This window comes from Oncorhynchus mykiss, chromosome 13, assembly GCF_013265735.2.
Source record: "Oncorhynchus mykiss isolate Arlee chromosome 13, USDA_OmykA_1.1, whole genome shotgun sequence".
Lineage (NCBI taxonomy): Eukaryota > Metazoa > Chordata > Actinopteri > Salmoniformes > Salmonidae > Oncorhynchus > Oncorhynchus mykiss.
In genome coordinates this window covers 28767469-28836785 of record NC_048577.1, presented here as the reverse complement: position 1 = coordinate 28836785, position 69317 = coordinate 28767469, and the positions used below count along the sequence as shown (strand labels likewise).

Genomic DNA, 69317 nt, shown 5'->3' with positions numbered 1-69317 from the left:
TACACCAGCTCTGTCAGGAGGACTGGGCCAAAATTCACCCAACTTATTGTGGGAAGCTTTTGGAAGGCTACCTGAAATGTTTGACCCAAGTCAAACAATTTAAAGGCAATGCTACCAAATATTAATGGAGTGTATGTAAACTTCTGACCCACTGGGATTGTGATGAAGGAAATACAAGCTGAAATAAATCAATTTCTCTACTATTATTCTGATATTTCACATTCTTAAAATAAAGTGGTGATCCTAACTGACCTAAGACAGGGGATTTTTTTATTAGGATTCAATTTCAGGAATTGTGAAAAACTGAGTTTAAATGTATTTGGCTAAGGTGTATGTAAATTTCCGACTTCAACTGTATACAGTGTATATATATATAAACTCAGCAAAGAAAGAAACGTGCTCATTGTCAACTGTGTTTATTTTCAGCAAACTTAACGTGTAAATATTTGTATGAACAAGATTCAACAACTGAGACATAAACTGAACCAGTTCCAAAGAAATGTGACTAACAGAAATGGAATAATGTGTCCCTGAACAAGGGAGGGGGGGGGGGGGGGGGGGGGGGGGTCAAAAGTAACAGTCAGTATCTGGTGTGGCCACCAACTGCATTAAGTACTGCAGTGCATCTCCTCATGGACTGCACCAGATTTGCCAGTTCTTGCTGTAACATTTTACCCCACACTTCCACCAAGGCACCTGCAAGTTCCCGGACATTTCTGGGGGGAATGACCCTAGCTCTCACCCTCCGATCCAACAGGTCCCAGATTTGCTCAATGGGATTGAGATCCGGGCTCTTCGGTGACCATGGCAGAACACTGGAAATCATGCACAGAATGAGCAGTATGGCTGGTGGCATTGTCATGCTGGAGGGTCATGTCAGGATGAGCCTGCAGGAAGTGTACCATGTGAGGGAGGAGGATGTCTTCCCTGTAATACACAGCGTTGAGACTGCCTGCAATGACAACAAGCTCAGTCTGATGATGCTGTGACACACCGCCCCAGACTGTGACGGACCCTCCACCTCCAAATTGATCCTGCTCCAGAGTACAGGCCTCAGTGTAACGCTCATTCCTTCCACGATAAACCTAAATCCGACCATCAACCCTGATGAGACAAAACCGCGACTCGTCAGTGAAGAGCACTGTTTGGCAGTCCTGTCTGGTCCAGCGATGGTGGGTTTGTGCCCATAGGCGACGCTGTTGCCGGTGATGTCTGGTGAGGACCTGCCTTACAACAGGCCTACAAACCCTCAGTCCAGCCTCTCTCAGCCAATTGCGGACAGTCTGAGCACTGATGGAGGGATTGTGCGTGGGAAACATAGGAAACAGTGTTTAAACCCTTTACAATGAAGATCTGTGAAGTTACTTGGATTTTTATGAATTATCTTTGAAAGATAGGGTCCCAAAAAAGGGACACTTCTTTTTTGGCTGAGTTTATATATATATATATATATATATATATATATATATTATATATTATATATATATATATATATATATGTATATATATATAATATATATATATAGTATTTACAAATTCACCACATATATGATTTTATATGGGAATCAAAAAGCATTCATGAATGTTCACCATGTGCTGATGTGCTCAGCACTATCAACAGACCCCATTATGACATCACAATGTAATGGAAGCCTTGTCATGATATCATTGCTGGTTCCATCTGACAAGCAACATTTCATTTCCACTCATTTCATGATAGATCTATTACAGAGATAGGTTAAGTTCTTATTTTGAGAGTGTTAATATTTATCATTAATGGCTCATCGAGGAAGAAAATCAAGTGAGTTTGACAAACTCCAGAAGGAGAACTCTCAGATGAGGAGCGTCATTGAAAACTTGAGGAAGCAAAACATGGCTTTAAACCAACAGGATGACCAGGACAAGTTTTCAACTTTTGTAAGGCTCATCAGTTTTTCAAACATTTTTCAAAAATATCACTGTGTTTATTTTGTGGTTTCATAGACATACAGTAGACCTACATCCATAAAATCTTTAGCTTAAAAGCTTATGACACACTATAGAAACTATTATGCCTACTTCACTTCTGCTATTCATTTCATACTGTCCCATTGTGATCCAGGGCTATCAGGAGAGATACCCAATCCCAGAGGGCCATCGTGGCTTCATCAGTGATGCCAGACTTCTGCAGATGCAGAGAGCTGAGAGAGAGGCCATGGAAGCAAAGCAAAGAAAGATAAGTGCTATCCATGAGAATTATGTCCGGACTGCTCTCATCGGGGTTGGCAGCACCTTCGCACACCACTTTGCCCCCTCTATTCAGTGTATTCCGCAGCCGAAAGCTCCACCGAGGCCTTTGCCACGAAGGCTTGAACACATAGCTCTGGCCCCACTGAGGAACGTGGTAGGGGTGGACGGAGCCCAAGTTCGACCCGGATCTCACTCTCTGGAGTCCATCCAGGTAAATACGTCATTCAGCAGCAGTAGCGTGTGGCCTGTTCCTGTCCCTCCCACTGCAGCTCCCTCCAAGAGAGGCAAGAAGAAGAAGGGCAGGCAGGGAGTCAAAGCCCTGAAAGTCCAGTCGGACCAGGGCTATGCTGACAACAACGGACCCATTGACCTGATGGAGGAGGTGAGGGACATCGAGGCTCATCTGAAGGAGGAGGGCTGTAAGGTAAGATGGACTTTGAATTTATTGTAAATGTGAAAATTTGCAGTTCAGAATTATACTTGGACTGATAAATTGCCAAAACAGATAGTGGTTCCATGTCTTAAAATCAAATCAAACTTTCTTTGTCACATGCGCCGAACACAACAAGTGTAGACCTTACCGTGAAACCAACAGTGCAGTTCAAATATTTACCAAATAAACTAAAGTAAAAAATCATAATTAAAGTAACACAATGACATAACAATAACGAGGCTATAAATAGGGGGTATCGGTACCGAGTCAGTGTGCGGGGATACAGGTTAGAAAGGATACTCTTTGACAGCATGATAGAATCTATCCTAGAATACAGGATCTCTCTGTGTATTAGTTTATGTACATACTAGTTCTATATGTATTTCTATGATGGGAGCATTCTTTTCTGGTCTACGCCAAAGGTGGTACATGAGATGAAGGCCATGGGCAGGAGAAGTTTGGGCTCGGCCATGTCCATGGGGGAAATTGCCACCAGCTCTCCGGGAAGCCTGAGCTCAGTGGATATGAACACCCCTGCGGAGCTCCGTGAGTACTTGGATGTAGGGACCCCGGTCAAGTCGCGTGACAGCCCACCCAGGCCTGCTCCCACTCCTACCAAGCCCAGGAGCAAACTGCCTCGGCCTATAAGGTTCCTTAGCCTGCCAAAGGCTGCCACCGACTCAGGTCAGTCCCTTTAATGTACTCACACTAATATAAATTAGACAGGGAGATGAAGCTAGGTAGAGTGACAGAAAGACAGTAGGAAGGGAAGGGATACAAATGGCTTTAGCCCAGGGCTAAGACATTTTTCCACACTTGCTTTGCCTGTTTCACAGTGAGAACTTTTACTCAAGGCTAATTGGACCCTGCTTCTGTGCAGGGTGAGCACCAAAAAAAATTGTGCTAAATTCAAAATTATATGATATCATAATGAACTAAGATGTTCTAGTGTTTAAAGCTACAAACAGATATGGAAATTGGTAAATACATAAATGAATACATACAGTTCATAGAGATAAATGTCTGCTGTCAACCCATAGACAAGAAGGCAGCCAGTGAGCCAAAGGGCCAAATAAAGAACCAGGCCAGATTGCAGCCACTGTCCAACCCAGAGCAGGCCCTGACTAAGACCTTCAAGCTGCTCCACTCTGCCTCTGATGACTGGTGAGCATTCACTGTAGACGAGACCAATGGAGCTAGGCTAAAGGAAGCACAGTGTAGTGTCCTTGGAAATATAGATTTGAGCTACAGAGCGTAGAAACTTCTGAAATTAAGAGACCAGAGTCCTAAATGATTAACATCATTATGTTTTCGGAAAATGTTGTGGAAATTGCTTACGTTTCTTTCACTGAATTGCAGGGAGAAGAAGATTGAGGGCCTGACCTCTCTCCGTGTGATGGCTCAAAACCACATGGACATACTAATGCCTAAACTCCATGATATCTGCCTTGCCATTATAAATGAGGTAGCTGTATTCATTCACTGCCCTATTCATTCATCTGCACAAATCTGCTACATTTGGAGAACAAGTCAAATTATTGTGTCATGTTTCTGATGTTTGTGTGTTGTACTGCTCAACATTAATAGCTGGTCCTGTGTGTGTTATAATGATGATTCAGGTGAAGAACCTGCGCTCTGCAGTGTCCTGTGCTGCCATGGCCACACTGGGTGACATGTACGTTCACCTCCAGAGGGCCATGGACAGTGAGGTGGAGGGGACAGCACGCGTGCTTCTGCACAAAGCCAGCGAGGCCAACACCTTCATCCGGCAGGGCGCCAACTTTGCCCTGGGTCATATGGTGCAGAGCTGCACCCCTACCCGTGTCATGAATTCCCTGCTGGTCGGTGGGCTGAGGTAAAGAGGGAGAGGGGTCAATTAACACTCACTAAGGGTAGATCCGGACTTCCACAAATGTTCACTTTGTCTCACATTGAAAGTTTGACTCGAGTGGAAGTTAGGATTCACTCCAAATATCCATGATGTGACAATACAATAAAATAATTGATATGTAGTGAACTTTCTGGTGTAAAAGGGTCACTGCTCACTTAGGCATACCTGTAACGTTCTTCGTCGGGCGAAAGAGAGGAGGACCAAAATGCAGCGTGATGATTATCCGTTTTAATAGAATACTTGAACAACGAACAAAAAACAATAAACTGACAAAATGAACGAAGACAAAACAGTCGCGTAACGTGAACAGGAACACTGGCAACAGGAACAATCACCCACACCCCACAATACAAAACAGGTGACCTAAATATGGTTCCCAATCAGAGACAACGACTAACACCTGCCTCTGATTGAGAACCATATCAGGCCAAACACATCGAAACAAATAAACTAGACATACAACTTAGAATGCCCACTCATATCACACCCTGACCAACCAAAACATAGAAACAAACAACGCAAACTATGGTCAGAGTGTGACAATACCACACATTAGATTAGATTCAACTTTATTGTCATTGAACAAGCACAAGTACAGTACAACGAAATGCAGTTAGCATCTGACAAGAAGTGCAAATAAAAGAGTGCAAAAAATGTACAAGTAAAACAATTAAGTACAAAGTATGTTATTAAGTGGGATGTATAAATGTGCAATGAAGGCAAATGGCAAGTGCAAGGAGGCATGCAACTGAAATGCAGGGAAAGCAGCAATGAGGTTACCGAGGTTGACATGTACAACTACATTATGTCCTTAATCAGATTTTGCAAAGCAATGTCAGAGTCCAGTAGTACTGCGAAGAGTGCAAAGAGAGTAGTGCAACAAGGTCCCTGAGAGGCAGTACTAAGATGTGGGCGGGTGGATATGGCTAGTGCCGTGCCACAGAGTTCAGCAGGTTTACAGTAGCTGGAAAGAAACTGTTCTTGAGCCTGCTAGTGTGGGAATGTAGAGACCTGTACTGCCTGCCTGATGGTAGGAGGGCAAATCGTTTGTGGCATGGATGTGAAGGGTCCCTGATGATGCCGCTTGTGCTGGAGGTCTACGGTGGCAGGGAGCTGGGCACCAGTGATGTGCTGGGTGGTTTTCACCACCCGTTGCAGGGCCTTCCAGTCGGCCACGGAGCACCCACTAAACCACACTGTGGCGCAGTTAGTCAGATTGCTCTCAACCGTGCAGTGGGAAAAGTTCAACAGGATCTTGGGAGACAAGCAGGCCTTCTTCAGCCTCCTCAAAAAGTACAGGCGCTGCTGTGCCTTTTTGACCAGGGTTGACATGTTGAGGGTCCAGGAGAGGTCATCGGAGATGTAGACACCCAGGAATTTGAAGCTGGGCACACACTCCACTTCAGTGCATCAATGAGAACTGTGGCGTGGCTGCAGCTTTTAGACTTCCTGTAATCCACAATGAGCTCCTTGGTTTTCTTTGTATTGAGGGCCAGGTTGTTGTCAGCGCACCATGCAGCCAGGTGCTTGACCTCCTCCCTGTAGGCTGACTCGTCATTGTCACCAATCAGACCTACCACTGTGGTGTCATCTGTGAACCAACGATGGTGTTGATACTGTGTACAGGAACTCACATCGTAGGTGAAGGAGTAGTACAGGAAGGGGCTCAGCACGCAACCCTGTGGCACACCAGTGTTCAGGTTCAGGGTTGAGGTGGTGAAGTTGCCTAACCTGACAGAATGGGGTCTGTTGGTCAGGAAGTCCAAAGTCCAGTTACAGAGTGAGGGGCTGATCCCTAGGTCATGGAGTTTGGTGACCAGCCTAGGGAATGGCCGTATTGAATGCTGAGCTAAAGTCTATGAACAGCATTCTCACATAGGTGTTGCTTTTGTCAGGGAAGAGTGTAAAGCTGTGGAGATGGCGTCCTCTGCAGACCTGTTCGGTCGGTAGGCAAACTGGTGGGGATCCAGTGTTGGAGGGAGGCAGGACTTAAGGTAGACCAAAACCAGTCTTTCGAAGCACTTCATGATCGTGGGGGTGAGTGCAACAGGTCGTAGGTCATTCAGGCTTGATGCGGTCAACTGCTGCGGCAGTGACAGATTGAAAATTAGTATTAGGGCCGGGACAATACCAGTATCGCAATATATTTTCAATGCCAAAAATGAAAACGCAAAGCAGATCTCACTCTTTGGTCCTTTAAAAACCTGCTGTATGTAAAATATTGTGTGATATAGCGTGGAAATTAAATGAATATCACTCAGGATGACTGTCGTTCTGCCCCTGAACAAGGCTGTTCCTAGGCCGTCATTGTAAATAAGCATTAAAATTAACATGTATAATGAACATGTGGCCTATGTGAAGGCGAATATGCAAGCAATCTATATTTTTGAATTATGGAAATCGACTCGTATTAATGATTTGATCAAAAAAGGCAAGAATGTTCTCACATTTGATTCGAATAGGGATTAAATTCTTTAGTACTGGCAATATACACTGAGTATACCAAACAGGGGGCGGGGGGGTCTGGTGAACAAGTCAGGGTTCTATGGCCGCAGGCAGAACAGCAGAAACAGGGTCAGCAGCACGACCAGGTGGACTAGGGACGGGGACAGCCAGGAGTCGTCAGGCCAGATAGTCCTGAGGCATGGTCCTAGTGCTCAGGTCCTCCAAGAGGGGAGAGAGAGATGGGAGAATTAGAGGGAGCATATATAAGATCACACAGGACACCAGATAAGACAGGAGAATTACACCGGATATAACAGAATGACTCTAGCTCCTCGTTCAAAGGCACTTAAATATTGTCCATCTTGTCTCAATACTTAAAAATCCTTATTTAACCTGTCACCACCCCTTCATTTATACTGATTGAAGTGGATTTAACAAGTGACATCGATAATGCACAACAGCATGTGAAATGTATTGTCAATCAGTGTTGCTTCCTAAGTGAACAGTTTGATTTCACAGAAGTGTGATTGACTTGGAGTTACATTGTGTTGTTTAAGTGTTCCCTTTATTTTTTTGAGCAGTGTATAAAGTCTTAACAAACATTTTCATTCATCGATGAGACTTCATCAATACAATCCATTATCATTTGTCTCCTAACTCATGTATCTCTATGACATGTAACTGATGTGCTCTGTTTTTCCTTCCTCAGCCACCGTAATGCTGCGGTGAGGAGCTGCACTGCTCAGCACCTGGAGAGACTGGCTGAGGTCATGGGGACGGCTCGTCTCCTGTCGGGGAAGAAAGACCTCACCGACCGTTTCTTGATTGCTGTCAGTAAACTGGCTGTGGACCCTGCACAGGAAGTCAGGTGGGAAGTACCTCCTGTAAAGTAGCTTGCTTCAACATAACAGTTAAGTCCGGGGTTCAATCCATGGCTCGCTATAGCACTAGATCGCTAACAATGCAGCTGTTACAGGTAATTTACACTTGAGTCAACATCTGCAGCGTTTACCACGAATACAAATTGAAATTGCCTTTAAAAGCCACATTGTCGGATGTCTACAGCATCTATACTAAAGGGTGTCATGGATTGAATTGCGGATATTAGGTATTCCAAAACAACCACAGGTTCTCTTGGAGGGGAATAGTAATTGATAACAAAAAGGAAAAATTATAAACCCAAATAAGTGCTACGTGGCATAGGAAAATCCAAGTCCAGGCACTCATGTTGGTTTGAAAGTTAAAAAGCCAAAAGCTTAGCCGAAGCCAAATGCCGTCAGGGATGTTCCTATACCATCGGCAACTAGCGACCTCCTGTGGTGGGCGGGGTGCAATGCACGCTGACATGGTCGCCAGGTGTATGGTGTTTCCTCCGACACATTGGTGCAGCTGGCTTCCAGGTTAAGCGGGCATTGGGTCAAGAAGCAGTGCGTCTTGGCTGGGTTGTGTTTCGGAGGACGCACGGCTCTCGACCTTCGCCTCTCCAGTCCTTACAGGAGTTGCAGCGATGGGACAAGATTGTAACTACCAATTGGATACTACGAAATTGGGGTAAAAATTAAAAATGTAAATGAGTCCAAATAGTCAGTACCTGATTCAGTTTCCTTCCTTCTGTTTGGTGCCTAATGAAGACAACCCAACTTGATCACAATGGTCGGCCTGGGCCAAGCGCTGTGCAGATTCGCTAAGATTTTCATAATAATGAACGGTTAATACCCAGTTGTTAGATAGTTGAAATGATTTGTAGATCAGGTAATGCGGTGCATTACTCAAACCGGCCCTCTTGCAAATTCTTCCTCGTATAATTTCTCTCAGGTTGCCATCAATTGAGTACTGTTTTTAATCACAGACATCAGAAATGATTTGATATGTTGCACGTTTAAGATGAAATTAATATCTTTGTCCACAGGCATCATGGTCGCAATATCTTGAGAAACGTGGCCACCAATGGCGACTTTGCTCAAATGTGGGACAAATTCGCTCCGAGGAAAGAGCGAGAATCCTTGAGGGAGGTCATCTCAAAGGTTAACCTCAAAGAAAGGTACATTCTCTCTGGATGATTAGAAGAAGTGTGACAAATTAGTTGATATGATTACAGAAATCCAATCCCACTGGGCACAGACCTCAGTTCCATGTCTAGTTTTGAACTCAACCAAAATGTGAAATCAACCAAAAAATGTTGGTTAAAAGTTGGGTGAACAAAATCTAATTGTGTTTTCCATGTTGATTCACAGTCATCACATAGATTTTTTTGTTGTTGAAATTAGGTGGAAACAATGTTTATTCGACCAGTTTTTTCCCAATGGGATGAATTGAATATACTGTAAGATGATATCTTTCTTTCTATTCTCTTTTTCAACAGGAATATCTGAATAATCCCCAATTTGACTATATATTTGTATCTAAATATTTGCACATTTCCAAACTCAACTATTACCCCCCCCCCCAGTCCCCCCCAGTCCCCAAACTCCAATATTTTCACTCATTCTAAGAAATTTGACACTATCATCCAAACCCCCATGTAAATGCATCTTTAAACTGCATTGACTCCTTGTCCAAGTCCTAAATCCACTATAAGACAATATGAACCACATTCAAAGCACTAAATGACCTTTCCTCGAAGCTCCTATCTGATTTACCAGCTCAATAGTGGTCTACTGAAACCATACTCACCATCTCAGGGGGTGCTCAGATCATCAACCACTGACCTCCACACCATCCTCAAAACCAGCAGTCCTCTTTTGGAGGCAGATTGGTCAGTGCTCCTGTATGGCACCAACATTGTGGATTTTCATCCAATACTTCTGGACTATGAGAATATTCTTTGGACAATAAAATTAGGTGAAATGGAAGCTGGCTACAGTCTCAGTTTTATCCTCCAAGACAGTGTGAGGATGTGTAACAACAATACCTGAGGTTTAACTTGATGATCAGGGCCAGATTACCGAATGGGCACGCAGGACACCTGCCCTGTGGGCCCCGACCTCCAGGGAATATCATCATAACATCCAAACCTAAAAGTATTGTGGATGTATATTACAGTACGTGGACGTTTTACAATTCGTGAGCTCGTTTCATAATTTGTAGCCATGTTTTACATACATTTGTGCATATTTTGTAGAAATTCGTGAGCATTTAAAAAAATGTTGTGGGGATGTTTTATATCAATTTGCTTACTGGTGCTCTTCCATGCCGTCTCTAGGAGGGGTGCGTCACTTGAGTGGGTTGAGTCACTGACGTGATCTTCCTGTCTGGGTTGGCGCCACCCCTTGGGTTGTGCCTTGGCGGAGATCTTTGTGGGCTATACTCGGCCTTGTCTCAGGATGGTAAGTTGGTGGTTGAAGATATCCCTCTAGTGGTGTGGGGGCTGTGCTTTGGAAAAGTGGGTAGGGTTATATCCTGCCTGTTTGGCCCTGTCCGGGGGTATCATCAGACGGGGCCACAGTGTCTCCTGACCCCTCCTGTCTCAGCCTCCAGTATATATGCTGCAGTAGTTTATGTGTCGGGGGGCTAGGGTTAGTCTGTTATATCTGGAGTATTTCTCCTATCTTATCCGGTGTCCTGTGTGAAATTATGTATGCTCTCTCTAATTCTCTCTTTCTCTCATTCTTTCTTTCTTTCCCTCTCTCGGAGGACCTGAGCCCTAGGACTATGCCTCAGAACTACCTGGCATGATGACTCCTTGCTGTCCCCAGTCCACCTGGCTGTGCTGCTGCTCCAGTTTCAACTGTTCTGCCTGCGGCTATGGAACCCTGACCTGTTCACCGGACGTGCTCCCTGTCCCAGACCTGCTGTTTTCAACTCCCTAGAGACAGCAGGAGCGGTAGAGACACTCTGAATGATCGGCTATGAAAAGCAAACTGACATTTACTCCTGAGGTGCTGACCTGTTGCATCCTCGATAACCACTGTGATTATTATTATTTGACCCTGCTGGTCATCTTTGAACATCTTGGCCATGTTCTGATATAATCTCCACCCGGCACAGCCAGAAGAGGACTGGCCACCTCTCATAGCCTTGTCCCTCTCTAGGTTTCTTCCTAGGTTCTGGCCTTTCTTGGGAGTTTTTCCTAGCCACCATGCTTCTACACCTGCATTGCTTGCTGTTTGGGGATTTAGGCAGGGTTTCTGTACAGCACTTTGAGATATCAGCTGATGTAAGAAGGGCTTTATAAATAAATTTGATTTGAAATCTGATTTGATATATGCTCCTTAAAACCAATGAGGAGATGGCACGTGGGTATATGCTCCTAAAAACCAATGAGGAGATGGAAGATGCAGGACGTGCAGCATGTCCAGTGTCACAAATAGAACCAAGTTCTATATTAGCACCTGTCTAAGCAGATGCTCAGTGTGGGTGCAGTGATTGAAAAACATATGTGTACATTTATTTTGCAATGCACGCGACCCGTCTGGTCTGGTCAGCATGTTACAGAGATAGACAGGACTCCAGTCATGTCATACTGCAAAACACCACTAGATGCCGGGCATATCATTTGCATAGATGGGACTAACCGAGAATTCATGTGAAATCCATTCATGAGAAAATTTAAAGAAAGGGAAAGGGGGATAGCTGAGTTAGAGCACAAGTGGAAAAGCGTAGTCACTGGTGGGGACAAAAATAATGTTTGCTTCTTTCCGCCACACATTACAACAGTGGTTGTATTTTCTGTTCTGTTTGATCATCACTGGATTTGGGCTTTGTTGCCCTTGTTTACAGTGGCCTAAATAATGCTCAAGTAAAAGATAGTGCCTCACAAACACGACCACCCAGAGTTTATACCATTGGTTTCTACATCCAGCTTCTCATGGTGCATTTACATACAGGATTTACCCATGGATCTGGTAGACTTGCTCTCACTTGGGGCCAAGGCAATGCTCTGTATTCTTTTCAGCTGTCTTTTACATAACAATGGCTAACTGAACTTTAACACCTTCTCACAAAGCAACAGACTTGAATGATTCAGAGATTGTTAATGCCCTCGCCATAAGTCTTTAGAGCTGACATTAACATAAAACAATGGCGAAACCCTGGAGTATGGGTAAGTCTATATGGAAAAACACCACTAGAGGGAGCCACAACCCAACATATGATCATGGATCCACAAATCTATCAGCCAGAGTCAAAATTCCTGCAAGGTCTAACAGTCTCACATCAGAATTAGACGTTCATCCATGTTTCTCAAACTTCAAATTTCAAAGTTGTTCCAAATGTAAAATCTCAAAGTGATTAAGGTTAAATGTAGGGATTAACTCTGGATTTTAAGGTTAGGGTTAAGTTTAGGCATTAACTCCAAATGGTTAAGGTAAGGGGTAAGGTTTGGGATAGGCCTAAAACAAAACTATAAAAAATGACTTTCTATCGCTGGATTTAACCATGAAACCTTTGGAATCAGAGGCAGATGCTTTTCCACATCAACAATGTCCTAGAAAAAACAAAACTTACTTTAAGGTGACAACGCTCACTGTTGCCCCTAGTGACCGGTTTCCACGTCATACCCTGAAATCCTCAGCCATGGATGGATGTTGAATACAGACTTGTATCACGGGTGATCAGCCTGCAAAACTCTGATTCCATTCCAGTCTGGCTCAACCTCAGCAAATTTAGTAATTGGACATTTGAAAACGTAGAAAATCCAATTCAATGATATTGTTGTTTCCTGAACAGAGTGAACTCATGAACTGCATTTTACTTCATTTTCAGAGTTAATTGAGTTGAAATGGAATGAAGGTCAACCCTGCTAACCATGGTCCTTCCCTTTCCCATCAAAACCCCAAGCCCCCATCCTTGTCTACAGTGCCATTCAGAAAGTATTCATACACCTTGACTTATTCCACATTTTGTTGTGTTACAGCCTGAATTCAAAATGGATTAAATATGTTTTTCTCTCACCCACCTACACACAGTACACCATAATGAAAAAGTGAAAACATATATTAAGAAATGTTTGCAAATGTATTGAACATTTAATACAGAAATATCTCATTTACATAAGTATTCACACCCTTGAGCCAATACTTTGTACAAGCACCTTTGGCAGCGATTACAGCTGTGAGTCTTTCTGAGTAAGTCTCTAAGAGCTTTCCACACCTGGATTGTGCAACATTTGCCCATTATTATTTTCAATATTCTTCAAGCTCTATACCAGGCAGTGTCAGAGGAAGGCCCTAAAAGTTGTCGAAGGCTCCAGCCACCCAAGTCATAGACTGTTCTCTCTGCTACTGCACAGCAAGCGGTCCCGGAGAGCCAAAAGGCTCCTTAACAGCTTCCACCCCTAAGCCATAGCACTGCTGAACAGTTATTCAAATGGTTACCCAGACTATTTGCATTGATCGCCTTATTTTATTAATATTTGTTATTATTTTCTGCACTGACTCTCTTGCACAGGCTCGATATACACTCACTGGACTCTAACCATACACTTACACATACTACACTCCAAAACACACACACACAAAATGTCCTAAGGACAATAAAGTCAAGATGTTGGAGTGGCCATCACAAAGCCCTGACCTCAATCCTATAGAACATTTGTGGGCAGAACTGAAAAAGCGTGTGCGAGGCCTACAAACCTGACTCAGTTACGCCAGCTCTGTCAGGAGGACTGGGCCAAAATTCACCCAAATTATTGTGGGAAGCTTGTGGAAGGCTACCTGAAACGTTTGACCCAAGTTAAACAATTTAAAGGCAATGCTACCAAATACTAATTGAGTGTATGTAAACTTCTGACCCACTGGGAATGTGATGAAAGAAATATAAGCTGAAATAAATCAATCTCTCTACTATTATTCTGACATTTCACATTCTTAAAATAAAGTGGTGATCCTAACTGACCTAAGACAGGGGATTTTTACTAGGATTACATTTCAGGAATTGTGAAAAACTGAGTTTAAATGTATTTGGCTAAGGTGTATGTAAACTTCCGACTTCAACTGTATATTTCCCCTATAGGAAACAATGGGACAACCTCAGAGTTCCATGAGCAATTTTTTGTTGTTGTTTACGTTACAACGTGGGCAGGGGCCTGTTGCACAAAACTAGGATAAGGGATTAAGCCAGGATATCTTGGTGATCCTGGCTCAATTGATCCGTAATCCGGTTGCACTAAAGATGGATAGGGGGCAGGAGGATATGTTATGGTATAAATTACCATGGAGATTTATTCTGTGGAGCTAGCCTGCTCCAGACCAGGCTAAATTCCAGGATCTATTTAATCTCATCCCTAATGTCAGTCAGCAGTCACCACAAATGGAAACCAATAGTTATTTCACTGCTCACTATACATTGTTATCACATATAACTAGACCCACTGTTATTTAAACGTTTGTGATCATTAATTTCAATGATTTTGGATAAAAAATGATTTTTAGATGATGTTGCTATCATTAGATAATTTACAGTTTCCCATAGACTATAAGGCTATATATAAAATGCTAGAATATTAGGGCCACAGAGGGGAAAAAAACACAAGTCATAATATTGTAACCAGTTGTTTTAAAGGAGGACAGTTGTTAAAATGACAGATGTGGGGCATTTCGTGAAATTGTACTTCAGTATGGTTTCATAAACAAAGACATGCTGATGTGCCAGAATATTAAGTATCACATTGTCATAAGTATCAAAACTGTAAAAACAATATGTAGCTTTTCTGCAGAAAGAACCAGCCTCATAAATTTATGACTTTATCCTTTTTCTTCAGTGTGGCCCTAGTACTCTGTCATATAAACAAATACACATTCCATATGAATATAAAAACACAATGTGTAACATTATGTTCCTTTATTGAATAAGGACAAAACAAAGCAGGTAAACCATCAGCTCCTTTCAAAACTGAAGTCACAGTGACTCTACAAGATGGAAAGCACAGAATCTAAGCATATTATACAAAATGATACATATACAGACCTTTGAATGTGTATAACACACCCTGCATGTCTGCACACTAAAATAAATGCAGGACAAATCCATACACATCAACTGAACAGACAAATGAATGGATGCAGTAGCCTCCCTGCAGCCTTGTATTACACACAGTATACCGCACAAACATCATAAGAGGCCAAATTCGTCAAAAAACGAACCCAAAAAAACCCAAATTCCTCTGCCACCGCAGGACATATTTAACCAAAATTGAAAGCACACATACTAACTAAAATAATTCAACACATATTGGTCCCTCAGCAGCCGACCACTGTCGTCATCAGGGAAGATTGCCGGATTGTCCCAGTCCATGGCTGGTGGCACTCTGGGGGCCCTCTCCTTCCTCAGGCAGGCCACATTGTGGAGGACAGCACAAGCCACAGTAATATCACATGCCCTAACAGGGCTGACCCTTAATTTGTGAAGGCAGTGAAAGCGTGCCTTCAGGAGGCCAAAGGTCATTTCAACTCTGGCCCTGGTCCTGGCATGGGCATGGTTGTAGGCCTGCTGTGCTTCCTGGGGGTCTGTGAAAGGTGTCAGGAGAAAAGGCTGGCAGCCATACCCCCTGTCTCCCAGCAACACACCAGAGAATTCACCTGTCAACACAAAATCTCATCATTACTACCTCAAACACAGTGATATTCTTGACACAGCCATGATGGTTATAAATAGGGGTTGTGTGGCTTACCTTGTGATAGGCACTGATAGATTTCAGAGGCCCGAAAGATTCTGGAGTCATGGACTGAGCCAGGCCATTTTGCCACAACATTGCTGATCACACAGTCAGCATTGCAGACCATCTGAAATCATAAGATGAGGAATATTACACCAATCAATGCACATCACTGGCAATGCAGAGTGTTCGTCAATGGACAATATCAAAAAGTTATGTTCACCTGAACATTAATGCTGTGAAAGGATTTCCTATTCACAAAATCGGCCTCATGGGCACCTGAGGGGGCTTTTATCCTTATGTGTGTGCAGTCCACTGCACCAATGACATTGGGGAAACCTGTCACACAAAGTAATGAGTATCCTACTATGTGTTAACAGTTGTCCTGTAATTTGTAGATCCTCTTACCTGCAATCCTATAGAACTCCTCTTTGATGTCACAGAGTCTTCTGTGGCCAGGGAAGGAGATGAAGACATCTGCTAATGCTTTGATAGCCAGACACACACTCCTTATTGTGCGGCAAATTGTGGCCTTGTTCAGCTGTTCTGCATCCCCCACTGAGTACAGGAAGGCTCCACTAGCAAAAAAGCGCAAGGCCACACAAACCATTTGCTCCACACTCAGTGCATGGCTCCGTGCAGTGCGGTGCTTAATCCTGGGACCCAGTAGTCTGCATAGATACCTGATGCCATCTGCAGAAAACCTGTATCTTTCATATAGATGGTCATCAGGGAAGGCCAGTGGGTCCAACCGGTCCCTGAAGACCCTTTCTCACCTGAAGGCTCTCCTCAGCACAAGTGCTTCTTCATCCACCACATCTCGCACGAATGGGCATGCCATTGTCAGAGCAGAAAGGAACACACAATTTTGGGCCTTCATATAGGCTAGTGGCCACACCTGGTGCTGGGGGGGGTGGGCAAAAGAGGGCGATGCCTTATAACGATGACTTGGTTGTACTGATTGCTGGGAAAATAAAAAAAACCTTAGAAAGATGCCACCGTCCTGTGTGCTCACAATAAGAGCTCATATGTCATGGCTCACTTGACTTTACGAGAATATACCTAATTTTTATTTTGAGCTGTGTCATCTTCTTGGAGCTGGGGGAGGAAAGAAAAATAATGATTAATACATTTGTGTTACAGTTAGCATACAGTGTACATTGAAGGCATATCTCACCTCCCTCTCAAGTTTTTTTATTTCAAGGTCCAGTTTCCTAATTGTCCTCTTTTTTATTTCGAACTCCAGTGCAAGATTTTCCATCTTTTTCTTCTTGTACTGAATGTCTATGTCTGCCAGTTCTATTTGGCACCGGAGGTGGTTGCCATACAACTTTCTGATAGCTTGTGAGCTCTGTGAACACAATACAATTAGCGCAGCTGGAATTTGGCAGGATGTGGTGTCCTTTTATTAATACGCACTATGTTGCCAGGCTGGTTTTCCCACTGTATAGCATCTGGGTCCTGTAAAAGAAATTAGATTTTTTGATTTTGATGAGGACTCCTCACCATTGTAGAGTAAATAGTACTTTCACAGTCTTAACATGATACCTCATGCCTTCTGGAATCCAGAGAGATGGTCTCCTCCTCATCATCGTCTCCATCATGTGCTGTTGCTGCTGCACTGGGGCCTTCACCCTATCACATTTAATCGGATTCATATTGAAGCTAGTAGACAAGACATGCCAGGCCTACAGTATGCCTTTGATGGAGTACTCACTGGATCAGCATCGTCTGGTGCTTGTGCTGGTGGCTCTAACAGGAACACAGTGCTGCCAGACACTGCAAGGCAATAGGTAAACCAAAGTCAGACAGTCCAAATTGATTCAATATGAATGTGGTTGTATCCCATGTAGAGATGGAAGGACATACCTTGAATGAAGCGGGTGGCATCTTGGGAGGAACCTATGCTCGTCTCTTTCCCCCCAGGGATCCCCTCTAAGACGGGCCTGCCTTTATTTAGCTCCAAGGCCATGTCCTCTGCTGGGGTAAGGTCAGCCTTTGGTGACCCACCACCCGTGCCTTGTCTGTGGGTATTCTTTTTCACTGCTAAAACAGTACAGACAATGTGTGAGCAGGCACCTTCTGGGTACAATATATGCTTGTGCTTTGTTAAATATTAGTCAGGGACCATACCATTCTGCAGAATGTTCTTGTATTTGATTTTGACCTGCTGCCATGTCCGTTTTGGCCCGTTCATGTTTAATCTACACACACACACACACACACACACACACACACACACTTAATGGAGTCACACTGCAAAAAATTACTTGGTATTTTTGTCTTGTTTTCAGTAAAAATATCAAAAATTTTATCATAGCTTTATACAGTGTGATGGAGTTACTTTACACAATTTCACTCATATCTGCAGTGCATTTCAATAAAAAAAATTAACCGTTTCATAATTACAGTACAACTGCATTTTTGGAGATGTGAATTAAATATTTGAATTGTAATTGTGATGTTTCAGCGGAGCGGTGAGTGTGTAATTGTGCACTACTTACGCATTCAGGCGGTCTGCAATACTTTGCCACGCTTTTTCTCTTTGCTTTATCACTGTGGCGGTGTTGCCTTTCTTCTTAATTATATCTTTTACCTCCTCGTATGCCTCCATGAGGATTTGTGCTTCCGACGGGGAAAAGTACGCGGCTCTAGTTGCCATGGTAAATCAGTTAATCTGTGATCTGTGGCGGGGTCTATTTGAGTGAGCCGTGAGCGCGCACCTATCCAGGATTGGTTTCACCTGGCTTAATGAATCCGTGTCTGCTCATCCTGGCTTGGTCTTTGTGCAACCAATTAAGCCTGGACGCACATGTTTTGGCTTCATTGAGCTCAGCTGAGTCATTTATCCCGGATGTCTTAATTCTACTTTTGTGCAACAGGCCCCAGGTCTCATTGCCAACAATAGCGAAGCAGGCATTGTGACGTAGAACAATGGGCTGGGAATGGAACTTTCGGAAAGCGAGTTGGTGCCACGGTGCTCAATAGAACTAATAGGAGCTGGCAGGGTGAAAAATACCCTAAAATAAGGCCTGTTTTTTAAATATATAAAAAAAAACTTTGACAAGCAGCTGGGATATGGTAATATTATGAAACTGGGCTCCACGGCGAATGCAATGAACTAGTTTTTTTATCAGAAAAAAAGCATTGTGAAAAATGTCATGAGTCCAGCCTTACTGGAGCATCAGTCTGCCTCTTGTCCACGAAGTGATAGGAACACACATAGGGTGGTTTCTTCAAGTTCAATGCTTTGACCCAAAGCTGAAGCGACTCCTCATCCACAGGAGGTGGGTGCAAATCAAAAGGTGCACAACTGCACTCCAATCTCAAAAAAGTTTGGTGGAAAAAACCGTCCTGCTCCATGAACAGCTTCTGTTTCTGCCAGTTATTGTGGCATCCCCTTACCGAACATTAAATGCCCGTTTTACATGAATCCATGTTTGGGAAGTTATATGAGTTAGTTAGCTAGCTAGCTGCAAACTACTGGCCGGAAGTGCTTAACCGGAAGTCCCCCACAAAACAAATATAAACAAACCCCGCCCATATTTCCGTTGAAAACAGGCAGAACCAAACCAATCAGTTATAAGTATTGTAATGACCAGACTAGATCATAAAGGAACAATTGTCCAGACAGAGGATTGAGTTAATGAATTGACGGTTTATTAACCCAACTTTACACAGGCTGCTGTTTGGCCGTAGCACACGCCAAATAAATGAAAGATACCCTACAAACCAACCGTGACCTTCTCTTGTGAAGTCCAGACGTAAGAGGAAGAACAATGGCTAAACCTGGTCTTTTAACTTCCAATGCTCCATTCCCCTGCCCAACCCCCCTCCACGCCACTACACCAACCACCAGGATGCCCGGCATCAGAACATTCCAGGCATTCCCGTGATTGGCAGATAGCAGGTTGATTGGCATGTCGGACCCCGCGAACACTGGGTACTAGTAAGTACAACACAACCAACTAAAACAAAGTCTCTGAAGCGACCCGGAGGTCTCCTTTGTCTGCGTGGCCGTGATGGTCGCAGAATGTACAGATGTGAAACAGGGGGCTCCATCCATGGCAGGGGGCTGCCCCTCTGGGACCCAGGAGATGAAGGCAGGGATATGGGGTACAAGGAAGCAGGAACGGGGAATACAGTCCATGGCTCCGGGGAACCACGCGGTGACACAGGGAGGGAGACAGGGGGAGTGGGCTATCTGGAGCCTTGTCTGCGGCACCTGGGGGTGGGTGTCTGGAGAATGTCATTGCCAGATAGGGGAATTGTGGGGGTCCCTGGGGTTTGGGGAGAAGAGGCCCCTCTGTATGGGGCTAACCTGTCCCGGTGCAATGCCACCTTTCTGCCCCTGGGAGGAAGCTGCACCCGGGAAAAACAACCTCCCCTAGCCTCTCCAGGACACTGCAGGGTCCCACCCAGTGACTGTCCAACCTGGGGCATCTGCCTTTTTTCCTTAGGGGGCTGTAGACCCAGACCAGCTCCCCAGCCACAGTGCCTTCCCAGGGTGTGCACGTCATAGTTCCTCTTCTGCCTCCCACCTGCATTCACCAGCTGCGCTCTGGCGAAGGTGTGGGCTGTCTCCAGGCGGTCCTGGAGACTCCGGGCATACTCCGGCCTAGGGGGAACATGAGGGCTATCCAGGGGCCGACCAAACGCCATCTCCGCAGGGGTGCGGATCTCTCTCTCAAGCATGAGGAGGGCAGGCGTGCAGGAGGTGGATCTCATGGATCTCATGCTGCACCAGATAAGTCTGACCCACATCCTCTTCCTCACTCAGCGCAAAGCTGTCTCTGAATTCAAACAGCAACTGCCACAACACAGTTCCTCCCCCATATCTCCCTCACTGCAGACAGTGTCCTCTCCTCTCCCATCTGGGGTAGCTGGGCTGGGGGGGGGTGCGCCCCGGGCTCACAGAGGGCTGTGTCGTGGAGGTAGCTGGGGGAATGTAACACACAGTCGTAGGTGACTGGGGGGGTGGGGAGAAGTCACACACAGATGTGGGGGAGGGGGGGCAGCCATGAGTCACTGCTGCTTTAACTGTTGGAGTAAAGGGCTTGGGTTGTGTGAATGTGACATTAGGGGGGGGGGGGGGGGGGCATGGTGACTGCAGGCCCTCCCTGGAAGCTCAGTGTGCTCCCATTTAGGTCTGGCAGCCTGTGCTCCTAAGAAAGTCCTGTCCCGGTGCACCTTTCTACCCCAGGATACAAGGGACCTGCAAAGCCGCCACCCACACAGGATGACGCACAGTCCTGCTCCCCTACTGTCAGAGTCATTATTCCCTTCCCTTTCATGGGTGCCAGCTCACCTGTGACTGTGCAGAGCTGTACAGTTGCGGGTTCACACTGAGTCCAACCTGGCACAATATACAATATACACCAGGGTTACTGTGGACCCAGTGTCCACCAGGGCAGAGCAGGGCACCCCCTCCACAGTGACAGGAACATGACAAAAGTCCCCAACACAGATCCGGCCCACCACAACAACAGGCTCCATCAGCTTGCCCTCGTCTGCTTCTGGGGGAAGGGGAGCCTTGATTCACCGTCTATGCCGGTGGGCTCCTCCTGAAGATGGTGGTGGTTGGGAAAGAGAGCCAGGGGTCTGCACTACCCGGTCTATGCAGACCCCGAGCCGTTTCCCTGACCTCTGGGGGACATGGGGCAAACCAAGGGCAGATGGCCTGGCTGGCCACACCCCCAGCAGACCCTGGGACCAGGGCATGTGTTTCGTGCCGCCTGTAGTGACACAGCACGAATGAGTTATGTCATTTCAGCCACCCATGCAGGCTTTTCCAGTAGAAGTGACCACAAAATGACCACAAAGAGGTTGTATTATATTGTGTAGAAATGCAGGAAATTAGCTTTAGATGCCCCCAAAAATGCGTAGGGAGGACCCCCAGACCTCCCACCACTTCTTAAATCAAAGGCCTGCCCCTGGCTCTGAGTACATGTCCTGGTAATCCATCTGGCCCTGCAGCCTTGTGGAGTTGTTAAGATACACTTTATAGCTGCCTGGTGCTTTTCATCAGAACCTGAAAGTGCCTAATACTGGACGCGCCTGATATCTCGTGAAAGCTTCAGATGTACAGTAGGTGTTGAGCAAGAAGAGAGAGGTCCAAATAAGGGAGAGGTCCATAGAGTAAGGTTGGTGAAGGAAGGTCTGTGCCTGAGAGAGCGACGGTGACAGTAAATGAGAGAGAGACGCGTTCCGTAAATGTGATCTGTAATGTATGTTGCGTGAGACAAGCAACTTGATCACATTTGTAGAGACACATGTTAGTGTTTAAATAGAGCTATGAGCTATGTGTATTAATATTTATATAACAAATCCCCCTCTTCACATCTATTAGACGTGAAAACTATAGTGCAATGGTGGTGGTTGCATCCGTGGGTATACATAAGGTGGTGCTTCTAACCTTGTCTGGTGTGCATGGTGGGTCTGTAGGTGTAGTGCTACGTTTGGGACGGGAGTGATTGGAGGAAGTGATATCAGGAACGGAGTTAGGGACATGTGTAGGGGTTGGTGTACGTGTTGTGGCAGGGTGAAATAGTTGTTCAATTAACCATGTGAAAGTGCCCAGGGACACCCCAGATATCCGTAAGAATATCACAAATAAAGGGCCAGATATCCCTAGCCTCACCCAGGGAGGGAGAAATGACCCTCTAACTGGGCAAGGTTCCTTTATCAGGGGAGGCGGAGTTTGATGCCGCATCACCTGAGGAAGGAGTGTCTTCATTTGGAATCGAATTTAGGCCGCTCAAATCAGCTCTGACTTCAGTCAGTGTTCTGGAAGGAGTTGGGGCTAGGGTGCAATGTGTCAGGTGGTGCCAAGGTGCGCCTGATTTACCTTTGACCTGGACTGAGTGTGAAGTAACCTCCTTCACTTCGTACGGTCCAGTCCACCTGGGTTCCAGCCACTTTCTCTTGTGGACTTTAACCCTCACCCAGTCACCAACCTTTACCTTCAGTAGTGGCGTGTCCCCCGGCAGCTCCCCCTCCTGGACCTTGTGAACCTGGGTAGAGAGTGCTGCAGAGAGAACCGTCAGTTTTTTCACATAATTAGACATTACAATTTGTTGTACATCAAGGGCGGGCATATGACCTCCCTCCCTTGGTGGACCAGGCATGACTCTACCAGTCATTATCCCATGAGGAGAGAGATGGGTGCCTGCTCCTGGTGAGGCTCTCATTGCCATCAACACCAGAGGCAGGACTTCAACCCATGTCCCTTCGAACCTGCACACACTTTAGCTATCTTAGCTTTCAGCTTTTGGTTTGACGTTCCACCAGATTTTGGGATTGGGGCCTGTACACAGATCCAAATCTGTGTGTTATGCCAAATCTTTCTTCCACCTGTCTCAGGTGTTTGTTACTGAAATGTGAGCCATATGTCAAATTTGATTTGGGTTGGGATGCCATACCTGGGTATTAGTTTGGTTTGTAGCCACTTAAAGACTGACCCAGCATCCCACTTCGCTGTTGGTATTGCTTCTACCCATTTGGAGAACCTATTTACCATAACTAGGAGATAGCGTTTGTTTTTAGATACATTATCGGGGCCCATGTCGGTGTAGTCTATACTAATATCCTGAAAACATGCATTAGGTACTAAGTATGAGCCCATTGGTGTTCGATATGGTTTATTTGGGTTGTGTCTGTCACAAACATTGCATTCGTCACAAAATAAATCATCGTCATAAAAAATAAAAAAATTAAAAAATCTGTCATATTTTCATGTGAGGGTGCCACTAAATGTGCGAGACCTTTTGAAGGGTCTTTAGTTTTCCTTCGTGTGTGGGGCCATGTGCTTCTCGTAAAAGTTCTGGGTTCATCAGTGTGGACTGCTCCATGGGCATAGGCTGAGTCTGTATAGTCTTTCCTTTTGCTCTGATGAGGGCCTGCGTCAATCCGATGATTTCAGCTAATTGGGCAGGTGCTGGTTGAGGGATGATGGCTGATTCAAGGGTGACATGTGAACCGTCTGGGAATTGCTGTTTCCTTCTTCTCCTTTGTAGCAGCAGCCATCAGTGTACAGCCATTGGTCGGGATTGGTCAGTGGTTCATTCTTCAGGTCTGGTCTCAGTTTGACCTTGTAGCTCTTGGTGGCCAGGAAGTCTGGCAGTGTTTTTGTTATTTGTAGGCAGAGGTCAGATGTAGGAGCGCCTAGTAGTAGATCGTCAACGTATATGGAATCAGATGACAGCATTTGGGGGAACTTGATAGCAGAATAGGTGCATCCTGTGTCTACCAGGAACTGATGGGGGACACCCTCAACTTCACACATCATTGTTGGTTCAGTGTGCTGTTGAAAGTGTTGTCTCTCTTCTCCTTTGTGGGTGGTGGGCATTTTTTATGGCCAGGGCACGGTGTTCCCTGCCATGCCTTGGAACTGTGGTTGGTTGTAATCTGCTGTTGCTGCTGCATGTGATTAGGAGAGGGTCCTCCTCTTCCTGGTGCCCCTCCACGTCCTCTTTCTCTCCATTGCTGTTGCTGCGGGGAGAGTGGTTTCCTGCCATCTCTGGCCAAGTGACCGGGAATTCCGCAGTTATAACACTGGTAGTTTCCCCCTCTGTATGGTCCAGTGTAGGGGCCTCGTTGAGCCCGTTGCTGTTGCAGGATATACCGCTGTGGGGGAGGGTAATGGGGTGGTGGGGCTGCCTGCTGTTGGATCATCTGAGAGACAGTCTGTGCTACGATCTGAGTGTTATCTGGCTGCTCCCCTTGGTCTTGAGTTTCTACTGCAATCATTTGTTTGGGCGTGGTGGCTGCAGACATTTTATCTAAGTCGTCTGATAATGTGTATAATGCGTTTATCTAAGTTTTAGTCAGTCCTTTGTGTGGTGTTTATTTCTATCTTTGTATACCCAGCCCGTACTGCGGTGTTAGCTCAGACTCCTCGCATGCGCCCCCACCCTCGCACAGATCAGTAATGTTACGTGTGTGCCTCTGCGGCATGTAATTTGTTCAGCGATTTATTTAGGTATATTCTAGAAATGATTCGGCGATTTCCTTTTGGAACAATATATCAGTGAATATATGCGGTTCTATAACAATTATCAGAGTAATTCTAGCTCTGTAGGAAATATAGATAGAAATGTTCTGTGAATTATTTAAATACTTTCTGTAAATAATTCAGTAACTTCCTTTATGAACTTATATCAGTAAATTTGAGCGATTCTATAGCAATTGTCAGAATAATTCTATCTCTTTAGGAAATATGGATAGAATAAAAAATAAAAAAATCAGTGTGTAGCTTTTAGCATCTGTCAAACAAAGTCTGTACTAAGCTCGGCGGCTTATATAAATACTTTCTAGAAACAATTCAGTAAGTTCCTTTATGAACGTATATCAGTAAATTCCAGCGATTCTATAGCAATTGTCAGAATAATTTTAAACTTTAGACAATATCAACAGGAATGAAAAAAGCGAAAATCAGTGTTTTAGCCCGGCTGCTGTCAATCAAAGTTGCACGGCCATTTGACTACTAAGGTAGCTTTGTCTATCAGCACGTGTGCCTAATAGCCCAGTTACGTATCCCAAACTAGCGGTTTACTCCGCGACAAACGTTTCTTTCAATTTAATTTCCCCGGTCTCAAAATCATGGAACTTCAACTCTGGTTCATATGTTTTCTCAATACTACATTCATTCATACGAATTTCACATTGAAATTCCAACATCCATAATTGTGTCCTTTACATGTTAAAACACAGCCTCTGCTTTTCCTCACCTCTATACACAACCCAATATATATATAATTAGGACAGTTTTCTATGCAGATTTCAGAACAAACAGCGTCCCGAAGGAATTTAACACATTGGTCAATCACAATTCACACATTCCTATTAAAATAACTGAGTATAGGCCAATTAATAAAAATAAAAATATACATATATATTTGTTTTTCTTTATACAAAACAAGATATCTTTAATCAATGCCTTAGGTTCTTATGTAAAAAAAAAATTGGCAACGATTCATACTCACGCCCAGTACTTTCTGATCAAAATTTGGTTTAGGCTATAATACAATATGCAGATTTAGATTTAACAGGCTCTGCTCACCTTATATAGAGCGCTCCGATCAGATTTCCTGAGGCAAGATGAATGGCTGGGGAAATCACTCTTCCGTCTGATTTTTGAGCCGTGATCAGTCTCGTCTTCTCACACTAACTTATCATAGATCGAATTCAAGAATAACCATCCTCACGCTACCAAGTTCTGTTAGTGTTTAAATACTGGAGAGTTGAGAACAAATCACGGACGCTGGACAGAGTGGATTTCAGTTGTAACAAAAGACAGTTTTAATGAGTCAGAGATATCTTGTCCCGCAGTTTTACGTGCACGGATCTAGTTCATATAACTCGGCAAGGAGTCAGGTGAAAAAGAGGCCTTATACAACGGTTACATTCATTTTTATACATAGAATAAAGTAGTTGGAGTCTTGTCGTTTTGGTCTTCTGACTGGTCACAAAGGGTTGGAGGCGGGCCTTGCTCTAGCCAGAGCGGGCCCCATTGGTGCACAGCAAAAGTCATTTGCTCTTGGCACCCAACCAGTAGAGGGGGGTGAGATGTGTGTTTATACAAGGAGATATTTGTGTGTCTGGAAATCTGATACAGGAGAGCAGAGGGGGTCATGAAAGAAGAGAACAGAGGGGGTCAGTCTTATGGCTGGGTGTATGTGTTCTTGCGATGGAATGTCTTTGTTTATATGAGCTATGTGTATGAATATTTATATAACACAAAGTCAGTAGGTATCTGAATTGGAGTTTACATTTCCATGGGTTGCAACTCCCATCACGCGGTCGAGACGTTGGCATTGTTATCAACGTTCTACAGCCACATTGATGTCCAAAAGTAAAAAGTAAAGAGCTATGACTGTTTCGCCTAAATTACACTATAGTGGCTTCGAAATACGATGACATTGCTAAATTAGGCAAATATTTAGTAGCAAATGACTGCCATTATCATCATGTCATCGAATGTACTTTTGACAGGGTGCAATGTTGTCATTAGCTAGCAACGTTTGTAAGAAAAAGTTTGGTGGTCTCCACTTAATCTCTTAGCTAGCTAACATTACACTGCAACTAAAGTCAATCTGGAGACATCAAAATGAAGACACAAGGTTTTGCTACTAGTAAGTTGCTGCCTTTAGAAATTGCATTGTGTTTTTAAGCCACAGTAATGCACTTTAGACCAAATCTTCATCAGTGCCTATTGTGGATGTATTGAGTAAATGTTCAGCTGGCCTACCTGGCAGTCCTAAAACGAATATTCAAAACAATATTGTGATGAAACGGGCAACCCATGTATGGCTCAGTATTCTCAGAACCAAATTTTGCGTGCATGCTGGCCATCTACCAGATTTTGTTCTGGGGGCAGACCAACCTGGTCTCAGAGCATTTTGTATTATTATAGTTTCTTTGAATTACCTTTATTTAATTAACTAGGCAAGTCAGTATGTATTCTGTATGTAAATCCGAGACAACCCAGTTAATATGATATGTTACCTTTTGTATGGTATGTATGTTTCTGGTTGTCCATCAGCCATTTTGTATGATATGTTACAATTCGTATTATGTTCCAAATTTGCGAAACGTACAATATGTTACAAATTCTGTACACGTATTATATGTTAAGAATTTGTGAAACGTATGATATGCTACAAATTCTAGCTTGGTGGGTAGCGTTAGCTACCTGGTTGGCATTAGCTGGGCTAGGGGTTCAGGTTAAGGTTACTTTTTTTAATGATCATTAATATTAAATTATACAGTCCATATTGGCTGTTATTGTTCACTTAATGATCATTAATATTCAATTATACAGTCCATATTGGCTGTTATTGTTCACTTAATGATCATTAATATTCAATTATACAGTCCATATTGGCTGTTATTGTTAACTTAATGATCATTCATATTCAATTATACAGTCCATATTGGATGTTTTTGTTAACTTAATGATCATTAATATTAAATTATACAGTCCATTTTGGATGTTTTTGTTAACTTAATGATCATTAAGTGAACAATAACAGCCAATATGGAAATACAGTGCATTTGGAAAGTATTCAGACCCCTTAACTTTTTCCTTATTTTGTTACATTAGAGACTTGTTCTAAAATGTATTAAATAAATAATGTAGCGTCATACCCAAGAAGACTCGATGGTGTAATCGCTGCCAAAGATGTTTCAGCAAAGTACTGAGTAAAGGGTCATAAATGTAATATTTCCCTCTTCTTTTTTTTTACATTTGCAAAACTGTTTTTGCTTTGTCATTATGTGGTATTGTGTGTAGATTGATGAGGGGGGGAATTATTGTATCAATTTTTTAACAAGGCTGTAATGTAATAAAATGTGAAAAAGTCAAGGGGTCTGAATAAGTTCCAAATGCACTGTACAAACAATACAGATGTAAGTAGATAAATTAAAATTGAGATGGGGAACATATATTATGTATTTCAATTTCTTACACATTTTTAATAATACTTGTGAGTTGTAGACACTTATAAACCAAATGTATCTTGACCAGAGAGATATACCTGCTGGAGCGCGTGCTACAGGTGGGTGATGCTATGGTGACCAGCGAGCTGAGATAAGGGGGGACTTTACCTAGCAGGGTCTTGTAGATGACATGGAGCCAGTGGGTTTGGCGACGAGTCTGAAGCGAGGGCCAGCCAACGAGAGCGTACAGGTCGCAATGGTGGGTAGTATATGGGGCTTTGGTGACAAAACTGATTGCACTGTGATAGACTTCATCCAGTTTGTTGAGTAGGGTATTGGAGGCTATTTTGTAAATGACATCGCCGAAGTCGAGGATTGGTAGGATGGTCAGTTTTACAAGGGTATGTTTGGCAGCATGAGTGAAGGATGCTTTGTTTGCGAAATAGGAAGCCAATTCTAGATTTTACTTTGGATTGGAGATGTTTGATGTAGGTCTGGAAGGAGAGTTTACAGTCTAACCAGACACCTAGGTATTTGTAGTTGTCCACGTATTCTAAGTCAGAGCCGTCCAGAGTAGTGATGTTGGACAGGCGGGCAGGTGCAGGCAGCGATCGGTTGAAGAGCATGCATTTAGTTTTACTTGTATTTAAGAGCAATTGGAGGCCACGGAAGGAGAGTTGTATGGCATTGAAGCTTGCCTGGAGGGTTGTTAACACAGTGTCCAAAGAAGGGCCAGAAGTATACAGAATGGTGTCGTCTGTGTAGAGGTGGATCAGAGACTCACCAGCAGCAAGAGCGACATCATTGATGTATACAGAGAAGAGAGTCGGTCCAAGAATTGAACCCTGTGGCACCCACATAGAGACTGCCAGAGGTCCGGACAGCAGACCCTCCGATTTGACACACTGAACTCTATCAGAGAAGTAGTTGGTGAACCAGGCGAGGCAATCATTTGAGAAACGAAGGCTGTCGAGTCTGCCGATGAGGATGTGGTGATTGACAGAGTCGAAAGCCTTGGCCAGATCAATGAATACGGCTGCACAGTGTTGTTTCTTATCGATGGCGGTTAAGATATCGCTTAGGACCTTGAGCGTGGCTGAGGTGCACCCATGACCAGCTCTGAAATCAGATTGCATAGCAGAGAAGGTATGGTGAGATTCAAAATGGTCGGTAATCTGTTTGTTGACTTGGCTTTCGAAGACCTTAGAAAGGCAGGGTAGGATAGATATAGGTCTTTAGCAGTTTGGGTCAAAAGTGTGTCCCCCTTTGAAGAGGGTGATGACCGCAGCTGCTTTCCAATCTCTGGGAATCTCAGACGACACGAAAGAGAGGTTGAACAGGCTAGTAATAGGGGTGGCAACAATTTTGGCAGATAATTTTAGAAAGAAAGGGTCCAAATTGTCTAACCCGGCTGATTTGTAGGGTCCAGATTTTGCAGCTCTTTCAGAACATCAGCTGACTGGATTTGGGAGAAGGAGAAATGGGGAAGGCTTGGGCGAGTTGCTGTTGGGGGTGCAGTGCTGTTGACAGGGGTAGGAGTAGCCAGGTGGAAAGCATGGCCAGCCGTAGAAAAATGCTTATTGAAATTCTCAATTATGGTGGATTTATCTGTGGTGACAGTGTTTCCTATCTTCAGTGCAGTGGGCAGCTGGGAGGAGGTGTTCTTATTCTCCATGGACTTTACAGTGTCCCAGAACTTTTTTGAGTTAGTGTTGCAGGAAGCAAATTTCTGCTTGAAAAAGCTAGCCTTGGCTTTTCTAACTGCCTGTGTATAATGGTTTCTAGCTTCCCTGAACAGCTGCATATCACGGGGGCTGTTCGATGCTAATGCAGAACGCCATAGGATGTTTTTGTGTTGGTTAAGGGCAGTCAGGTCTGGGGAGAACCAAGGGCTATATCTGTTCCTGGTTCTAAATTTCTTGAATGGGGCATGCTTATTTAAGATGGTTAGGAAGGCATTTAAAAAAAATAACCAGGCATCCTCTACTGACGGGATGAGATCAATATCCTTCCAGGATACCCCGGCCAGGTCGATTTGAAAGGCCTGCTTGCTGAAGTGTTTCAGGGAGCGTTTGACAGTGATGAGTGGAGGTCGTTTGACCGCTGACCCATTACGAATGCAGGCAATGAGGCAGTGATCGCTGAGATCTTGGTTGAAGACAGCAGAGGTGTATTTAGAGGGCAAGTTGGTTAGGATGATATCTATGAGGGTGCCCGTGTTTAAGGCTTTGGGGAGGTACCTGGTAGGTTCATTGATAATTTGTGTGAGATTGAGGGCATCAAGCTTAGATTGTAGGATAGCTGGGGTGTTAAGCATGTTCCAGTTTAAGTCGCCTAGCAGCACGAGCTCTGAAGGTAGATGGGGGGAAATCAGTTCACATATGGTGTCCAGAGCACAGCTGGGGGCAGAGGGTGGTCAATAGCAGGCGGCAACGGTGAGAGACTTGTTTTTAGAGAGGTGGATTTTTAAAAGTAGAAGTTCAAATTGTTTGGGTACAGACCTGGATAGTAGGACAGAACTCTGCAGGCTATCTTTGCAATGGATTGCAACACCGCCCCCTTTGGCAGTTCTATCTTGTCTGAAAATGTTGTAGTTTGGGATGAAAATTTCAGAATTTTTGGTGGTCTTCCTAAGCCAGGATTCAGACACTGCTAGGACATCAGGGTTGGCAGTGTGCTAAAGCAGTGAATAAATCAAACTTAGGGAGGAGGCTTCTAATGTTAACATGCATGAAACCAAGGCTATTACGGTTACAGAAGTCATCAAAAGAGAGCGCCTGGGGAATAGGAGTGGAGCTAGGCACTGCAGGGCCTGGATTCACCTCTACATCGCCAGAGGAACAGAGGAGGAGTAGGATAAGGGCACGGCTAAAAGCAATAAGAATTGGTCGTCTAGAACGTCTGGAACAGAGAGTAAAAGGAGGTTTCTGGGGGCGATAAAATAGCTTCAAGGTACAGACAAAGGTATGGTAGGATGTGAATACAGTGGAGGTAAACCTAGGTATTGAGTGATGATGAGAGAGATATTGTCTCTAGAAACATCATTGAAACCAGGAGATGTCATCGCATGTGTGGGTGGTGGAACTAATAGGTTGGATAAGGTATAGTGAGCAGGACTAGAGGCTCTACAGTGAAATAAGCCAATAAACACTAACCAGAACAGCAATGGACAAGGCATATTGACATTAAGGAGAGGCATGCTTAGTCGAGAGATCAAAAGGGTCCAGTAAGTAGTGAGGTTGATTGGGGTCACGGCGATTTAGACAGCTAGTCGGGCCATCGGTAGCAAGCTAGCATACGATGGAGGTCTGTTATTAGCCACCTCTTGCGTTTCCGTCGGTAGGATTAGTGGGGTTCCGTGTGGTAGAGGGGATGAATCCAATTTGCAAAAAAAACAACAATAGATATAGTTATAGAGGCCCAAGAAAAACAAAACAAATAATAATAATAATAATATATATTTTTTAATTGTCCGATAGGTCTATTCAGATAGCAGCCGATAAGACAGCTAACGATTAGCGGACCGCAGATGGGCGTTCAGGTAACGTTGCGACGGAGGAGCCAGCTGGATAACTCCCTCGAGTAGATAACGTCGGTAGTCCAGTTGTGAAGGCCCGGTGGGGCTCCGCGTTGGCAGTAAAACGGGTCCGGATAGGTGATTGTAGCCCAGGAGTAACTGATGGAACTCTTCAGCTGGCTAGCTCCGGAATAATTGATGTTTGCTCCAGAATCGACGAAAGCCGATAGTCACACGGATAGCAGCTAGCTAGCTGCGAGATCCAGGTATAAATGTCCAGAGTTAGCGGTTGAAATCCGGGGACATGGAGAGAAAAATAGGTCCGGTATGTTCCGGTCCGAGCCGCGCCGTACAAAACTAGCGATAGATTTCCGAGCTAAAGGATAGCTGATGACCACAAACCGTGGTTAGCTGAATACTAACGATTAGCCAGTAAAGAAGCTAACTAGCTTCTGATTAGCTTCTGGTTAGCTTCAGGCTAGCTTCTGGTTAGCTTCTGGTTAGCTTCTGGTTAGCTTCTGGCTAGCTTCTGGCTAGCTTCTGGTTAGCTTCTATGGAAGATTACAGATTTGAGGTAAATAATACTTTCTTTTTTTTTCAAATATAAATTGGTGAGGCGGGTTGCAGGAGAGTGTTTTGAACATGAGTTTATGAAAAATAAAAAATATGTATAAAAAGGTATGCGAAGAAAGTTGTAAATATATATATATATATATATATATATACGGGACACGACAAGACGAGGACAAAAGACGTCTGAACTGCTATGCCATCTTGGAGCATATGGAAGATATTCACACAAAACCGTCATTGTCGTCGTTATATTATTATTATTATACATTATTTCAAGACATATTCAGAGCCAAACATCAACCCAACTTAACCTTTTTAACTTGTCACCATCGTTTTCAGTTGTATTTGCGAAGTTCCCGGAAGAAGTCCAATAACAACGGAGGTTCCTCGATGAATCCACCTTCTAACAAGTTCTGTTTTTCATTTACCAAGAACCCTACGGTTCTCAGGGGATCTGAGAACAACTCCAGTTGAACCCTTCATTTTTAGAGTTGTAGTCGGCTCTATTTACTCTCAGATTCAAACATGCTGATTAGCATCAACAATCAAGTCAGCTGCTGCTGCTCCAATACAGTATGAGGTGAGACGGTGAACTGATGTTGAACTGGGCAGTCAGCTGCTGCTGCTCCAATAGAGTATGAGGTGAGACGGTGAACTGACGTTGAACTGGGCAGTCAGCTGCTGCTCCAATACAGTATGAGGTGAGACGGTGAACTGATGTTGAACTGGGCAGTCAGCTGCTGCTGCTCCAATACAGTATGAGGTGAGACGGTGAACTGGGCAGTCAGCTGCTGCTCCAATACAGTATGAGGTGAGACGGTGAACTGATGTTGAACTGGGTAGTCAGCTGCTCCTGCTCCAATACAGTATGAGGTGAGACGGTGAACCGATGTTGAACTGGGCAGTCAGTCATTCATTCTGTACTATGAGTCTATCAAATCAAACCAAATTTAATTTTATCTTACAGTGAAATGCTTATTTACAAGCCCCTAACCAACAACGCTGTTTTAAAGAAAGTACAAATAAGAATAAGAAATAAAAGGAACCAGTAATTAAATAGCAGAAGTTAAATATCAATAGCTAGACTATATACAGGGGGTACCGGTACAGAGTCAATCATCGTGCAGTCATGAGTGAACAGGGAGTACAGGAGGGGGCTGAGCATGCACCCTTGAGGGGCCCCAGCATGGCGGATGTGTTGTTACCTACCCTTAAAAAACATGAGCTGGCACACACGCAGAAAAATAGTTTGTGTGGAGGTGCTGACTAACGGCGAATAAACTATAAACTTTCAAAATAAAGTCGCACACTCCATGTATGATCTCCCAGCAATTTAATGGGTATTTACCAACATTTCGGGATCACTGTGCCTTCCTCAGGGTGATGTCATGAATACTTGAACCAGGTTATGTAGACAAACAGTGCAATTAGTGTAACCAATGACAATAGTGAGGGGTGTGTCATAATGATTAAGTTAATGAAAATTAATTAGTGAAACTGTTAAAAATAGTATATGACATATTAAATATTTTACGCTATTGTTATCATATAGAAACATCATGGAATATTGTACATCATATTAGCATCAACATACATTATTGTTTCATTCAATTTCACATAATAAGGATATTTCATATTTTCAAGTTCAATTTCTCGCCCTCTTTGGCTGTATAACAGTTAATTTCCTCTCAGGCACACACATTTGGTCTTTGATATTATGAAGGTAATTTGTGTAGAATGTACTTTTCCCCACATCTCTTTACATTGCTTATGCATATTTGGTGGCCTGACTGCGTCCAGACTATGTCAAAGGCCCATCCTGTTAGATCTGAACCTAATGGAGCTTAGAGTAATCGGATGACAGAAATCATATTTAGGTGCCAGGTGTAACTCAGGCCAAAGATGCTCCATATCCATTAGTGTTTTATATAATATGACTAAATATATTTATTTCTGTGTTGCAGGGGCAGTCAAGAAATGGAACGGCAAGGCTGCAGAGCTGTGGGAGACCACCTCAAGCCCCTGGTAGAGCCGGGGTGATGTTTACCACTGCACACGCCTTCAGCAGGTGGGATTGATCTGTTTGATCCATTTGTTAGTTTCAGTTTTCAGTAGCTGAATCTATTAACATAAAAAATAATAATAGTTCTAAGAACCCTCTATTCTGTTGCAAAGTGATACTAAACTTACATACAATGCACTATTTCGACATAGTGTAAGATAAACTGACTTTATTCGGTTTTTCATACTAACATGGACCAAGATACAGTGGAGAGAACAAGTAATTGATACGCTGCCGATTTTGCAGGTTTTCCTACTTACAAAGCATGTAGAGGTCTGTCATTTTTATCATAGGTACACTTTAACTGTGATAGACGGAATCTAAAACAAAAAATCACATTGTATGATTTTTAAGTAATTAATTTGCACTTTATTGCATGACATAAGTATTTGATCACCTACCAACCAGTAAGAATTCCGTCTCTCACAGACCTGTTAGTTTTTCTTTAAGAAGCCTTCGACTCTGTCAATCACCGTATTCTTATCGGCAGACTCAATAGCCTTGGTTTTTCTAATGACTGCCTCTCCTGGTTCACCAACTACTTTGCAGACAGAGTTCAGTGTGTCAAATCGGAGGGCCTGTTGTCCGGACCTCTGGCAGTCTCTATGGGGGTACCACAGGGTTAAATTCTCGGGCAGACTCTTTTCTCTGTATATATCAATGATGTCGCTCTTGCAACGGGCGATTCCCTGATCCACCTCTACGCAGACGACACCATTTTGTATACTTCTGGCCCTTCCTTGGACATTGTGCTAACTAACCTCCAAAAGAGCTTCAATGCCATACAACACTCCTTCCGTGGCCTCCAACTGCTCTTAAACGCTAGTAAAACCAAATGGATGCTTTTCAACCGTTCGCTGCCCGCACCCGCCCGCCCGACTAGCATCACCACCCTGGACGGTTCAGACCTAGAATATGTGGACAACTATAAATACCTAGGTGTCTGGCTAGACTGTAAACTCTCCTTCCAGACTCATAGTAAACATATCCAATCCAAAATCAAATCTAGAATCAGCTTTCTATTTCGCAACAAAGCTTCCTTCACTCACGCCGCCAAACTTACCCTAATAAAACTGACTATCCTACCGATCCTCGTCTTCGGCGATGTCATCTACAAAATAGCTTCCAACACTCTACTCAGCAAACTGGATGCAGTCTATCACAGTGCCACCCGTTTTGTTACCAAATCACCTTATACCACCCACCACTGTGACTTGTATGCTCTAGTCGGCTGGCCCTCGCTACATACTCGTCGCCAGACCCACTGGCTCCAGATCATCTATAAGTTTATGCTAGGTAAAGCTCCGCCTTATCTCAGTTCACTGGTCACGATAACAACACCCACCCATAGCACACGTTCCAGCATTCACCATTCAGGACTGTTTCGGTTTTCGTTTCCATTCACTTTGTTATTTTTGTATTGAGTCGTGTTCAGTTATTATTAAAGTATCATGGAAACTTACCACGCTGCGTATTGGTCCAATCCTTGCTACTCCTCCTCAGAAGAGGAAGAGGAAAGCCGTTACAGAATTATTAAAGAGATGCTTTACATTGAAATACAGATAGAGATGCAGTAGTCCCAGAGTTAATGATCCAAGGTCAGTTTTGCATTTCACCTCCTGATTGATGACTAACAATGTCAGAATAAAAAAGAAAAACACAAGGCTTAAACATGCTCTCTCTCTCCATATGTCTCTCGTCTGCAGATGTTTTGATGTGAGAGGATGCCAAGCCCCAGTCCCATCATCGCCACCTCACCCGCTTTTAAGATGACCTTTGGGCCGATGAGAGACACTGAACTGAGAGAATATTTAGGTAGCACTGTGATTCATCAATCATGTGCTGCCTTCCCTGCTCCTATGTTCTTACCTCTTTCCCCTTCTGTCTTTTACACCTCTCTCGCCACCTCCTCTTTTTTTTATAATGCACGACATCTGTGCGTTGAAGTACAGATTGAACTTGTATTTATAACATTTTTTTAATGAGCTTTTCAATAAAGCGTTTCACATTCTCTACTGGTTGAAATGAAGTGTAATGTGATGAAATACTTCACCTGTCCTGTGTTTATCAGATCAATGCAGATTAAGGAAATTAGATATTGAGATGAACTGGTGTTAAGAGTATTTACATGATGCATAGGAAATGTAGTGTACTGTTTTTTAAAATTATATTTCTGTATATATGAATTAACTAGTTAAATCCTGTTTCTAGTCTATTAGTTACAATGTGTAACCATTGATGTCCCAGGACCAAGATTGGTAAACACTGTTGAAGTGTATAATTGTAATACATACATGCAGAGACTGGAATTTGATAGTCCTGGTATTGGATATGACTGAAAAGAAATCTCAAAGACATTCATACCTAAACTGCACCTTTATTTGCCAAGGTAGAGTACATGATCAGATAATATATTAAATGTACAGGCTACATTGTGGGGATCTCATGCATGGTAATAACTACATGTATATATGACTTGCATCCTTGGCACAACATGATATTATATTCTACTCAATCCATAGGCTTCATTAATGTCATTCAGGCTGTTTTGAAGTTTATACAACTGGCTATGATAGCTGAGGTTCATAGCTAGGTTCTGAACTCAAATGTATACCAAATGTTTGGGTCCATGCACAGTTCGGCTAGATAGCTAGCTACACATCCATAGGCATACAGGGATTTTAATCATCCACTACACAATAAGCAAGAACATAGTATTGTGAATTTTTCAGTACATATGTGGCAATTATTTATTTCAGAAGGAGCCAGCAAAACTAGTGCTCTATGTGCTCTAGGTCATTGGACACCATTAGACATACACGTGGTTATTCTTGTAACTGTTATGTCCAACTATGGTTACACCTCTTGGGTATTTTCCAGAACAGGGGTTCCCCTTTCAGTGGAGTCAGCAGGATGTCATGTATTGGTTATTCTTGTCGAGCGTTAAGGTCGGTTGCTATGGTCCTACATGCATGAAACTATTTATGTGAGACTACAGGTTCCATGTCCTAATATGAAGGCAGTAGGAGGACGGTGGCTAAATGCCAGAGGTGATGAGCCAATAAGAGGAGTTACTATGAGTGTGACGTAAGAAGGACAAATGTAGAAAACATGTGTGCTGGAAGGCAGTTGTCCGGCTCGGCTTTTATTATGAAGTAATAAAAAGTATATTTGAACTCACATGTTCCGGTATTTGTGATTTGTGAATGAACTTTATGATTTAAAAAAATGCATAATTGTTTGTCTCTAAATGAACTAAGATGCTATGGAACGGTTGACGAATTATACTATAGCTGAGATCCCAATACCCATGTAAACATAGCTTACCGACAGATCTATAAGGTCAGATCCCATGTAGACATAGCTTACTGACAGATCAATGAGGTAAGATCCCAATACCCATGTAAACATAGCTTACTGACAGATCAATGAGGTCAGATCCCAATACCCATGTATTGCGAACAGGTCGATTGTAGCGGTAGTTGTTTCGATGGTGACGTACTTTACAGTTATTTCGACCGCGGTGGTTATTGGAGTCGTGGTTTCCTGGAAGAAACCGTTGTTGTGCATCATCTTTCAATGCTCCAATACCTGATAATGTACCAAACCTGTATTTGCTATTTGGGAATTAAACTTTAATTAACCTGAAAGCGTTGCTTCATAGTAGAAACATCTGTTGGGTTGGTAGAATGTGGAAAGACCCACCTCATTGGTTAATATTCCCTGTAGTAGAAACATCTGTTGGGTTGGTAGAATGTAGAAGTAGTTTTTAAATTAATATTTATTACAAATCTGCAGTTGTCTGACCATTGTATTATTATTTAATGAAAGAAATGTACAAATTATTTTTTTTGGTCTCGAAATAAAATAAACATTTATCTGCGTTAACCACTCCAGTCAACAGATGGCGATGTGCGTCTTTCAGGAGACGCGATCAGCGTGACGTATAATTTAGTGGACGGGACGCTTCTTCAATAACATCTAGTCAGCCACCGCGGTAATTTCCTAGCCGAAACATTCAAGCTGTTTAGACTGCTTCGGTGCATATTTGCCTCTGTATTTTAAACATCATTCTGTCATATAACTAATTTCCCCATTTAATGTCATATTTCCGTTTAGTCGGGTAACGGTAACTGGCTTGATAAATTAGCCTATCACTAGGTTAGTCGCTAACTAGCAAGGTTAGCTGGCTACCACCTCCTACCATGAGCTCACCAATCTACTGCCCTCCTGCTAAAGAAGAGGAGGTCTGCTGGACGGAGAAAGAGGGTCTGTGGCTGAACATTGTCGTGAAAGAGGAGGATATCACAGTAAAACAAGAAGTAGAGGGTGAGGCTGTTGCAGTGAAAGAAGAAGAGAAAGACGCGTTCAAAGTGAAAGAGGAGGAGGATGTTACAATAAAAGAGGAGGATGCAGTTTTTGGAGTGAAGGAGGGAGAGATAACTGTCACATTGAAGGAGGAGAAGGAAGAACATGAGCAGGAGGAGGAGACAGGCGATCTGATTAAAACCAGTAAGTACTGTCTTAAAAACAGGAGCACAAACTATTGTTTAACTGATGCATGGTTTTAAAGCAGCATTCTACTGAATGTTTATGCTTGAATATGTTATTATTTAATGTAGGAATTGATAACTACACTGTAAGATGTGTATACCACCAAAGAGCGGGTCACCAACAAAACCTTAACAATGGATTAGAAAATTCACAACTTTAATGTCACTCAGAATTGACAAACAAGTTATAAATGATAGGTGATGTATGTTGCTATAGTAACCCGTGGGGGTGATGTGTGTTGCTATAGTAACCCGTGGGGGTGATGTGTGTTGCTATAGTAACCCGTGGGGGAAGTGAACACCCAGACAGTGAACATCTTTGAAAACAAAACCAGGAATGAACTTCTTCGTTACCCAGAAAGAATTTGAGGTTGAGATTTAAAATAGCTGCATTGGCCCTTTAAAATAAGATACATACTGCTTCTTATGTGTTTTATTTATCCAACATAACTACCTTAGTGTGATAGCTTTCAATTAAAATAGTCAACAAGAAACAAAAATAATTATAATAACTTTGACTACATACACACTTCTAGCTAGCTAACCACCGATTTGTATTGCAATTCATGTAAGTTAAATTAGGTTATGAGAGTTTTATTATAACATTTGAATATACAACCTTTAACCTCTGAAATATAGCTAACGGGTTTGCTAATGTTGCTAGTTTAACTTAGTTGCTAAATGTTGATATAACTGTTTAGTAACCAAAAAGGAAAGAAATTGTAAGTGTTAGATAATACATATCACGAAAACAGCTGAATGTTGTCAAGCTATAGATAGATAATAGAGCTCAGTCTATTAACATGACATTATCTATTATTATAGAGCTCTGCTCAGCCTATAAACATGACAATATATATTATTATAGAGCTCTGTTCAGCCTAAACATGACATTATCTATTATTATAGAGCTCTGGTCAGCCTATAAACATGACATTATCTATTATTTTAGAGCTCTGATCAGCCTATAAACACGACATTATCTATTATTCTAGAATTCTGCTCAGCATAAAATACGACATTATGTAGCCTGGCAGGTAGGAGCATTGGGCCAGTAACCGAAAGGTTGCTGGATCAAATCCCCGAGCTGACAAGGTAAAAAGCTGTCATTCTGCCCCTGAGCAAGGCACTGTTCCCCGGGCGCCGATGACATGGATGTCGATTCAGAGGGGTTGGGTTAAATGCGGGACACACATTTCACTTGAATCCATTCAGTTGTACAACTGACTAGGTATCCCCCTTTCCCTATTTTAGAGCTCTGCTCAGCCTATAAACATGATAGAATTTTTGATTTTATGTTCTACATTATTATTATTAGTTTTTATTAAATTATGGAATGTTCTGAAAACTGACTTCAGGTTTTTGAGGAATCTAGCTTCACAGGAAGGCAGTTTTATTTTATGGAGGTTTAATTCAGTTCTCTGTTTAGTATTTAACTAAATACTCTGTTTGTATTTGGTAGGAGAGGGACCAGACTCTCACTCTGACAGCGGGGAGAGTCCTGCAGGGAAATCGGACCCAGAGACGCCCAAACCACCGAGACAACACCGCTGTTCCCAGTGTGGAAAGAGTTTTAAGTGGTTAAGGAACCTCAAAGCACATGAGAGAACGCATACAGGAGAAAACCCTTACGATTGCTCCCACTGTGGAAAGAGTTTTACCAAGTTAGGGAACCTAAAAGAGCATGAGAGGACACACACAAGAGAAAAGCGTTTCCAATGTTCCCAGTGTGGAAAGAGGTTTACCCAGTTACGGTACCTGAAACAACATGAAGAAATACACACAGAAGATAGGAAGACCTACCACTGCTCTCAGTGTGGAAAGATATTTACTGGGTTAGGGAACCTGAAAATACATATGAGAATACACTCTGGAGAGAAGCCTTACCACTGTTCCCACTGTGTAAAGAGTTTTACTCAGTTAGGGAGCCTGAAAACACATGAGAGGGGACACACTGGAGAGAAGCCTTATCACTGTTCCCACTGTGAAAGGAATTTTAGGTGGTATGCGAGCCTGAAGGAGCATGAGAGAATACACACAGGAGAAAAGCCTTACCAATGTTCCCGGTGTGAAAAGAGTTTTACCCATCGAGGGAGCCTGAAAGTGCATGAGAGAATACACTCAGGAGAAAAGCCTTACCAATGTTCCCAGTGTGAAAAGAGTTTTACCCGGTTAGGGAGCTTGAAAAGGCATGAGAGAAAACACACTGGAGAAAAGCCTTTCCAACATACTAATACACAGGAGGAGAAGACATACCACTGCTCTCATTGTGAAAAGAAATTTTCCCAGTCAAAGGATCTGAAATCACACGAGAGAATAGAGAGGCTGTGTTCTGACTTATGTTTTTGATTGAGAAATTGTGTTTTTGTTCATGCTACATTAAATCATATTGTATGAATGAAATCATACTGAAAAATAGGTCTACGTTTTCTTTTCCAGCTCAAAACATGATCATGTCGAAAGTCAGATTATAAGAGCTAACAAAAATATATGATGTTTTAATTATGAACTTAAGATTGATTGAATGCAAGTGTAAACCCTGAAATGTTGTTCACTATATAGTTGGGATTTTTCAAACATGTTAATTATTAAATAGATTGATATTAGTATTTATTCATTAAGATTGTCATTTTAAATGTGTATTGGTTCTCAATTGACATATCTGATTAAATAAAGGTGAAATAAAGGGAAGTCTATTTGATTCTAAGTTCAGACATATAAACTATTTTTAAGATGCTGCATAGTGATTCTCCAAACTCACTTCAAAAAGGGAGACTTGAGGATGGGACCTGTTTGTGACCTCACTGCTATTTCCAATCTGAGTGTTCCATTCAATCCTTTCCTGTATTTACAATCTAATAGTGTTCCATTCAATCCTTTCCTCTATTTAGAATCTAATAGTGTTCCATTCCATCCTTTCCTCTGTTTAGAATCTAATAGTGTCCATTCCATCCTTTCCTCTATATAGAATCGAACTATTCACTATTCATTCAATTTGATTCCATCCTTTCCTCTATTTAGAATCTAATAGTGTCCATTCCATCCTTTCCTCTATATAGAATCGAACTATTCATTCCATCCTTTCCTCTATTTAGAATCTAATAGAGTCCATTCCATCCTTTCCTCTATTTAGAATCTAATAGTGTTCCATTCCATCCTTTCCTCTATATAGAATCGAACTATTCATTCCATCCTTTCCTCTATTTAGAATCTAATAGTGTTCCATTCCATCCTTTCCTCTATATAGAATCGAACTATTCATTCCATCCTTTCCTCTATTTAGAATCTAATAGTGTCCACTCCATTCTTTCCTCTATTTAGAATGTAACAGTGTTGCTTTCCTCTATATAGAATCTAATTGTATCCATTCCATGTTTTCCTCTATTTATAATCTAATAGTGTTCCATTCCATCCTTTCCTCTATATAGAATATAATTGTATCCATTCCACCCTTTCCTCTATTTAGAATCTAATAGTGTCCACTCCATTCTTTCCTCTATTTAGAATGTAACAGTGTTGCTTTCCTCTATATAGAATCTAATAGTGTCCATTCCATCCTTTCCTCTATATTACATCTAAAAGTGTCCATTCCATCCTTTACTCTATTTAGAATCTATTATTGTCCATTCCATCCTTTCCTCTATATAGAATCTAATAGTGTCCATTCCATCCTTTCCTCTATATTACATCTAAAAGTGTCCATTCCATCCTTTACTCTATTTAGAATCTATTATTGTCCATTCCATCCTTTCCTCTATATAGAATCGAATTGTATCCATTGCATCTTTTCCTCTATTTATAATCTAATAGTGTCCATTCCATCCTTTCCTCTATTTAGAATCTAATAGTGTTCCATTCCATCCTTTCCTATATTTATAATCTAATAGTATCCTTCCATCCTTTCCTCTATTTAGAATCTAATTGTGTCCTTTCCATACTTTCCTCTATTTAGAATCTAATAGTGTTCCATTCCATCCGTTCCTCTATAAAGAATCTAATAGATTTCCATTCCATCCTTTCTTCTATATAGAATCTAATAGTGTCCATTCCATCTTTTCCTCTATATAGAATCTAATAGTGTCCATTCCATCCTTTACTCTATTTGGAATCTAATAGTCCATTCCATCTTTTCCTCTATTTAGAATCTAATAGTGTTCCATTCCTTTATTTAAGCCACTGTAACAGTTGTGTTTAATCATGTTGACTGGCAAAGGAGACGTTACAGCATGCCTGCCAACTGTTTATAAAGTCAAAAGCTTGATATGTCGAATGTAACCAGGTTTGTGCAGATTGCTTTCAGAGGTATGCTGTACCCAGAGTAATGGAGGACGCTATATGTTTTGTTGAGTGCCCGGAATTATTATAGATAATCAAGGAGCAGGTGGGGATTTGAACTTTTAGTCCGGTTTTATTGTACAATCTTTTCCCTAGAAGTAAATTGAATATTTTCCTTATATCATCAAAAGTAGATCCATAAAATTAGCACATTTCCAGCAATTTGCATGGGTTTTTTGGCAAAGTGTTTTTTTACCAGGAGACTAAACTTTCGCAAAAGGAGCATGTGTTGGGCAGACCGCATCAGGCGGTATCAGTTGCCGTAACAGGCGGTGAGACAGCCTGACAGGATGCTCTCAATTGTGCATCTGTAAAGGTTTGTGAGGGTTTTAGGTGCCAAGACAAATTTCTTCAGCCTCCTGGGGTTGAAGAGTCGCTGTTGTGCCTTCTTCACCACGTTTCTGTGTGGGTGGACCATTTCAGTTTGTCAGTGATGTGTACGACGAGGAACTTTAAACTTGCAACCTTCTCCACTGTGTCCCATCGATGTAGGTAGGGGGGTGCACCCTCTGCGGTTTCCTGAAGTCCACGATCATCTCCTTTGTTTTGTTGACGTTGGGCGAGAGGTTATTGTCCTTGCACCACACTCCCAGGGCCCTCACCTCGTCCCTGTGGGTTGTCTCATCATTGCTGGTAATCAGGCCTACTACTGTTGTGTCGTCTGCAAACTTGATGATTGAGGCGTGCGTGGCCACGCAGTCATGGGTGAACAGGAAGTACAGGAGGGGGCTGAGCACCCATCCTTGTGGGTATCAGCGACGTTGAGGTGTTTTTTCCTACCTTCACCACCTGGGGGTGGCCCGTCAGGAAGTCGGGCAGGGTTCAGACCCAGGGCCTCAAGCTTAATGAAGAGCTTGGAGGGTACTATGGTGTTGAATGCTGAGCTATAGTCAATGAACAGCATTCTTGCATAGGTATTCCTCTTGTCCAGATGGGATAAGGAGAGATTCAATATGTCCCTAATATGTCAAAGGGTCTGAATACTTATGTAAATAAGGTATTTCTGTTTTTTATTTGTAATAAATTTCCGATAATTTCTAAAAACCTGCTTTTGCTTTGTCATTACGCAGTATTGTGTGTAGATTGATGAGGAACATTTTCTATTTAATCCATTTTAGAATAAGGCTGTAAGGTTACAAAATGTGGAAAAAGACAAGGGGTCTGAATACTTTCCGAATGCGCTGTAAACTAAAGTATTTTATTTATTTATTAAGTACATTTAAAATTAACTTTATCTGAAAATAAAATATTTCTCTCAACTGCGTTTCCCACTCCAGTCTGACCTAGACCTAGTTTGTTCATTATATACATCTACATGATGTATTGGTACACCATGTAGGAGCGGTATAGACCGACAGTAGCTGGCTACTTATTTAGATTTAGTCTGACTTAGAGAAACTGCATTAAATGTGCTGTAGTAAACATTTTTTATTCGTACTAGTCAATCAACACTTAGCCAACATAGCCGAAAGATTCAAGCTATTTAGACGCTTTTGGTGTATATTAGCTGCTGTGTTTTAGACACACTTCTGTCGTATCTACTATCTACTTATTTTTTATTAGTCAGCTATAGTAGTATCTGGCTGGTTAAATTAGCACTAGCCTAGTCGCTAATGATAGCTAGCTAACTAACGTCCCCGAACATGAGCTCCCTAAACTACACCCCTACAGTTAAAGAAGCGGAGGTCTGCTGGATTAAATCCCTGAATTCTGATTGGCTGACAGCCATGGTATATCAGGCCATATACCATGGGTATGACAAAACATGTATTTTTACTGTTCTAATTACATTGGTAACCAGTTTATAATTGCAATAAGTCACCCCGGGTTTGTGATATATGGCCAATACACCACCGCTAAATTCTGTATCCAGGCACTCTGCGTTGCGTTGTGCATAAGAACAGTCTTTAACCATGCTCTATTGGACATATACCACACTTCCTCAGGTCTTATCAAATCAAATCAAATCAAATCAAATTTTATTTGTCACATACACATGGTTAGCAGATGTTAATGCGAGTGTAGCGAAATGCTTGTGCTTCTAGTTCCGACAATGCAGTAATAACAAGTAATCTAACTAACAATTCCAAAACTACTGTCTTGTACACAGTGTAAGGGGATAAAGAATATGTACATAAGGATATATGAATGAGTGATGGTACAGAGCAGCATAGGCAAGATACAGTAGATGGTATCGGGTACAGTATGTACAAATGAGATGAGTATGTAAACAAAGTGGCATAGTATAGTATAAAGTGGCTAGTGATACATGTATTACATAAGGATACCGTCGATGATATAGAGTACAGTATATACGTATGCATATGAGATGAATAATGTAGGGTAAGTAACATTTATATAAGGTAGCATTGTTTAAAGTGGCTAGTGATATATTTACATCATTTCCCATCAATTCCCATTATTAAAGTGGCTGGAGTTGAGTCAGTGTCAGTGTGTTGGCAGCAGCCACTCAGTGTTAGTGGTGGCTGTTTAACAGTCTGATGGCCTTGAGATAGAAGCTGTTTTTCAGTCTCTCGGTCCCAGCTTTGATGCACCTGTACTGACCTCGCCTTCTGGATGATAGCGGGGTGAACAGGCAGTGGCTCGGGTGGTTGATGTCCTTGATGATCTTTATGGCCTTCCTGTGACATCGGGTGGTGTAGGTGTCCTGGAGGGCAGGTAGTTTGCCCCCGGTGATGCGTTGTGCAGACCTCACTACCCTCTGGAGAGCCTTACGGTTGAGGGCGGTGCAGTTGCCATACCAGGCGGTGATACAGCCCGCCAGGATGCTCTCGATTGTGCATCTGTAGAAGTTTGTGAGTGCTTTTGGTGACAAGCCGAATTTCTTCAGCCTCCTGAGGTTGAAGAGGCGCTGCTGCGCCTTCTTCACGATGCTGTCTGTGTGAGTGGACCAATTCAGTTTGTCTGTGATGTGTATGCCGAGGAACTTAAAACTTGCTACCCTCTCCACTACTGTTCCATCGATGTGGATAGGGGGGGTGTTCCCTCTGCTGTTTCCTGAAGTCCACAATCATCTCCTTAGTTTTGTTGACGTTGAGTGTGAGGTTGTTTTCCTGACACCACACTCCGAGGGCCCTCACCTCCTCCCTGTAGGCCGTCTCATCGTTGTTGGTAATCAAGCCTACCACTGTTGTGTCGTCCGCAAACTTGATGATTGAGTTGGAGGCGTGCGTGGCCACGCAGTCGTGGGTGAACAGGGAGTACAGGAGAGGGCTCAGAACGCAACCTTGTGGGGCCCCAGTGTTGAGGATTATTGCTTAACTGTAACATGTGTATACCATCAGAGTCCCCCCCCCCCCCCCCACACACACACACATCTGCAAAATTGTAATTATTCGCCTACCTCATGCCTTTTGCACACATTGTATATAGACTCCCCCTTTGTTTTCTACTGTGTTATTGACTTGTTAATTGTTTACTCCATGTGTAACTCTGTGTTGTCTGCTCATACTGCTATGCTTTATCTTGGCCAGGTCGCAGTTGCAAATGAGAACTTGTTCTCAACTAGCCTACCTGGTTAAATAAAGGTGAAATAAAAAAATAAAAAAAATAAACACACCACAAAATCACAACTATTTTGTCTCACAGAATGGCAAAATGAAACTTTTGACGTGTCTATTGTAGACCTTGCATGGAGTGTGTAAATACGCAAAAAGCAGATTTCTAAATCATGTTGGAGAAATACATAAAATAAGAAGCATTATTGACATGAAATGGACACGTGTTTTGGGGAGACTGAACATATTAGCAAAAGGACAAGCGTTTTGGGGAGACTGAACATATTAGCAAAAGGACAAGCGTTTTGGGGAGACTGAACATATTAGCAAAAGGACAAGCGTTTTGGGGAGACTGAACACATTAGCAAAAGTTTGTAAGTCTACAAAAAACATGGCCAAATAGCCATTTGAAGGAAAGGCTGAACTAAAGAATGATAATTTAGAAAAGATAGTAATTATTACTTTAGAGATGAAGTGGGCCACCAACAAAACATTATTAACATTGGATCAAATGCAGCCTATAACATTGACTAAAATAGTCATATATATTATTATAGAGCTCTGCTCAGCCTAAAACATGACGTTATCTATTATTATAGAGCTCTGCTCAGCCTAAAACATGACAGAATATATTATTATAGACCTCTGCTCAGCCTAAAACATGACATGATCTATTATTATAGAGCTCTGCTCAGCCTAAACATTACATTATCTATTATTATAGAGCTCTGCTCAGCCTAAAACATGACATTATCTATTATTATAGCGCTCTGCTCAGCCTAAAATATGACATTATCAATTATTATAGAGCTCTGCTCAGCCTAAACATGACCTATAAACATGACAATCTCACCGTCACCAAGTTTTTGTTTAATGATGTAATGTTGTGGAGACTGACCTCGGGTTATTGAGGTATCTGGATTAAACCTAAAAGAAAAACAGTTCTATTATGTGTAGATTTCATTCAGGTCTCTCTTTAGTATAAAACCAATTACTCTGTCTTTGGCAGAAGAGAGACCAGACTCTCACTCTGACAGCAGAAAGAGTCCTTCAGAGGAACCAGACACAGAGATGCCCAAACCAGCGAGACAACACCACTGCTCCTACTGTGGAAATAGTTTTACCCGATTACTACATCTGAAAGCACATGAGAGAATACATACAGGAGAAAAGCCCTTCCACTGTTCCCAGTGTAAAAAGAGGTTTAGGTGGTTAACGAGTCTGAAAAAGCATGAGAGGGGACACACACAAGAAAAGCTCTACCAATGCTCCTTGTGTGGAAAGAGTTTTACCAAGTTAGGGGGCCTGACACACACAGGAGGGGATAAGACCTACCACTGATCCCTGTGTGGAAAGAGATTTAACCGGTTAAGGCATCATAATAAGCATGAAATAATACATACACAGGGGGAGAAGACATATCACTGCTCTCATTGTGGAAAGACATTTTCCCACTCAGAGGACTTGACATCACATGAGAGAATAGAGAGACTGTGTTCTGACTTGTGTTTTTGACTGAGAATGAGTGTTTTTGTTTGTCACATTAAATCATATTGTTTAAATGAAATCAGACATGAAAATCTGACCAAAACAACAGGCATTTTTCTGTTTATTCATCTTGATCTAAAATCACATTAAATATTTTAACATGTGTATTTCGTTTTCATTATTATCTTTGATTGGTTGTATACAAGTATAAACCCTCTGATGTAGTTCATAATATGATTTGGATATTGCTAAATGTAAATTATTATATAAGGAAGTAAGTAGCCTTGGCTTGTCTGAGCCAGAACGGCTCATAGTAGCAGGAGCTGTTTCTGTAGTGTGAGGCAGCTTGATGTACAAGTACTTCCCCTGGACAGGACTCTAGCTCCACTACTATACTATGATGGTCTCCACACCTTGTTATTGTACTAGCTCCACTACTAGTACCACTACTATACTATGATGGTCTCCACACCTTGTTATTGTACTAGCTCCACTACTATACTATGATGGTCTCCACACCTTGTTATTGTACTAGCTCCACTACTATACTATGATGGTCTCCACACCTTGTTATTGTACTAGCTCCACTACTATACTATGATGGTCTCCACACCTTGTTATTGTACTAGCTCCACTACTATACTATGATGGTCTCCACACCTTGTTATTGTACTAGCTCCACTACTAGTACCACTACTATACTATGATGGCCTCCACACCTTGTTATTGTACTAGCTCCACTACTATACTATAATGGTCTCCACACCTTGTTATTGTACTAGCTCCACTACTATACTATGATGGTCTCCACACCTTGTTATTGTACTAGTACCACTACTATACTATGATGGTCTCCACACCTTGTTATTGTACTGGCTCCACTACTAGTACCAATACTATACTATGATGGTCTCCACACCTTGTTATGGTACTAGCTCCACTACTATACTATGACGGTCTCCACACCTTGTTATTGTACTAGCTCCACTACTATACTATGATGGTCTCCACACCTTGTTATTGTACTAGCTCCACTACTGTGCTATGATGGTCTCCACACCTTGTTATTGTACTAGCTCCACTACTAGTACCACTTCTATACTATGATGGTCTCTACACCTTGTTATTGTACTAGCTCCACTACTATACTATGATGGTCTCCACACCTTATTGTACTAGCTCCACTACTAGTGCCACTACTATACTATGATGGTCTCCACATTGTGTTATTGTCCTAGCTCCACTACTTTACTATGATGGTCTCCACACCTTGTTATTGTACTAGCTCCACTACTATACTGTGATGGTCTCCACACCTTATTGTACTAGCTCCACTACTATACTATGATGGTCTCCACACCTTGTAATCAAATGTATCTTTATAAAGCCCTTTTTACATCAGCTGATGTCACAAAATGATATACAGAATCTCAGCCTAAAACCCCAAACAGCAATGCAGATGTAGAAGCACTGTGGCTCCTCAATTAAGGTTCCACCAGAGGTAGTTCCAACAGAGGTAGTTCTGTAGTTGTATACAGCCAGACTTCATACAACTACAGGGTTCATGTAGATTGTTGGTAGAGAGGTAGTTCTGTAGTATCTAGCCAGACCGGAAGGGTTCATGCAGATTGTTGGTAGAGAGGTAGTTCTGTAGTATCTTGCCAGACTGGAAGGGTTCATGCAGATTGTTGGTAGAGGGGTCGTTCTGTAGTATCTAGTCAGACTGGAAGGGTTCATGCAGATTGTTGTTAGAGAGGTAGTTCTGTAGTATCTAGCCAGACTAGAAGGGTTCATGTTGGTTTGATGGAGGCAGTTTTAAGGGAATTAGGCACAGTGCCTGAATTAAGAAAGTGATTTATGATTGTATGAGTCCTGTGGGAACAGGGTTCAAGGGGCAGGTAGTTGACCTCATATTATGGACCATTTCAGAGACAGATGTTGGGGTTGTCAATGAGAATGTGGTGAAACTGCAGCTGGGAGGCTCAGTATGAAGCAGGGGGGCAGGTCTGAATCAAGGGGTAGATTGTACAGTGATGTAAATGCTCTTTATTTCAGATTTGGGGATTTAAAAAATGCATGAAAAATGGTACAAATTCAATGGAGTGGGTAAAGGAGGAGTTAGCGAGTGGTTGAACTAATTTCTTTAATGCAGAACATATAATTATGGGGTTCCGGTCACCATTTGCAATGAGATTGGTAAAGTATAACTTGTGTTCAGTGCCTCTTTGTATGCAGTCTGTTGATATACCAGAGCCTGGGGATGCAGTTAGCTTTGTTTTCCTCTAGCTATTCTGAAAGTCTCCAACTTTCATAGAACGTAGATCAATGTTAAACTAGGTAGCAGAGCGTTTGTTTGACTGAATGAATATGACATTGCATTAAATGCAGCGTTAGATGTAAGGTTTAAATTCTCATTTATTACACATCTTCACTAATCAATGCTTTCCTTTGGACGTATCAATATAATATTATTATTTAATTAAATACATTTTAAAAACACCCTTTTTTGTCAGAAAATAAAATAACATTTCCTTATACCGCGTTACCCACTCCAGTCAGCTGATGACGACGCTGCCAGTGTGACGTATAATCTAGTGGACAGGACACTTCAACAACAAAAGCGAGTCAGTCACTTCAGTAGCTTGCTAGGCGACATAGCCTAAACATTCAAGCTTTTTAGACTGTTTCAGTTTATATTTGCCTATGTTTTTTTAAACATACTTCTGTTTTATAGCTATTTGCCCCATTTATTTTCATATTTATGCTGTTAGTCAGGCAGATGTTTTACATTTGCATAGCGCTAGGCTAGTCGCTAATGCTAGCTAGCTAACATCCCCGACTATGAGCTCCCTAAACTTTTCCCCTCCTGTTAAAGAAGAAGAGGTCTTCTGGACGGAGAAAGAAGCTCTGGGGCTGAACATTGTCGTGAAAGAGGAGGAGGATGTCACAGTAAAACAAGAGGTAGAGGGTGAGGCTGTTACAGTGAAAGAAGAAGAGAAAGACGTTACAGTGAAAGAAGAGGAAGACTCGTTCAGAGTGAAAGAGGAGGAGGATGTTACAGTAAAAGAAGAGGAGAAAGAGGAGGATGCAATTTTTGGAGTGAAGGAGGGAGAGATAACTGTCACATTGAAGGAGGAGAAGGAAGAACATGAACAGGAGGAGGAGACGGGCGATCTGATTAACACCAGTAAGTACTGTCTTAAAAACAGGAGCACAAACTATTGTTGAACTGATGGGTGGTTTTAAAGCAACATTCTACTGAATATTTATGCTTGAATATGTTATTATTTAATGTAGGAATTGATAACTACACTGTAAGATGTGTATACCACCAAAGAGCGGGTCACCAACAAAACCTTAACAATGGATTCGAAAATTCACAACTTTAATGTCACTCAGAATTGACAAACAAGATATAAATGACATGCGATGTGTGTTGCTATAGTAACCCGTGGGGGGTGATGTATGTTGCTGTAGTAACCCGTGGGGGGTGATGTGTGTTGCTATAGTAACCCGTGGGGGGTGATGTGTGTTGCTATAATAACCTGTGAGGGGAGTGAACACCCAGACAGTTGACATCTCTGAAACAAAACCAGGAAGCTACTTCATCATTACCCAGAAAGGATTTGATGTTGAGATTTTTTTTAAACGGCTGCATTGGCTCTTTAATGTAAGATGCATACGGCTTCTTATGTGTTTTATTTATCCAACATAACTACCTTAGTGTGATAGCTTTCAATTAAAATAGTCAACAAGAAACAAAAATAATATTAACTACGACTACATACACCCTCCTAGCTAGCTGACCACCGATTTTTATTGCCATTCAATGTAAGTTAAGTTAGGTTTTAGTTAAGTTGGTTATGAGAGATTTCAAAAAAAGTAATATGTACACATTTTGTGCTACATTCTGTATATTGTAAAATTCGACTGTGACACATTTAATATACAACTTTTAACCTCTGAAATATAGCTAACGGGTTTGCTAATGTTGCTAGTTTAACTTAGTTGCTAAATGTTGATATAACTGTTTAGTAACCAAAAAGGAAAGAAATTGTAAGTGTTAGATAATACATATCACGAAAACAGCTGAATGTTGTCAAGCTATAGATCGATAATAGAGCTCAGTCTATTAACATGACATTATCTATTATTATAGAGCTCTGCTCAGCCTATAAACATGACATTATCTATTATTATAGAGCTCTGCTCAGCCTATAAGCATGACATTATCTATTATTATAGAGCTCTGCTCAGCCTATAAACATGACATTATCTATTATTATAGAGCTCTGCTCAGCCTAAAACATGACATTATCTATTATTATAGAGCTCTGTTCAGTCTATAAACATGACATTATCTAGTATTATAGAGCTCTTATTATGACATCAAGACATTCCCTGAGAAATTAAATTTGGAGCTCTACATAATTTGTTTTTAAATCTCACTGTCACCAAGTTTATTTTTAATGATGTAATGTTGTGAAAACTGACCTCAGGTTACTGAGGGATCTAGTCTAGATTAAACTTCATAGGAAGACAATTTTATTTAATGCAGGTGTCATTCAGGTCTCTCTGTTTAACTAAATAATCTGTCTTTGGCAGGAGACAGCGGGAAGAGTTCCTCAGAGGAAACAGACCCGGAAACGCCTAACCAACACCACTGCTCCCACTGTGGAAAGAGTTTTAGGTGGTTAGGGAGCCTGAAAATGCATGAGAGAATACATACAGGAGAAAAGCCCTACCACTGTTCCCACTGTGGAAAGAATTTTACTCAGTTAGGGGCCCTGGTTGGGCATGAGAGAACACACACAGGAGAGAAGCCTTATCACTGCTCCCACTGTGGAAAGAGTTTTAGGTGGTTATGGGTCCTGAAAAAGCATGAGAGAATACACACTGGAGAGAAGCCTTATCACTGTTCTCACTGTGGAAAGAGTTTTAGGTGGTTAGTGAGCCTGAAAACGCATGAGAGAATACACACAGGAGAAAAGCCTTTTCAATGTTCCCAGTGTGAAAAGAGTTTTAGGTGGTCAGGGAGTTTGAAAAAGCATGAGAGAAAACACACTGGAGAAAAGCCTTTCCAACATACTAATACACAGGAGGAGAAGACATACCACTGCTCGCATTGTGAAAAGACATTTTCCCAGTCAGAGGATCTGAAATCACACGAGAGAATAGAGAGGCTGTGTTCTGACTTATGTTTTTGACTGAGAATTTGTCCACGGCCAATATTCACAGGGCCAGGGACACCTGGAAAAAAATCAGCAGCGGACATTTCTGAACGTTTATCCAACAGACCTGTACATCCATGAATGGATCTCTATAATGTGTAACTATTTCTGATCTATGTATTGTTTAATTGTACTATGTTCGGTTTATTTATCTGTGGTTTTATTTCAACAGATTTTACTGATGCTATTAGATTGCTGGGTGGGGGGGGGGTTATATATGCAGTGCCTTCAGAAAGTATTCACGCCCCTTGACCTGCCCCACATTTTGTTGTGTTACAGCCTGAATTGAAATTGGATTCAATACCCCATAATGTCAAAGTGGAATTACGTTTTTGGAAATGTTTACAAATGTCATTAAAAGCCTAATTAAGTTCAGGAGTAAAGATTTTGCTTAAAAAGTCACATGATAAGTTGCATGGACTCACTCTGTGTGCAATAATAGTGTTTACTATGATTTCTGAATGCATACCTCATCTCTACCCCATACATACAATTATCTGTAATGCCCCTCAATCGAGCAGTGAATTTCAAACACAGATTCAACCACTAAGACCATGGAGGTTTTTCAACGCCTCGCAAAGTAGGGCACCAATTGGTAGATAGGAAGAAAGAAAAAAAAAGCAGACATTGAACATCCCTTTGAGCATTGTGGAGTTATTAATTACACTTTGGATGGTGTATCAATACACCCAGTCACTACAAAGATACAGGCATCCTTCCTAACTCAGTTTCTGGAGACGAAGGAAACCGCTCAGGGATTTCACCATGAGGCCAATGGTGACTTTAAAATAGTTAGTGTTTAATGGTTGTGACAGGAGAAAACTGAGGATGGATCAACATTGTAGTTACTCCACAATACTAACCTAAATGACAGAGTGAAAAGAAGGACGCCTGTACAGAAGAAAAAAATAAATTCCCAATCATGCATCCTGTTTGCAATGAGGCACTAAAGTAAAACTGCAACACACATTCCCAGTCAGAGGACCTGAAATCACATGAGAGAATAGAGAGGCTGTTGGCACTAAAGTAATACTGCAAAAAGAATCGGCAAAGAAATTAACTTTATATCCTGAATACAAAGCATTATGTTTGGGGCAAATCCAACACATCACTGACTACCACTCTTCATATTTTCAAGCATGGTGGAGGCTGCATCATTTTATGGGTATGCTTGTCATTGGCGTCACTAGAGGCGTAACTACAGTCCCTGGTTCTAATCCAGGCTGTATCACAACCGGCTGTGATCGGGAGTCTCATAGGGCGGCGCACAATTGGCCCAGCATCGTCCAGGCAAGGGGAGGGTTTGGCCGAACGGGACATCCTTGTCCCATCGCGCTCTAGCAACTCCTTGTGGCGGCCGGACGCATGCATGCATGCTGACTTCGGTTGCCGGCTGGACAGTGTTTCCTCCAACACGCTTCCAGGTTAAGCGAGCAGTGAGTCAAGAAGTACAGTGAGGCTAGGCAGGGTCGTGTTTCAGAGGATGCATGGCTCTCGACCTTCGCCTCTCCCCCTAGTCCGTAGGGGAGTTGCAATTGTATTTCACGAAAAAGGGGTAAAAGTACAAGAAAATAATAATAATACGCTGGTACTGAAATTAGATGTTTGTTTTTCCACAATAATGAATCCATAATTAACCCCCAGGAAGAGTAGCTGCTTCCTTGGTAGGAACTAATGGGGATCCATAATAAACCCCAGGAAGAGTAGCTGCTGCCTTGGCAGGAACTAATGGGGATCCATAATAAACCCCAGGAAGAGTAGCTGCTGCCTTGGCAGGAACTAATGGGGATCCATAATAAACCCCAGGAAGAGTAGCTGCTGCCTTGGCAGGAACTAATGGGGATCCATAATAAACCCCAGGAAGAGTAGCTGCTGCCTTGGCAGGAGCTAATTGGGATCCATAATAAACCCCAGGAAGAGCAGCTGCTGCCTTGGCAGGAACTACTCGGGATCCATAATAAACCCCAGGAAGTGTAGCTGCTGCCTTGGCAGGAACTAATGGGGATCCATAGTAAACCCCAGGAAGAGTAGCTGCTGCCTTGGCAGGAACTACTGGGGATCCATAATAAACCCCCAGGAAGTGTAGCTGCTGCCTTGGCAGGAACTACTGGGGATCCGTAAAAAACCCAAGGAAGAGTAGCTGCTGCCTTGGCAGGAACTAATGGGGATCCATAGTAAACCCCAGGAAGAGTAGCTGCTGCCTTGGCAGGAACTACTGGGGATCCATAATAAACCCCCAGGAAGTGTAGCTGCTGCCTTGGCAGGAACTACTGGGGATCCGTAAAAAACCCAAGGAAGAGTAGTTGCTGCCTTGGCAGGAACTAATGGGGATCCATAGTAAACCCCAGGAAGAGTAGCTGCTGCCTTGGCAGGAACTACTCGGGATCCATAATAAACCCCAGGAAGTGTAGCTGCTGCCTTGGCAGGAACTAATGGGGATCCATAGTAAACCCCAGGAAGAGTAGCTGCTGCCTTGGCAGGAACTACTGGGGATCCATAATAAACCCCCAGGAAGTGTAGCTGCTGCCTTGGCAGGAACTACTGGGGATCCGTAAAAAACCCAAGGAAGAGTAGCTGCTGCCTTGGCAGGAACTAATGGGGATCCATAGTAAACCCCAGGAAGAGTAGCTGCTGCCTTGGCAGGAACTAATGGGGATCCATAGTAAACCCCAGGAAGAGTAGCTGCTGCCTTGGCAGGAACCAATGGGGATCCATAATAAACCCCAGGAAGAGTAGCTGCTGCCTGCTGCCTTGTATTGTGAGATTTTGAGTGAAAACCTCCTTCCATCAGCAAGGGCATTGAAGATTAAACGTGGCGGGGTCTTCCAGCATGACAATGATCCCAAACACATCGCCCAGGCAACAAAGGAGTGGCTTCATAAGAAGCATTTCAAGGTCCTGGAGTGGCCTAGCCAGTCTCCAGATCTCAACCCCATAGAAAATCTTTGGAGGGAGTTGAAAGTCCGTGTTGCCCAGCAACAGCCCCAAAACATCGCTGCTCTAGAGGAGATCTGCATGCAGGAATGGGCCAAAATACCAGCAACAGTGTGTGAAAACCTGGTGAAGACTTACAGAAAACGTTTGACCTCTTTCATTGCCAACAAAGGGTATATAACAAAGTATTGAGATAAACTTTTGTTATTGACCAAATACTTATTTTCCACCATCATTTGCAAATAAATTCATTAAAAATCCTACAATGTGATTTTCTGGATTTTCTTTTCTCATTTTGTCTGTCATAGTTGAAGTGTACCTATGATGAACATTACAGGCCTCTCATCTTTTTAAGTGGGAGAACTTGCACAATTGGTGGCTGACTAAATACTTTTTTGCCCCACTTTACATATGAAATGAGTATGTGAACATTATTAAAGTGACTAGTGTTCTATTCCTTAAAGTGGCCAATGATTTCAAGTCTGTGTATGTAGGCAGCAGCCTCTCTGTGTTAGCAATGGCTATTTAACAGTCTGATGGTCTTGAGATTGAAAAACAGCTTCTGTCTCTCGGTCCCAGCTTTGATGCACCTGTACTGATTTCGCCTTCTGGATGATACCCGGGGTGAACAGGCAATGGCTCGGGTAATAACAAAGAGTAGTTTATTAAAGTAGTTCATTAAAGTAATTTAGGCTTTATGACTGCTGAATACCAACTATCAATCACTTAGATCATGTATTTTCAGGTAGAGATAGATCCTTGGGACGTCCCTAGCCCGTTGAAGTTGACATTTAAAATGGTTACGATAGGGGTTTAGGGTAGGGATGTCCCAAGGATCCCAGATAGCATTGACCATTGTGCATTGTTCTGTCTCTTTTACATAGCACGTGATGGGTTCTGACGTTTGACCTTGAAAATATGAAATATCCTTTATGTGAAATTGAATGAAACAATAATGTATGTTGATGCTAATATGATGTACAATATTCCATGTTGTTTATATATGATAACAATAGAGTAATATATTTAATATGCCATATACTATTTTTTAACAGTTTCACAAATTAATTTTAATTAACTTAATCATTATGATTCAACATCAGTTCACCGCCTCACCTCATACTGTATTGGAGCAGCAGCAGCTGACTGCCCGGTTCAACGTCACTTCACCGTCTCACCTCATACTGTATTGGAGCAGCAGCTGACTGCCCGGTTCAACGTCAGTTCACCGTCTCACCTCATACTGTATTGGAGCAGCAGCAGCTGACTGCCCGGTTCAACGTCACTTCACCGTCTCACCTCATACTGTATTGGAGCAGCAGCTGACTGCCCGGTTCAACGTCAGTTCACCGTCTCACCTCATACTGTATTGGAGCAGCAGCAGCTGACTGCCCGGTTCAACGTCACTTCACCGTCTCACCTCATACTGTATTGGAGCAGCAGCTGACTGCCCGGTTCAACGTCACTTCACCGTCTCACCTCATACTGTATTGGAGCAGCAGCAGCTGACTGCCCGGTTCAACGTCAGTTCACCGTCTCACCTCATACTGTATTGGAGCAGCAGCAGCTGACTGCCCGGTTCAACGTCACTTCACCGTCTCACCTCATACTGTATTGGAGCAGCAGCAGCTGACTGCCCGGTTCAACGTCAGTTCACCGTCTCACCTCATACTGTATTGGAGCAGCAGCAGCTGACTGCCCGGTTCAACGTCAGTTCACCGTCTCACCTCATACTGTATTGGAGCAGCAGCAGCTGACTGCCCGGTTCAACATCAGTTCACCGTCTCACCTCATACTGTATTGGAGCAGCAGCAGCTGACTGCCCAGTTCAACATCAGTTCACCGTCTCACCTCATACTGTATTGGAGCAGCAGCAGCTGACTGCCCAGTTCAACATCAGTTCAACGTCTCACCTCATACTGTATTGGAGCAGCAGCAGCTGACTGCCCGGTTCAACGTCAGTTCACCGTCTCACCTCATACTGCATTGGAGCAGCAGCAGCTGACTGCCCAGTTCAACAGCAGTTCACCGTCTCACCTCATACTGTATTGGAGCAGCAGCAGCTGACTGCCCAGTTCAACAGCAGTTCACCGTCTCACCTCATACTGTATTGGAGCAGCAGCTGACTGCCCGGTTCAACGTCAGTTCACCGTCTCACCTCATACTGCATTGGAGCAGCAGCAGCTGACTGCCCAGTTCAACAGCAGTTCACTGTCTCACCTCATACTGTATTGGAGCAGCAGCAGCTGACTGCCCAGTTCAACAGCAGTTCACCGTCTCACCTCATACTGTATTGGAGCAGCAGCAGCTGACTTGATCGTTGATGCTAATCATCATGTTTGAATCTGAGAGTAAATAGAGCCGACTACAACTCTAAAAATGAAGGGTTCAACTGGAATTGTTCTCAGATCCCTTTAAGAACCGTAGGGTTGTTGGTCAATGAAAAACAGCCCCAAAAGGTTCTTCAAAGAACTTGTTAGAAGGTGGGTTCATCGAGGAACCTCCGTTGTTGCTGGACTTTGTTAACTAACTAACTAAGAACGGTGACCTGTCCAGACAAGATGTTACAACGAACTGAATCGTTAGTGGAGGTCTTCCTCTTTATATAGCCTGCTACAGCATGTAATACTATTAACTCACAAGGGGGCATAAGGTTACATAGACAATACTATCCCATTTTGGAAACGTTACATGTACAATACTATCCCATTTTGGAAATGTTACATGGACAATACTATCCCATTTCGGAAACATTACATGTACAATACTATCCCATTTTGGAAATGTTACATGTCTGCCCCCTTGTTGAAGGAAATGAATAGCTTAGATGAAAGCTGTAGATGGGATTCAAATGCATGATGGTGTTAATACATTTTCTGGACTACCTCTTCTGTATAAATGCCCTTCAGGAAAATGTTGCGTATAGTCTTTAAAGTCAGCCTGATGAAATATTGAACAATTTGTGTACAAAGATATCTTGAAATGTGATATTAGGCCTGTATGGCAGTACTGTTACTGTATGGCAGTACTGTTACAGTATGGCAGTACTGTATTGGCTAATGCTTTCTCCAATATGTTCTTCTATTTTGCATTACATTGTATGTCGATGCCATTTATCTTTCAATATTTATTTTATATATATATTAATGCTTTTAAGACTATTCTTTGGCACATTTTCTCGTCCTTTGAAATTCTTATAGGACAGAACATGGACACAATGCAACTGGGATCAAGAAGAAGAAGGAACAGATATGTTGTAGGACAGCTGCATTTGAAGTGTACATTTAACCTACATAGCAGTCAATACTAACTGACATATATTAGCATACAAATGTGTGCAAATTATCTTTTCAGATCTTCTCAGAAATTAATCAAGTCCATGGAATGGATATAGACAAAAAGAGAATTCAAGGACCCTCAGAGGTATAGAGGCGAGGCAGGGGTGAGGACATCGTCCTGCTATTTTGACAGTCCCTGAAGGACAATACAGAAGAGGTATTTGCTCTTATTCCTTCCCTTTCTCTAATGTATTTTGTAATAAAATGAGCAAATGTAGTAAGATCATTGCTTTACTTTACTAGGACTGGAGACCACAGCAGCGATTTTACTCTTGCCCAACCTCTTCAAAGAGGACCCAAGGTATGCCTTTGCACAAATTATATGTTTCTTCATGCTTAAATAAAACTACAGCTGAACATTTTTTATGTTCTTTGTAATTGTATGTGTATTAATCTTTCCTTACTTTTGTTGACACAGATTTCACCGCTCGGCGGAAATCCATTTCACCATGAGAGTGAAATCCCGCTGGCCTTTGATGGGGAGAACATCCTCGCCCTCGAGGACGTCCTCATGGGACTTGGGGCTCTGCTAGGGCTGAATTTTTTATTTTCTCTTAAATTTCCCCAAAATGTCAGAAAACACTTATGTTAAGTTACTGTGTTCTGGGGAGAAGAGAAGTTGGGGTGAAGTTACCAGAGCCGGTCATAAAGATGGAAAACTTCCTAACATAACTAAGTGAATATGATATACACACTAAAGCTGAAAAATCTGTATTTAGCATCAAGTCTACAATATTGTTAGTTTACCTATGATTCATTTTTAATGTATGTTGTTTTTATTGTACATCATCATTTATATTGGTTTTAAATGTCATGAAAAGCACTATACAAAATAAATGTATTATTTATTATGGTCTGACATGTCTGCAGAAATGTTGCAATTTTGTAATGTGTTTTGTAAATATTAATTCACATTTGTGGTGCCACTAAAAAAACAATGAATTATTTAAATCAATATTGTTATTATTAAAATATGTTTTTATAATGGAGGGAGGAGGGGGGACAGGGAGTTTAAAAAATGAACCCCAAAAGGTTCTTTGAGGAACCATTATACGGGGTTCTTCAAAGATCTTATCGGGGTTCCCACAGAAGGTTCTTCAAATAACTTTTAGGGGTTCCCCCACAGTTTCAATTTTAAGAACCCCTAAAGGATACTCCAGGAACCTTTACTTTTAGAGTGTATATTGATAAAAGTCACCTTGTCTGAGAGACATTTACATAGTTATACACAGCCCGATTTGGGATTACTATTTTATATCGGCCATAATTTGACGTTACCTGCTGAGTGGGCATGACCAAAGTTATTATATTTAGCTACACTTTGTTGTACATTTTTACACTATAATAAATCTTTCTGATGCCACATCGCCCGTTTTCGAAGGGAGTCGTTGGTTTTTAGGGGCAGTCGCTTTTTAGCTTTTTGTCTGAAAGTATTTTCTCAGCTGCGAAACCAACTCCAGTCAGCAGATGGCGATGTGCGTCTTTAATGTGATTCTGCCACTGTGACGTGTAATCTTGTGGACGGGACGCACAAGATTAACACACACAGTTAATCACTTTTCTACCAGCCTGGCAGTTTCTAGCCGTTCCTCTCCTCCCTAGATTAGAGGGATCTTTGAAGGGGCCTCTTTCCTGTTGTCCTTTCTTGTCTCAACTCTCACATTACCTCATAGTGACACTATGGTCTAGTCACACACATTATGGAATTATGACTATCACATTTCATACAATTATATGATTTCAGGGTGGAGTCCTTAGTCATTACTTTAAACATATAAATGTGTGTTATAATATGACTGTTTGTATTTTTGACTTCAGAGCTCTCTGAATAAAGAATTAACATTTTGCAGTATCTGAGACTTTGCCTAATTCTTATTTTGAATCCGGGATTTACAACCTCGGGTGAATTGGTCAAAGCTATAAAATAGTTCGGTTAGAACATCGGGAGAAAATTCTCATGACAAGAGCCTACGAGGCTTTTCTAAAAACTCCACTTGTTTCGCTCACCTTTCTTTTTTTTTAAACTACGCTTGAGATGTGGTATCCACTCTGCTCGCTGCCTCTCAGGTCAAAGGTGGGTCCATTTGCTCCGTTCCCGAAGTGTCTCTCTGGGACACCAAATTAGAGGGATCCCTCGTCGATAATTTACCATCAGGAGTCATTTACCAGGTCGTGAGTCACCAAGTGAAGATTCACATCCCCATCGCGAAATGTGGTTGTTCATTTCTTTAAAATCAATTGAGACAAACTTATCACACAAGTCAGAGTTATTCTTAAACTAAATCTTTATTCACTTAATATGGGAGCAGGGCAATACAACGCACACGTATAAAGTGAATCAATTGAGTGCTCTGCGATAATGATGGCTGGTTGACGAATCACCCCCAGATGAAAGTACAAAGGTCTTTTATAGCCAAGAAACACCCCTCTCAACCTACATGAACAACAGATGTATAGAACGGGTCACAAGGTTAAGATTTGTATGAAAGAGTTATAATTCTCAGCAGACAGTATCTGCTATAAAAACAGTAGTCTTTGTGTAGAGACCAGGGGTCTGGCCCTGGGGTCATCTCTCCCTGGTACCATATAGAATATTAACTCATGCTCTGGAATGTGGTCTCTTTAGGATTTATCACCCAAAATACATTGTAAATCTCCTGTCAGTGTTTTCTCCCAGAGGCCCATCCTCAGTAGAACACACAGACACAATAGTTATAAGAACCCTCTATTCTGTTGCATAAAACAACCATTTGATGCAATAAAAGTATTATAACATAATCTTGCAATTTTTGCTATCAGTGTCCACTGAAAGTTGACTAGTAATAACAACTGGGACATAAAAGTCCCCCACCATGAGACCCATTAAATCTGCCCAAGAAGAGGCAAACAAAAGAACTGGTGTAACACATACTGACTAACGAGGTGACACCAATCAGTGCGCCCTACGTGCTAACAAGCTATACGTGCTAATGAGCGAAATGTGCTAACGCGCTAAAGTCCAACCTCAAAACATAAATGGAAAAACCAAAGCCAGTAACACATTCCCCTTAAGACAATAACAAATATATCCTACATTTTTGATGGAAAGGTTTGCACACCACCAACACTTCCATTTCACATTATAATCAACTACAATGCTTCACATTCTACAATATTAACATGGTGTCTACTGGCTGTCAACAATTAAAAACAATCAAATGTATTTCTAAATAATAATATACTATAGTATTATTTCTGACCTTTTTCTTTCTATAGAATCCTAAAGCTAATTTTGAAAAAAAACTCCACTGTCTTCTAGAACTCTCCTCTTCCTAAAACTCACTAGCTTCTAGAACTCTCGTCCCCTTGGAACGAGCTCAAACAAAAATCATCTCCAATACGGAAAAACTTGCAGTCAAAATCAATTGTGATCGACTACACCCCCCTGAAGACAATCAACAACCAAGTTGTCCTTACCACGGACATATCTGATTTCAAGAGGAAACTCCTGCAATATCCGTAGTAACTTTCCACCTCACCGTGGAGCTTCTCTCTCTTTTCAGGGTTCACTAGATAGGCATGTTGTTGGATCTGGGCCCAGTCCCCAATGTCATGCTCTAGTACATTTGGGTTGGCACATCTGAGAATGATATTATAAAAGCAGGATAACAATGTCAATATAATTGTACTCAAATTGTCAGTTGGTGTATAAATAATTATGATTACTAAATGTAAATATGAACACCAAATGTTCACCCCTTTGTTAATATGTATTGGCAATAATTCACTTAGTGGTGATGCATGGAATAATAAAACATGTATATTTTGTCAGGCTGGATGTTTGAAATATGAGGTGATTTGAGTCATGCTTCTTCAGTAGTGGAATAAAGACCATTAGCATTTAAATGTTGTCAAGAAATACTGGAGTGATGTAGGATTGTTAATAAAATTGATTTAGACCAATTTATTATACTGTGTCCATGTGTATAGGCTGCAAGTACGTTGAAATTAAGTTGTTTTCAAGTCATTGAAAAAACAACATTTTACTAGGTGGGATTCATTCATTCACCATTCACATATTGATTACAGCTATTAGATTTTTCTCCTGTGTGTGTTCTCTGGTGCAGCTTCAAAGTGTTTGATGTTGAAAGGCTTTTCCCACAATCTGAACAGTGGTGAAGCTTCTCTACTGTGTGTGTGTTCTCTCATGCACTATTAGGCTGCTTGACTGAGTAAAACTCTTCCCACATTGATTACAGCTATAAGGTTTCTCTCCTGTGTGTGTTCTCTGGTGTACAATCAGATTGCCAGATGTAACAAAACATTTCCCACATTGATCACAGCTAAAAGGTTTCTCTCCAGTGTGTGTTCTCTGGTGCACTATCAGGCAGCTTGACAAAGTAAAACTCTTCCCACATTGATCACAGCCATAAGGTTTCTCCCCAGTGTGTATTCTCTGGTGTGATTTCAGGTTGCTTTGCTGAGAAAAACGCTTTCCACATTGAGCACAGCCATAAGGTTTCTCTCCTGTGTGTATTCTCTGATGTGATTTTAGGTTGCTTTGCTGAGTAAAACTATTCCCACAGTGATCGCAGCCAAAAGGTTTCTCTCCTGTGTGAATTCTTTGATGCATTTTAAGGTCTACTGAAGAGTTGAATCTCTTCCCACATTCAGAGCAGCAGTGAGATTTCTCTCCAGTGTGTATTCTCAGGTGAACTTTTAGTGAATCTGATCTTGAGAAACATTTCCCGCAGTCAGAGCAGCAGTAAGGTTTCTCTCCAGTGTGATTTCTCAGATGTATAATAAGTTCTGATGAAGATTTGCAACATTTCCCACAATCAGAGCAACAGTGAGATTTATCACCTGTGTGAATTCTCTGGTGCAGTTTTAGTGAATCTGATCTTGAGAAACATTTCCCACAGTCAGAGCAGCAGTAAGGTTTTTCTCCTGTGTGATTTCTCAGATGTATTTTAAGTTCTGATGAAGATTTGCAACATTTCCCACAATCAGAGCAGCAGTGAGATTTATCACCTGTGTGAATTCTCTGGTGTAGTTTAAGTGAATCGGATCTTGAGTAACTCTTCCCACAGTCAGAGCAGCAGTGAGATTTCTTCCCTGTGGATCTTTGCAGGTGTTTCTTGAGATGTTTTGATGTGGAGAGACTCTGCTCTGCATCGTGATGTTGTTGAGGCTCCCCAGAGGATCCACAATAGTCCCGTCTCTCTCCTGTGTGAACAACAAAGTCAGACAGATGGTTAAAGGCCTACAGCAACAGAAATCCACTGAGGTAAAAAGTGATGCCCAGAGCGTACCCATGAAGTTGTACAACAATTGACGTCTGTTAAATTATTTGACAATTGTCTGAAGACAGGCAAGTGAGCAACAATATATTTGTCATATAGTCATATTTTGTATCCCTTTACATTAGTAGTAAAATCGATGATTGTAGGCTAGAAAAAAGTTAAAGTTGTTGAAATCCTAAGTGGTGTGCCAGATAACTTTTGGTCCCCAATATATGCCCCTTTCTGTGTTTGATCAAATTGGCACACGAGGGCGATGCCCACACAATTTGTTTGCAGAAACTCCTCCATGCTAATGAGGAAACCAATAGATATGGATGTAGTATATCTGCCTCGTTATACCAATACCATAGAAATACGGTAGGACCCATAACTTCACCTAACAACAACATAGACCATGACTATATAGCATTTAATATTTCAGGTAAAACATGGAAACTAAAATGTCTTTGTCATGACATTTCATAATCTGATCACCAGATAATGTTGTGAATAATCCCACAACTCTGTAATGTGTTGTCATTCTAAATGTCCTGAATAAAGGAAAATAGCTCTGTGTGTTGTACAATAGCCTATCCATCAAGGAACAGTTCTCTACACATTATGAGCTAAATATCTCTGTGTCCAAACAGTCTAACGAGACCCTACTGTAAATCAAGCAGACAATAACACATTATAAACATCAATTTGTTAGGGATGTTGGATCCAACATAGATCACGGCATTACTGTCTTTACCGACGTAATGAATGAAGAAGCACTTTGGTTGTTGTTGCATGTTGTGATGTTTGTCATTTGACTGTCATTCAGAAAATGATTTCCTGGATCAGCTGATCAATTTCAGATTTCCCCTTTAACACCACACACACATCAGTCAAACACCTGCCTCTGTGTTTAACATAGTAACGGTACCTACAGTTGAAGTCGGAAGTTTACATACACTTTAGCTAACTACATTTAAACTCAGTTATTCACAATTCCTGACATTCAGCTTTATTTCTTTCATCACATTCCCAGTGAGTCAGAAAATTACATACACTCAATTAGTATTTGGTAGCATTGCCTTTAAATTGTTTAACTTGGATCAAACGTTTCCGGTAGCCTTCCACAGGCTTCCCACAATAAAAGTTGGGTGAATTTAGTCCCATTCCTCCTGACAGAGCTGGTGTAACTGAGTCATGTTTGTAGGCCTCCTTGCTTTCAGTTCTGCCCACAAAATTTCTATAGGATTGAGGTTGGGTCTTTGTGATGGCAACTCCAATACCTTGACTTTGTTGTTCTTAAGCCATTTTGCCAAAACTTTGGAAGTATGCTTGGGGCCAGCTGACATCAGCTATTTAGCCAACTAGCTATGGTCAGCGAGCTGGAGCACTAACTACCGGAGACCAGTTAGAACCCAACTAAAACATGACTGCAGATCAAAGGAGCAGATACATACAGAATGATGGCAGGGGAAATCCCCAACATCCAAAATAGATAGATTCCAGATGTCAGTCAGCTAGCGCGCTAGCAGTAAGCCAAGGTGGAAAAACATACAAAACTCCCGTAGTCTACTTCACAGAGAAAATGCTGAAAAGTAGTGATGGGGAACAACTTCCTGAAGCATTGACGCTTTCCAACCAATAGTGTCAAAAATTGTTTTATTACTCAAAGCTTTAAGAATTCCAGAATTTATAACAGCCAAATTATACAATTATTATAGATGACGTGCCACACCGTAGCGCGTAGCAGCATAGCTTTTATGCCTTCTACTAAACCACTGGCCATGTTCGAGAGCGTCAAAGTCCATGCTGCATTTTGGGTAAATGGTGACTGGCTGACTGATTTATAAATAATAATGAGTAGTTATTTATGATGCAAGGTGATTTGTAGATCAGTTAGTCTGCAGTTGACTGCACTGTTCTGTTCTGAAATGAAGCTTCAGAAATCATTGATCACGTGCTGCTGATAAAGTGTTACAGGCATCGGCACACTGCTTTGAAGTATACTGCTTAGCAATTTTGCCGCATGCCTCGTAGCTGTCGGTATCAAATGTAACATCCCTACCGAAAAGGTTTTAAAAAGAAAGGAGCAAACCGGTATGATTTTCTCTTTTGTTTTGAGCCCACAGCAAGAAGGCGCCCGAGCCTACCGTGCTAATGAGTTCCCTCTAGATAACACAACCGTCGAGTTAGTTATCCGATTTCATTTCATATTTACGGTGTTGCTGTTATTAGTCAGCTAGCGGGCTGGTTAAGTTAGCATTAGCCTAGCTAGCTAACATCTCCGACCATGAGGTCACTAAGCTTGCTAAATTTTGACTGGTACCATTATTTTCTCATGCAATCACAGTAGGTTGTATCCAATTGGTTGTATCTCTCTAGGTCATGCCGGTAGGTTACAGTAGGTTGTATCTCTCTAGGTCATGCCAGTAAGTTACAGTAGGTTGTAACCAAGTGAGAACAATTGTCAACGCATTGTGGAAAGTGGCGAATTTGGTCAACAACAAAATGAATGGCTTATTTGCTACGTGAGGTTTACTTGATCTAACAGAAGTTTCGTAATTCTTAAGTTGTTATGTAGACACGTGATATACCGACAACTTTGATAAAAACACTATAGGAGTTGTTTCCAGATCGCGATGCATATTCATGCTAGTAGCTTAGCATCTCTCTCCATTGAATACAGGTGGTTGACGACAACAACCCTCATAGAATATAAACAATATATTACAATAATAAGATGAATCCACCAATCCAAAGAAAGGATAGGTGGGAGCTAGACAACCCGCAGTGCCGCTTTGTGGACAACGACTCCCCTCGTTAGGACGGAGAGACATCTTGTCAGTATATCCATAATATTTGGTGTAGCCAACCCAACTCTCGCATGGCACTATTGGGGGGCACGGTGCGTAGTGAATCATCACTACATGAAAATCACAACATGCCGTGCACCCCAGTCTGCTGTCAGCAGATAGACCCTTCTCAAATATATATGTTAAGTCACTTTTTGGAAACAGAACGGAGAAAACAAGGGGTAGCTTGTTCTCTACGTCGTCTGATTCTAGACATATCAGTCATCATCCTAGGGCCCTCCGTTGAAGAGGTATTGATGAGCCAACTTCGAATATCCAAAGTTAAAAACAAATTTAAGGCGGTACTTACTGGTTTTAATCAGATCTCCTATCTCCACCCCTTCATCTTCATTTTTCAATGTGACAGTAATCTCCCCTTCCTTCTTCACTCCAAAAACTGCATCCTCGTCTTTCTCTTCCTCCTCTTCTTTTACTGTAACATCCTCCTCTTTCACTCTGAACGCGTCTTCCTCTGTAACAGCATCACCCTCTACTTCTTGTTTAACTGTGACATCCTTCTCTGCCTTCTCCTCTTTCACGACAATGTTCAGCCCCAGAGCTTCTTTCTCCGTCCAGCAGATCTCCTCTTCTTTAACAGGAGGAGAGTAGTTTAGGGAGCTCATGTTCGGGGATGTTAGGTAGCTAGCTATCATTAGCGACTAGGCTAGTGCTAATTTAACCAGCCAGCTACTATAGCTGACTAATACAAAATAACGTAATATTAAATTAAATAGGTTAACAAGTAGATACAACAGAAGTGTGTCTAAAACACAGTACCTAATATACACCGAAAGCGTATAAATAGCTTGAATCTTTCGGCTATGTTGGCTAGCAAGCTACCGAGGTGGTTGACGAGCTGTTTCTGAAGAACCGTCCACTAGATTATACAGCAGGCAGCATCGCCTGAAAGAAGCACATCGCCGTCTGCTGACTGGAGAGGAAACGCAGTTGAGGATCATATTTTATTTTCAGACAAACATGATTTTAAATGGATTGAATTATATAATACTATTATATTGACACATGCAAAGACAAGAACGTGTTGATTGATTAGTGCGAATAAACAAATGTTTACTACAGCACATTTAAGGCAGTTTCATTAAGTCATACTAAATCTAAATAAGTAGCTAGCTACTGTAGGTCTCATACATGGTGTAACAATACATCATGTAGATGTATATAATGAACAGACTAGGTCTATACTGCTCCTACATTTTTGTATTATTTTTAAACATTTATTTCACCTTTATTTAACCAGGTAGGCAGTTTAGAATAAGTTCTCATTTACAACTGCAACACATGGAATAAACAAACGTACAGTCAACAACACAATAGAAGATCGAGATCATTTTTTTGTTTAGGAATATTGTGAAACACGATCATTCCACTATTAATGCAGATATTATGGACATTTTATTTAAACATTTTAATTAAATTATAATTGTAGCTCCTTTAATTTATACCCAAAATGTATTTGCTTTGTGTGCCATTGCCCGGCTATTAAAAGGGACAGGTGACTATTTGAGTCACAGCCTCAGGAATGTTTGGTCACGTGGAATCAAGTGGTCACTAGATGTCTACGGTGCCAAAGAGATTGATAGTTGGGGGTGTTGGGAGTGTGTTGATATA

At 42.1% G+C, this 69317-nt stretch overlaps 2 protein-coding genes and 1 long non-coding RNA gene across 3 annotated transcripts; 2 read left to right on the top strand and 1 right to left on the bottom strand.

Moving 5' to 3' along the window:
* Window positions 1–50657: 50657 nt before the first annotated feature.
* On the top strand, window positions 50658–53622 carry LOC118938262 (zinc finger protein 436-like). The gene is made up of 2 exons (XM_036940707.1): window positions 50658–51262; window positions 52681–53622. Exons 1-2 carry the CDS (start codon window positions 50917–50919, stop codon window positions 53280–53282), a joined length of 948 nt encoding a protein of 315 aa, XP_036796602.1. The 5' UTR covers window positions 50658–50916; the 3' UTR covers window positions 53283–53622.
* A 4746-nt stretch (window positions 53623–58368) lies between these two features.
* On the top strand, window positions 58369–60374 carry LOC110487526. The gene is made up of 3 exons (XR_002468280.2): window positions 58369–59735; window positions 59822–59879; window positions 59997–60374. It is a non-coding gene; the product is annotated as an uncharacterized LOC110487526 (long non-coding RNA).
* A 1471-nt stretch (window positions 60375–61845) lies between these two features.
* On the bottom strand, window positions 61846–68570 carry LOC110485131 (zinc finger protein 501-like). The gene is made up of 2 exons (XM_036940704.1): window positions 67999–68570; window positions 61846–64783 (listed from the first exon to the last, which is right to left on the bottom strand). The coding sequence occupies exons 1-2, from the start codon at window positions 68339–68341 to the stop codon at window positions 63744–63746; spliced, it is 1383 nt and encodes a 460-aa protein (XP_036796599.1). The 5' UTR covers window positions 68342–68570; the 3' UTR covers window positions 61846–63743.
* Between the last annotated feature and the right edge of the window lie 747 nt (window positions 68571–69317).

What these genes read in the sequence shown, in the direction of transcription:
- LOC118938262 (XM_036940707.1), top strand. Translation starts at nt 50,917, where the DNA reads ATGAGCTCCCTAAACTTTTCCCCTCCTGTTAAAGAAGAAGAGGTCTTC. An exon ending in GGGCGATCTGATTAACACCA is followed by an intron (nt 51,263 to 52,680) that starts GTAAGTACTGTC and finishes TGTCTTTGGCAG; the next exon opens with GAGACAGCGGGAAGAGTTCC.
- LOC110485131 (XM_036940704.1), bottom strand. Translation starts at nt 68,341, where the DNA reads ATGATAGCTAGCTACCTAACATCCCCGAACATGAGCTCCCTAAACTAC. An exon ending in AGGAGATCTGATTAAAACCA is followed by an intron (nt 64,784 to 67,998) that starts GTAAGTACCGCC and finishes TTGTTCACACAG; the next exon opens with GAGAGAGACGGGACTATTGT.